Here is a 62993-nt window from a genome sequence, read left to right as displayed (position 1 = left end):
AAATACTCGAAGAAAAAAAGGTGCAAGAGACATAAGGATCCAGATTCCTGGTAAGTAATTCCACATGTATTCTTTAGAATATGTCACACTTTTATGTCTTCTTCAAAAGAGAATATGGTGAATTGTAGGAAAGTGATACATGCAAGCAGTGCATTTGTTCTTCTAACTCATTCTTCAGTAATGAGTCAAGGTGAAGCCACAATTTCTAAAATGTTTTGATGATATTGATTGGCCACACTTTAGTCCTACAAGGATACTATTTGTGGATGATAGCATAAAGAAGATGCAATGTAACCCACCTAACTCCTTTACATATACATTAACATTTCAAGAAATCCCATGGATACCATCCTCTTCAAATAGATGCTTCCCTATTTGGCTGAGGAAAATCCCTTGGGTACCATCCTCTTAAAATACATGCTTCCATGTTTGAGTGAGCTAGTAAGTTTTCACAGGGGAGTCTAGGAGTTTGTTAGAGAACACCCATTTCACCCTCCTACAATGGAGCTGGATTGATATTTAATGTCTGTAATAAATATGTTCATTTGCTTTGCATATAGTAGTGATGGGACCTAAAATGGGCCAGCACTGGCTATGGCACTAGCTGGACCTCATGCACACAACAGACAACCCCACTACACAGCCTCGCGGGCCAGGAGCGTCTAATACTCACTCTACACTAAATGCTAATGTCGATTCTGTGTTTGTATTAAATCATATTCCAACATTTACCTTCCCTTCTCCTCAGAGGGAGATCCCATAATATATAGGCATAGTGCCTCGTAGCATAAACATAGGGACCCATTTACATGGCAATGCATGTTTACCTCTAAACAAAGGAACTAACTCCCAAGTAGCATTTTTTTTTTCCAAAGAATTAATATTTGACTGCATAGCCTTCTTCCATTTATGACTGTCACCCTTAGTCATAGCATCTACATAACAAGGAGAACCACCACAATCTGAGGAGGATTCTTAGGAGCTTTTAACTCTCTCTTGATATCATGTCTTAGAGAAGCCAATGGATTCCATAAAAGAATATGATTTAGTGAAGGACCTAGATACATTCCATCCTAATTTGACATTCTGATAACTATTGATATTGTCCCCAGTTGTGATGCAAAAGATTTAAAAGCATTGTCACAAGAAGATATGGATTGAGGATTGCTAGCCTTGCGTTTATGTCAAAAGCCAATAAAGCTTCAAACCTTATGAAAGAAGTGGATGTGACCAATGCCTTCCTAGATCCTAGCACCCTAGAGACTAGCGTATGAATAGAGGATTACTTTATTACAAATGCATTAATGGAGGTTTCTCAATGAATATAATGACTGATGTAACAAGGAAAGACTTGGGACTGCAAGGCATGTAGCCTATTCAATGGCTCACAAGGTTAATGCATTAAAGTAGAATCAAACCTCCAGCCTTTCTTACCCTGGCCAGAAGAGATTACTAGTTGACTTATTTGGTGGTGAAGCCAAACTCTTATGGGACCTATTACCCCTTGATGTTGGGAAAACCATGATTATTTGAAGCACAAGTAAGAACACCCCAATCTAACTAACCAAGCATCCTCCTCTCCAACCCAAGAAAGTAAGAACATAAGACTAGCTTGAGTTGTAGTGAACTCACCTAACTTACCTTCTTATGTTTGATGACTCGAAGGCTCGAAGATGGTTCTATGACCACGATCAACACGATCCAACGCCATCATTTCTTTACATCTACTATCAAGCACACTAACGAGTCAAAGAGCTAGTAGAGAATATGAGAAAAGCAAGACAATGGCGAAGAGCTTCACCTTCCCTTAGTCCCTTGCTCAATACACCTCTCACTCTCTCCCTCTCAGTCACTCTCAACACAATGGAAGTAAGATGATAGACTAGAAATATTGAATAGAAAGCTTGAGTAGTCACACTGATAGAGCTTCCATAACATGGATGTGCCAAAAGGGTTTAATACAGTCGAGACCTCCCACCTTTATATAGACCAAGAATTTAGGTTAGGGTTTGCACCCCTTTTGCATTTAGGGTTTCCACAACTATGAATTAGGGTTTGCACCCTTTTTTGGGCATCATGCCCATTTAGTGGGCTCTAGGTTGGTCAATCATCATTGCATGCTTTAACCTTAGCCTAATTAGACCAAGCCTGAAATATTCCAATCACAAATACATGTGTGCAACACATGCAATACTTGCGGGTGTGACAAACACAACTGCAGGTGGTGAATACAATGTGCACGCTAGCTCTCACAAAATAATACATCCATGATAATGTGGTGATGTCCATACAGTACAAATATAATCCAAGTAGTCAAAAAACAAGGCACTATCACTCCACAAAAATAATATCCACCAAAAAATAGTAGCCAACACTTTCGCTTTTGCAGTCTTCTCAAAACATTGTTAACAACAAAGGAAGAATCTCTCCCATTAGAAGAGAACACTAATGATAATATAACCATAGGGACATGAGAGGTTGAGGTCCCTTGTTATTGGATAGAATGAGAATGGTCCTCTTCGAGCTAATTAACAGTCCACGAAGCATGTAGAAAATGTATCAAAGATGAATCATGCAAACAAATATTTCTTTCACTAGTGAAGCCAAGCTCATTATGCCTGATAGTGCCTCCTCTTTGGTTTGGGGCTGTAGCGCCATGCAAGTGTTGTTGTTCTCACTACTACCCTTGCCCCTTTCAGCTCTTTGTTCTGGGCGTATCAATCTTGCTACTCATGGCACATTGTCAATGTTATATATACAACCTCTTGCCATTCATTAAAAATTCCTCTATGAGTTTCATTGTGCTCCAACTAGCTGGCATTTAACATGGTGCTTTGTATATTGTTGTTGGGCCAATCTATCACTAGTGCGACCATGTTGATTAGTGAGTACTAGTAGAGCTATGGTTGGAACTAGCCTAATTACTTCTTACTAGTTACCCATCGAATGTCATTGATGCTATCTATTTAATTGTAGTGATAGTATATGAGAGATTTTAGAGAGTATATGTGTATGTGAAGTGGGAATACATGTGAATTTGTTAGTTTCTACTTTGAATAAGGAGCATTAGAGGAAAGGTACACAAAAATTACATGTACAGGTATATGTATGCGAAGAGGGAAGGCGAAATACATATGTGTTTAGATGTGTGGTTCTTTAATGTAAATAGGTGTGGTCCACAACTCTGTATCATGGTGGTACCAACACTATAGTGAATCTTATGCAATAGAAAATAAGTTTGGCAAGGTATGACTACTACCTCACATAATTGCTATATCTTATAAAATTGTACTCAAGATGAGTTATATCTTTGCATTACCCACGTGCACACACACACACACACACACACACACACACTCTCTCTCTCTCTCTCTCTCTCTCTCTCTCTCTCTCTCATGCACATGCATGCACAAAGAGCAATCTTCCCCTTCATTCCAACAAATAGATTTTACTTTAAGCACGCACTTGGCAAGAGTTGAATAAGCTTTCAAAGACTCATGGATAAAAATACTCTAAGAGCATATGTGTTCAAAGCACATAATAATAGGTTCACAATGATGCCAACCCCGTAAAATGTGATTGGCGAGCCTGGCCGCTAGCTAGTATAGGTAATAGATGGACATAGAGGTGAATTTTTTAACCCTTACCCAACATCATGAAAGTCTGGAAACCATATCCTGGATATAGGGACGTGTCTGCCGCAGTCGGGGACTTGGGGAATCTCAAGGAGACACGATATTCTCGGTCTTTTACTGCGTGTGGAACACGTTCTCATCATCATCGCCACCAATCAACCAACGATCAGGCAGAGCCGGGTGAGAAACCCTGCACCGATCCCGCGCCATCACCGAGGAGCAAGTGAGGAAAGGGAGAGGCAAAATGTCTACCACCGAGTTCAATGGAGACACCACCGCTCCTTTCTTCGGCTTCCTGGGAGCTGCATCGGCCCTCGTTTTCTCTTGTAAGTCCTGTCCTTGGATGCGTTTACATGCATCTTCTGTGTATCATAGCATCTATAGATCTGGGGTGTGCCATCTCTACCTGTTTTAGCAGCAGGCTTCGCCGCTGACTCGGCAGTTTTGAAGGTATCGGATCCTTGTTTCCATATATGCGATGCAGAGACATTGGTTGTTTACCCCGTGAGGATCAGGCTTACCGTGAACAAACTCTTAGGGAGGCATCTTGATGGCAGAGAGCTTTGCCTGATCTATTTATCAAGCAAGAGCTGTTGGCATGATCACCATGTTTGGATGGTATGTAGTGCTTTTGCATTCAAAGATTTGCAATCGACATGCCAAAAGTATAACATTCAAGATAACGCTTTCATGGCCAAGTCAACAGATCACTGCAAGCTCGGAATCATTTAGCTACTACTTGAGTCATTGAAGTGCTTTATATGCTGCTTCACACATGTAGGGAGACCCGATTCTACTAAATGCACAACACAAAGGCAGTACAAAGGAACGAACACTTACATCCATGAGACTTTCCCTCGATCATTATGCCCTATGTTTATGGGGCTATGGACTTGTAAGATTTTTTAGCTTTGCTAACAAGTTCATGGTGTTATCAACCAAGCATGAACAAGGGACCCTGCTTTACCTGATAATATTTTGAAGCAACTCTTATCATCCTGTTTTCCATGTTTGTGCTAGAATCTTTTGGATTTTCATCCTTAGTTTTCCAGAATTTTAGTCCAATAACTTTGACTTCAAGAAACTCCTCATTGATTATTTTTGTATTAGATAAGTTTACTATTGAAGAGATATATCGCCTTCCTGTTGTATCATGTAAGGCACCCCCTTTCTTGTGAAGGGGGAGAGAGAATCTCTGCTGCATTTTACTTCACCATCCATAAAGCTTGGCTCAAAGCATTTGCAGCTTGCTTCCCCTTATGGACTTATACATTGTATTTTGATGGAGCATCCAAGGGTCCCAATAAGAAAGGGAGAATTGAGGTAGTCATTAGAGATCCCTATTGTAGGGTCATGATGAAATTAGTTGCCTACTTTCATCAACTACTTACCTTGGGATAGGATTTACTAACAATATAGTCAAATGTAAAGCCCTATTAACAGGATTGAATGTTACTAAGAGAGGCAATATTTGCTAATTATTGGTAAAGGGAGATTTCCAATTGATATTGAATCAACTAAATGTGATATACATGATATGCAATCCCATCCTTCATATGTATAGTCAGGAATCATACCCTCCCACTTTCCTCGGTTGGGTATTTTTAGTTGTCTACTTACCTAATATATTTAAGTTATACACATAAAATCACTTTTCTTAATCATTCACGTAAGTGAAATCACAATACACAAACAATAAAAATAATCCTTTGGAAAGCAGCTTCTTTATTTAATAAAGATTCTTATACAAGTATTCACCTTTTATCCATAAGAAAGAATGGCACGAATACCTTGATTTTTCTTAGATTTTTACCTTTGACTTGTATTGGGACCCTCAAGAAGTCATTCTGGAATTACACAGGGATTTGGATGATTCCTAGGAGTCTAAGAGTTTATTGGCCAGCGCCTTCCTTGTACCCTCCATTTCTCTTGTCCCAAGGATTCCTCTATAGAGTGACCTCTCACCATCGAGGTCTGTCTGAAAAGGTTTTGGAGTGGAATGGTTACTTTTTAGTTGAAACTTTGTATTGAACAAAAAATTTTCCACTTGTCGAGTGCTTGTATGGTTGCCAAGAGTGATTGTTGATCATATGCTGACTACTTGTGCTATGTTGTTTTGCTTTTCTATTCTCTATTTTGGAGCTATGTGAAACTTTGACCTTGAAGGTTTTGCATAAACCACAAATTGGTTATTTTGGATTTGTGAGTCATAGTGCTAGATTTGAATTGTAGATTTATTGAGCAATGAAAAATTAGATCAAAGTAAATCTTCAATTCTTGGTGAATTATGTGTTTTCATATAGACTCCAAAGGTTAATTATCACAATGAGTTTTTTAAAAGGAAATTGGGTACAAGGTGGCCTCTTTCATTCCCATTTACCATGCATTTTTCTTTTTTCTCTTTTCTTCCTTTTTTTGTATTGGTATTCTTCAACGTTTGCTTGCTAATATAAGCCTATGTGACTTTCCATAGCTATCGAAACATCAAATCTCGTTGGTGCATTTGCCTTGCTGCCAAGAGTAGCTTGTGCTACCTTCCATGCGTAGTGAAACCAGCCTTCCTTTCGTGGACGGGTGGTAAATCCCTGATTACAACTTAATTACAATAGCAAACAATAAATGCAAATCTGAAAAATACAAATTTACCTATTGATCTTGGATAATGCACACCCGATTGACCCCAAAATTGGCGCCCCTTTCGTTATTTCTTTAGCTTTATTGAAGAAAAAATTGATTTACAATGGGATTCTCTCGATCCCCTTTGCAATCCAAACTTCCCTTGCTGTCCAAAGTGACCAGCAAGTCTTCAATCTGATTTGCCCCTTGATTCAAGCACTTAATTAACCTTCACCCTCTTCATAGACGAAGCCATATTTGTTGTTGCAGCTAGTCTCGTTTAAAGATAATCTGGACAAGGCAAGCCTAGACTCCTTCAAGTTCTAGTTTATGTCTAGACTCGACCATAGGAGGGTATGGATCCGATGCCATCACTTGAGGGAGAGGGCTTTAGACTGGGTCAAGGTAGGCCTGGAGCTAGTTCATACTGGCTAACTTTAGGATGTCAGAGGTGGGAGTGGAGGGGTCTTTAGAGAGTGGATCATCAGGATTGGATCACCGCCTCCTCAATCCTTGTCTGGATCATCAAGATTTGCGGATCCCTCCCCTTAATCTGAGTCTGATTTCTTCTTCTAGTTTCTTATTGATTCTTGTCTTGGGTAGGAGGTGAGTGCTATTGTGATGCTATGGAGCAGGGTGTGGGTCTGCTGAGTTCTAGCCCGGATACAAAATGACGGTATTCTTCATTCCTTGGGTTACTTTGACCCATTGTTCCTTTGGCATCTGTTGCCAAAGAAGGTCGAATTTTGCCTTCTAGTCTGGATTCAAGTCCTGCACCACCTGTTGAAGCACTTGGATCTGCTCCTCTACTTTAGCATTTCATTGCTCCAATGCTTGGTAGTGTTCCACCATGAGCTATGACTTTGGATCAATGAAACTGATGCTAACAAAAAAGTCAAAGAAGTCCAAAGCCAAGGATTGGGGTGATGCATCCTCGTCGCTCTGGGGTTTTTTGGACTCCTTCATGGCAACCTATTTGCCTTTGTCGGTGGGTAGGGAACACTTGGCTGTGTTTGGTTATTTTTCTGGGTAGTCGGTCTACAAGTATCCCCTTGAAAAATCCAAGTCTTGGAGCTTCCAATTTTTGGCACGCTTCTCGAGGTTGTTGCTAAATTCTAATTTCTATTGCAAATTAGGGCTACAGTAGAGAATTGTACAATTTCTCAGCCTCCAAGGGTCCAAATGTTGAGATTTTCAGAGCAAGGCTGTGAAATGGATGGGAGATGAGAGAGAAAGCTGTAGAGAGAAAATTCAGACTTTTGCTGCCTTGTCTCAACAGCCGGCTCTAATTGGAAAGCATCAAGGTAAAGCTGCAACAACTGAGGATGGCTGCCAAGTCATCCTCCTCCATCCATTTGGCATCCATTGGTGAAGAATTTTGAAACTTCAGCAAGTACCTTTTGGAAACCGTACCCTTGATCTTCCCTCTCTTTGTGTGCCAAAATCTGCTCTGGTACCAGTATTTCATCAAGCTCTTCAACCTCCGGCTGAATTTCAACAGAGACATCCTCTAGCACACTCCATTAAAAGGTCTAAGCAAGCTCACATGAAAGACATTGTCTATCCGCCAGTATGGAGGCAATTTCAGCCTATAGCATTTATCATTGATCCTCTCCAACACTTGAAATGGCCCATAGTATCTCATAGACAGCTTTGGATATAATCTCTCTTTGCCCTTCATCTTTTTCAACTGTGTCTTTTCAAATCATAGCAATACATAATTGCCCTCTACAAAGTGCAAAGCATGCCTATGACAATCAGCTGTTCTCTTTTGACATGTGACTTGGCATCATCATTGTGGAATCTTGCATCCTCTCCATGCAGCAATGTGTCGGCTGTAGTAGCAATTTCTATAAGCTGAGACATGTTGGAAACAGTGGACTTAATGCAAAAATCCTGAATACCCTTTGGCAAATCACAAATATACTTCTCCACTTGCTCATGGAGGGGTACTGTGCGATAAGAAGTAACTGGCAACAGTGCATCCCAAAACTTCTTATTATATTGATCCAAGTTCTTGCAGTCTTTGGAATTCAACTGATTCCAAGTTGTCATAATGTCTACTTCAAAGGTACTTGTCAACCAATTTGAAGTAAACATTTGCTTGAGCTGGACCCAAGTGGTAGGTGACTTCCCTTGAATAAGAAGTGTAGATCACCACTGCAATGTATTTCCCTTCAAAAATGTGGTTGCCTTGCGTATCTTAGATGCCTTTGTGAAGTTGCCTCTAGAATAGGTTGCATCAAAGTGCTGAATAAAAACAAGTGCTTTATGCCTATCTTGTGCACCACTGAAAGGCTTAAACTTCATGTTTTTGCCACATTCATCATAGTCCTTCAGCGGACCCATGGGAGTCAAGTTATCATAAATGGGCTACTGCAAAAAGGGTGCATTGGCTGTATTTGCATAAAAACCAGCACTATTTGAAGCACCTATATGACCAACATCAAATCCTTGTGCTTCAACAGTCCCTGGGGATGCCGATACATATCCATATGGCCCACTTTATGCCCCTAGCATCATGCCTATGCTGCCATACATGGGATTAGGCATTCTACTTGCATTACCTAGATACATTGGGTGTTGTGAGCCATGCATTGACTGTTGCATACCACAGGGATTTGTGCCATACATTTCCGTATGCGATGCCTATCCAACCATAGCATGAAAAATGGTACCACCACCAAAGTATCCTTGCTGTCACATGCTTGCATGTGCATAATTGCCTTGCTGCCCATGTTCCCATGGATTGGCACTACCAAGTTGGCCATGCATTTGCACTTGCTGCCCCATGGATACTAATTGTTTGTGCTCATTAGGCATTTTGGGCTCTTCTAAAGAAGGCTTAGGAGTGTTAATTTTTACATTAGTATTATCATTTAATTTAGTGCTAACATTATGTTTATTGTTGGATTAAATTTTACTAATCATGTTTCGAGAAGTCATGGAGAGAGAGAGAGAGAGAGAGAGAGAGAGAGAGAGAGAGAGAGAGATTGTGTTGAGATAGTTGTGGAGAGAAGTATTTAGACTTGTGAAAAAATGAGAGAGAGAGAGAGAGAGAGAGAGAGAGAGAGAGAGAGAGAGAGAGAGAGAGAAAGAGAGAGAGTCATCTCTGTATTGTATACTTGACTATTAGAAAGCGAGAGTATGAGGTAGTTAGAAAGAGAGAAGGGTTGCTCTACTGTGTACTCGATAGTGAGAAAGGGAGAGTACGAGGCATTCAGATAAGAGAGGGAGAATATGAAGCGATCGACAGCTTGGAGAGGTAGTTGGAAGCTAATGAATGGAGTGGCTATTCATAAAATTAACGGGCTGCTGTCCATTAGACTTCGTGAGCGGTCCCTAGGTTAGGTGGATTGCTGGCAGCTCTCAGGTTGCACTGTGTGGCAGTAGGAGGAGATGAGTTAGTTGATAGCGACCTTGAGATGGTTTGATGTGGTTGTCCGTGAGGTTCTCAATGTGGTTGGTGTGTCATTCTCGGGTATTGCATGTTGATCTTTTCTTTAATCTTTTTTAAAAAAAATTTGAGTACCGATTTCTTTAAAGTCAAATGACTCTAAGGTGTCTCCATTAAAATTGAAGCTACCTACTTAAGTTGCCTCCCAGTTTGCTTTTTAAAAAAAGTTATGCATTAAATGTAGAACTATTTATTCAGTTTTGTAGACTGTCTCTGTTAGAATTTGCTCTCCTCTCTCACACTCCTTGATCTCTAATTAATCATTTCTCTCTCTTTTCAAAACCTCTTCTCTTATCGATACTATGGCTTCTTACGAGGTGTCTCCTTTTGATTCGCCCCTTTCCATTGAACCTCAACACATGGAGGATGCTCCTTCGGTTTCTTCCAAATCCAAACATATGCATGAGCAGCATCCTAAAGTCTATTTTAAAAAAAAATCCAATGGAGATTTGTCCCTTGTAGCGAAGCCTAAGTCAAAGAAATGGAGCGGAAGTTGGCCAAGCTGTGTACTCTCCAATTTCCATTTGTGTTCGTAGCCATGATGCCATTGCCTCTTCAATTCACTTGATTTCTTTAAAGGGTAGAAGAACAAATGTGATGAGACAAAACATGGATTCATGGTTGGCCAGATGGATGGTGTGGCTTGATTTGTATGAGTTTAATGATACCCAATTCATCGATTATACAAAGCATGTTATGGGGGAAGTCGTATGCTTGGTAGGTGGACCTATGCCCTAAGCCGGTCACATGGGTTGATTACCAATCCATTTTTTGAAAATCGTTTTATTATTGATGATCGGATTGAAATTTTTTGAAAATTATTTGAGTTTGATATAGGAAAGAAAAGCTTGGATGTCTATTCACAAGAGTTCAAAGATTTGTTGCATAAAACAAAGGCCTTGGACGATTCTCAAGCGTTGCTCTACATGGGATATCTTTTTGGATTGCCACCTTACTACAATAATGAGGTCCTTGACAATCTGCTTCATTCACTCGAGGGTGTCTACAGGTATGCAAAGAATTTTGATAATACTTGGTTGCAAGTAGGGGTAGTCAATCGACGAGGGTTTTCTATGGAGCTGTCTTGGTCTTCAAGTTAAAGAAGTTAGCTACCCTAGTAGTAACTCATCAGTTGTGTTTGGAGTTGCATAAGAAGAATGATGGTAAATGCAAGGTCACTTGCAGTGAGGATAACTTGAAGGGCGGTTGTTTTACTTGCTATTAGCCATGTCAATTCGTGATGATTATGAGTGCCCGGAAATAAGAAAGTGAAGCCTACTTCTAAAACTTGGATAAATACTCTTGAAGCTCTAGGTATATCTGTCAAATTTTTACTCGAAGATTGTTTTGTTAATGCTAGCAATGGTAATAGTAGTTCTATTAATAAAATTGTTTTTGGTCCACATGACCTTTTAAAGATCAGCGAGCGTATAAATCGCCAAGACGTTACAATTTTATTCGATAGTAGTTCTATTTATAATTTTATTTCTTCTCGTTTGGTGTAGAGATTGGGGCTCCATACGGAACCCGTTGATTGAATTTATCGTATCCGATATACATAGGGTTTTATTGTGAATTGTTGAGATCAGGTGGTTTTGTATTTGGATCTTTTAATCAATAATATTATTAGAGTATGGATTTTTAACTTATGAGCCTTGGTCATGTTGGGGTCATTCTTGGCATGTAATGATTCTTTGATAAATATCCATTGTATATTGATTATAAAAATCATGCGCTTTCTTTTGAGCTTGATGGTTGTTTCCATGCGATTGAGTATTGTTTATCCTTGGGGATTACAAAAAACAATGTACTTATGGTTTCAACAAGGAGTTTACTCAATGTTTTACCAATCCAAGTGTTTTTACTTATATTTGTTTTTTTAAAAAAAGTTCAATTATCTGATTTTCAATGTAATTCATTTTTTTTCAATAATAATCTTAATATGAATTAAAATATAAGTGAGTATTTGGATTTGATATTATACGAGTATGTTGACGTCTTTCCATCCGAGCTACCTGAGAGACTTTGGTCGTCTTGCGAAGCCTTAGACTAGACCATAGGATTGAGAGGTTGTTCGATAGTCATTTCCTTTCTTAGTAACCTTATATGTCTAGCCCGAGAGAGGACGACAAGATAGCTAGGCAAAGTCAATGCTATTTATTTGAGGAATTTATTAAGCCAAGTGAGTCTCCATGGGGATACTTCTTCTTTTTGCTATAAAAGAGAATGACATGATGTGCTTTTGTGTTGATTACAAGGGTCCCAATAAGTGACCATCAAGAATAAATATCTATTGCTTAGGTTGAATGACCTCGTAAATCGGCTTTGTGATGCTCAATATTTCACCATAATCAATCTAAAGTTCGGCTACCATTAGATATGGATAGCATATGAGGATGTCTCGAAAATTGTGTTTTAAACGGGGTTTGGACATTATTAATTTTTGGTCTTACCTTTTGGATTGATTGATGTTGAACATTTATGAAACATTTGTGCATCGTTTCTCATCTCTTTAGATGAGAGCAATTGTTTGTCAAACTATCCAAGTGTGAACTTTTTCACATGAAGATGTTATGTCTTGGTTATATCATCTTGATTGATGGCATTTGGATTGATCCCGAAAAGATACACGTAGTGCTTGATTGGCTTATTTCGAGGACCGTTAGGCAAGTAAAATCTTTTTTAGGTTTTATTGGGTTTTTTCAAAAATTCATAAAGGATATTCTCATATTACTAAACCAGCTCGATCAATGCTTTCAAACATTGAAAGAACTTGTTACCATTGTATCGATGTTGCAGATTACAGATTCGAATAAACCTTTTAAGATTCATATGGATGCAAGTGACTATGCTTTAGGTACTGTTCTTTATGAGGATGGCCGACCTATTGTATTCAAGAGTTTTAAGCTCACTGACGCCCAAACATGTTATATCATCGAAGCGAAGGAATTATTGGTGGTCATTCGCCCGCTCAAAGTATGGGGTCATTATTTATACAGTGCGCGGTTTATTATTTGGATGAACCATCCTTCATTAAAATACCTTCGTGATCAGCCCGATCTTCATAGCTACAAGGTGAGATGGGTGGAGCTTATACAAGAGTTTGACTTCGAAATTTGTTGTAGGAAGTGCGCATTTGATATGGTTGTCAATGCTGTTAGTTGAATTTTTGAAGTCAATGCCTTATCCTTTGAAATTTCGACTGATTTCTATCTTTCTTTGAAAGGGCGTTGCCAAAATGATTTTCACTTTGGTAAGATCTAGCAATTAGTTCAAGAGGGACCTAGTAGCCTCGAAAGCTTTGCGGTTCGGATGGTCGAAAACTGGCTACTAAGAGAAAGATGGCGGAAAAGTATTCCATTCGTAGTGGATTACTTTTTAAACAAGGCAAAGTGTGTGCGCTTGATGATTAGGATATCTGTAGGAAAATTTTATATGAGACAAATTTCCTTCACTAGATGGCACATGCATCAAGTCTACATGAGAGAGAAGCAAGAGAAATGTCGAGTAATGGTTGGCATCAATTTCTCGCACGGGAGCACGCCAAAATCGGGTTTGTTACTACACCTCTCAAATGGTAACTATAATGGCGATTTTGATGGTGCCAACTTCTTTGAAAGGGGGGTTGAAACCCTAGTGGGGCTAGGCGCATTTGGTGAGTCATCCTATTTTGGCACCAGGGAGGATAAAGAAACCATTGCTCTTATTATATTGCGAAAGCGCGATTGCCAACTGATCTCATAGCTCCTGTCCTATTGCGAAAGCATTGCCAACTGATCTCATAGCTCCATAATCCTCTCCAAATCAGGTTGCCTTGTCGCCATGGTGCTATAGCAGCCCTCTATGTGCCCAAAATTGAGATCTTCCTCAAATCTGCCCCCAAACAGCTTTACACAGCCTTGCATGACACCCAAACTTAGCCAACTACCAAGTTTCAAATTTGCCCATGCAAACTCAGCCTCTAGACTCAATTTCCAGCCAAGAGTAATTAATTAAATCAGAAAAAAACATGTCCAAGCCCAAACTTTGGCCATGCCTACTCTCAATTTTAAATTCCTAAGCTCTGTAAACTTGAAAGTGTCCAAACTTTCCACGAATTTTAGTCTAGGACATTAAATTATTTAAATCCCTAACCCCTAGGACACCAAAGGTCATTTTCAAGGGTAAGTTCAATATCCCTAACCAAGGTCTGTTCTAGGTACCCCTCTAGCACATGTCCACAACATCTTTTGGCAATCTCCCCACTGCCACGGTGATGAACATTTAGCCTAACCTTAGATGTGCACCTCACGTGTGCACAACAAGTGTTCAAAGAGCATCAAGTTAATAATTCGTGTCCTTGTGGCAGCATACAATATTCAAGATGATGGGATGGGTCCCTACAAGAATCCCAACTAGAGGACCAATGAGTGAGGGAGAGAAAATCTAACTGATGTGCAGAGAGAAGATTTATTGTAACCTTTGCAATGTAAAGAGCATCTTGACTGAACCTGTTTTGACCATCATGAATCACTGGAATGTCACCTTTGTTGTAGATCAATGTGCTTTGCATCGTGGGAGGTCTTGTGCACATGACCGGTACTATCGGGCATTTTCAATAATTCTTAAAATGGATTGATGCTTCACAGCTCTGCTAGGACGGGCTGTCTCCATGTGTGGACATTGGAATCGTCTTTTAATTTGCAATGATGGTGAGGAAGGCACACTTTAGAGGTGTGCGGAACTTCTCCCTCTAGAAATGGTCTTGTCCATGACCTTGTCCCATTACGAGCTCTAGATCCATGGTAGGACCACCTTTGAGACCCAACAGCTTCATCATCCATATCTTGTGGAGGGTCCCCCCTTGGGTGTCGGTTGTTGCCATGTCTGCCTTTTTGCTGCTGCCCTTGACAGCATCACCGATCCCAGCTGCTCGATGGCTCAATGGGTTCCTTTAACTTTTTGAAGGGAGATTTTCCAATGATGTACGACTAGGAGAGGCTGGGAAATTTGTCTTGGACATTGATGATGGTCTTAAAGCATTGGTGGAATTCGGAAGCTTTAGCATAATGCAGATCACAAATATCATCTGCGAATGTCTTGCTGGCCCTCTTAAGCTGATCCAACAGATCAATAAGCTTCTATGCTTGCTCAAACAGGCTAGTCCTTTTGAATAAAAAATGAACAAGCTGCTCCTCTAACTGGTAACTGCAAAGATTATCCACATTTTGTGTTTTTGCCTGCTGAAGCAAATACCTTCTTCATAGTGAGGGAAATGAGGGTGCCCACTTGCATTGGCCTTTGTCATTGTGCTTCGGAATCAGGACACCACTTTTGATCACTTCCCGATGTTGGTGCATCTTCACAAGAGGTTTGATGGATCTCTTCCAAATCTCAAAGTTGTTATCACTGATCGGTTAGTTTAATGTTGGGGATCATGTCAGGATTACGGCCTTTTGCATGATTTTACTTCTTAAATGACAAGTTGTCAAAGAAATAGAAGAGGTCGGCAGATTTCTCCAAGTTTATTCTGTACGAAGAAGAGTGTTGTGGGTGATGCTTTATCTTGACAGTCAGAAGCAACTCTTAGTATTGGCTATCATGTAGTTTTATGGAGATAAAAAGGCTCCTTATGCCACAGAAAACTGCTTTTAGTAGTTTTGATAAAATCTACAACAGGTGGATCATGTACTCCATCAAAGGAAATAATAAATGACAAATGTTGAAATGAGGCTGTGTGTTACAAAGATTTCCAGAAGAAGGCTACAGAAGGATGACATGGAATTTCTAGTTTAGGCCATAGAGAGAATGCTTTTACACAGGTTCTAGAGAGACATTTCTTTGTGCATACAGATGGTGAAATTGGATAGATGATTTGCTTGTATATCCTTTGGTAAATCTTGAATTAGAACTTGAAAGTGAAAAATCCATTCATTGGATAGATTTTTAAGTAACATCGACTACTAGGGAGGGATAGAGGTTATGGTGAGCCCATGCTGCAGGCTAGAACATGATAGTACACACTTCCATCCCTATGATCTGAGGAATGCCACTCAAATTAGACCAGGGTCCTGCTTGCATAGAAAGGATCAATGCCTCTTGATGTTTGTTTTAAAACTGTTGATGGGGTCTAATTTTACTGGTCTGCACTACTGCCGCCAGTGATGTTATAGTTTTGTATGATTGGTGGGCAGGTTGAAGCATGTCTGTTAGGAGCTAGGTGTATCCTCAAGTACTCTCTTAAAATGATGGAAGTAGTACTTCTGTTTGTTAATTCGATTGTGAGTTTGTTGTGATCATGTCAGCATTTCTTGCTGCACACAGTTCCTCAGATCCTCGTGTTAAATTTATGTAGTTTACTGTAACTGTTCACTTGATGGTTCCTGTTATGCTTTCAAATTTGTTTGTCTGCTATAGGTATGGGTGCTGCATATGGAACCGCAAAAAGTGGTGTTGGTGTGGCATCCATGGGTGTCATGAGGCCTGAGTTGGTAATGAAGTCAATTGTGCCGGTTGTTATGGCTGGTGTTCTGGGGATTTATGGGTTGATTATCGCTGTTATTATTAGCACTGGGATCAATCCTACGAGCCAGGCTTACTATTTGTTTGATGGCTATGCACATCTATCATCTGGCCTAGCTTGTGGTTTAGCTGGTCTTTCAGCAGGAATGGCTATTGGTATTGTTGGAGATGCTGGTGTCAGGTATTTTTGTGTAGAAACTTATAATTTTGATCGTGTAAAAGAGTGTTTTGTGGTTTCCACGCTTTTCCTTGGATGTTTTTGCCATTAAAGTTTGTGGATTAGCATCCGTGTTCATTCTGACGTCTTGAGTTTCTTGCAGAGCAACCGCACAACAGCCCAAGCTCTTTGTGGGTATGATACTGATACTTATTTTTGCGGAGGCTCTTGCTTTGTACGGATTGATAGTGGGCATTATCCTTTCATCTCGTGCGGGCCAATCGAGAGAATAAGTGAACATCCATCTGTTTGTAGATGTATTCACAGGACTGGGTCGGCTAGTTCACATAGTTCCTTTTGTAATAACAGCGGCAAATTTTCATTTTGACGACTACAATTTCTCATTCTTATCTTCAGGAGGCTAATTAACAGAATCGTCTCGTTAGTTGCATGTTTTAAGCTTTAGTGCTGTGAAGCCAAAATGTAAAGCAGTGTATCATCTGAATGACAGATTATGGACATGGTTCTCATTCTAATGATGAATAGGTATCTTTACTTATCGAACATATTAGCTTAATACCTAGATTAGTACACTCTATACATTAAAGGAATAACGTCATCATCAACAGCCAAAACAGAGCTCCAAAATAAGCAGAACTCTTATGTGATTGTTCGCTTCCATGTTCTCAATCTATTTGCCTGCCTCATTGTTTAGGCCAGATCTTAGAAGACCTTAGAAGAAGTCATTTTAGTAATATGTAGGGTCTTTTGTCTATTTTGGATGTTTGCCAATTTTTGGAATCTTGAAAATGGAAGGTCGTAGCTTTTCATAGCACGCCTGGGATTTAGTTATGTTCGCTTGTATGTTCATGTGGATCATTATGTAACTATGGTGGATTTTTGGATGGGAGATGCAGATGCAGTTTGTCAACCCGTGTTGTCTTATTTTCTCTATTCTTATTCCTTGTGTAGTTTATATTTGAGTGTTGTGAGATAAGTAGCGATGTAGAAAGTGAAATGCTTGTGATGTGAAGATGAAAGTTTAGTGTGAATTCTGATTTTCTCAATTGTCAGATCGAATGTTAGTATGTCATTTGAAATATCAAATTTGTGTAACTGTTGCTTGGTTGTGCAACCATAATACATTGGCGATCACTGTGTTTATGAAGGGTGTTCATAGTCAAGTTTGCTCTCTTATGTGGGAGGGACGAGTGCCATGCTGAGCAGTGGTTTTGGGGGTAGTTACATCGACGGTTATGTTTTTGGAAGTCAGACGATAAATGATATTTCGTTCTGGAGAATTCACAGCAACATGTTTATCCGTACTTTACAAGGTGGGCAGCGCGACAAAACGGTGTGTAGCAGCGTGCAGAAGGACATGAAGGTGGTGAAGATAGTGGGATGCAAAGTGAAATTCGGAGGATGAGTTAGATCAGGGTGTAGAGGAATTGGAGGATATAGAGAATTATGGAGGACTTTTCAATGAACCTAGAGGAGTTGGGCAATTGGATCCGTTTTTCGTAGGAGTAGTTTTGCGGCAGACATTTGTGGTGAGAAGACAATCAAACTCCTTTGGGAATTCGAAGAGATGTACCAATACGTTGTCGTGTTGCTATGCGCACACTGTGTAAAAAAATTTAGAGAATGGCTTTTTTATTGATTTAGAGAGTCAATGCCATTTTAGACATTAGTGTTAGTGTCCATGGTTCAAAAATATTAGATTTTTGAACAAGTTTTAGTCAATTTTTGATATTTTAGATATTATGTATTGTAAAAATCTATAAAACTGTAGACAATTTCTAGATTATGATAACATGTAAAAGAAAGCATCTAGCTTTCAGCTAAATTGAGAGGATTTTATGTAAAAAGAGAGTGGTGAAGTCGCGCGACTGCGATTGCTATTTTTAGGCGGTGAACAATACTCCAAAGTGGGAGATGGAGTGATCTGGTTGAATTTTGGCCAGGTGTCTTGGTATTTTATCTCCCCTTTCGGAGCCAATGGAGGCATGAGATTGGCGATTTGAGTAGCATAGAGGAAGGTATTATTTTATGCATGTTTTTGTCTATTAGAGTTTTATCTTTTCATAATGCAGGAATAAATTGACAGGCTTTATCTCTGTTAGTATTCTTTTACATTTTTTAATTCTTTTTGGGAGTATTATTCTACGTCTTTTATTTCTTCAAATACCTTCTCTTTCGTTTACTCTTTTTGAATCTCCCTTCACCTTGCTATCTCTTACTTCCGTAGTGGACTTTCGACACCAAACGCTCCGACATCGTATTAGGGGAAGCTTATGTTATCATCAAAGGTGAATTCCGAAAGATATTTGGGCTGATTTGGGGTTGAAATCTTCAGCCATATTCAGAGAATTAGCTACAACACTGTTCTTTTAATTCATTTCTTACTCTACAGAAGACATCTTGTCAAAACATGCAAGTATTATGTGCCCCTATGCCAGGGCAATGTTTGTAGATCATTCATAGGTGCTTTGAGTTGAATTAACAAGAGTTTTTTCTCTTATTTTTTGGCTGTGGTAACTTATCTTTATCAAGAACTCAATTTGGAGCTCTCTTGAAGCAAGTCTCTTTGCTCTACAAGCCTTGTAATTGTCTCATAAGCTTTTGTCCCTAACAGTTTACATTGAATGTAATCATGCAAAGTTGATTCATGCTATGGTATCATGTATGAATGATGGGATGCAGAATTGTCTAGGATACATGACATCATATTGTACTTGATTTTATAATTTGTGATTACTCTTACAATCAAGAAAACAAGCTTGACTTAGTTAGAACTTATGAGATAATACTCTTGTTATATTTGCTAAGAACATGCAATTGGAAGCTCTATCAACATCTTCAAGAACTTGGCTTGAAACCTTTAACCCTTCTCTTATCTCTACCATCTTTGGAGTCTAAGCTCTTGAACCCCCATACATTCTTATCTCTCAAACCCCTGTGATTGATCGTGGAGTACCTCTTGAACCTTTAAACATTCACTGTAATCTACTTATCTCTTAAAGACACATCTCCATCTATCTTATCTAGTTTTCTTGCCAAACCCTTGTGGTGACCTTCAACCCTTTATGCCGCTACAACGTCCTTCAGTACATACAATATCAACATTAGCTTCAACAGGGCATTGGACCCCAAATATGCAAAGGAATATGGCAGCACCGGCCAGAGTGGATTTACACGTCAAGCTCGAGACCTTTTTTGGGAAGTCCAAACAAGACCTCGATTGCCACGTAGCTCAATTTGAGATAAGGTGGCAGACTAGAGGATTTGATGGAGCGTATGATGCGTAAGCCAAGATGCGACAATTCCAAGCGACACTTGAGGGAAGAGCCATGCAGTGGTTCAGCAATTTCAATATAGGGCATTTTGTTGATGATGTAGCATTAAGGGATGCATTTCTGAATAGATTTCGGAAGGAGAAAATGTTGAATGATGTGCTTATAAAAATCAAAGGGATTAAGTAGAGGAAAATGTTTGTGGAGGATTACACTCAGAAATTCAATCAGTATTTGAAGAGGCTTACAAATGCAGAAAGGCCTACAGATGAAATGTTGACTGACTATTATATGCATGGTCTGCGGAAAGAATTGCGGAATGCAGTAACAGGTGTAGATGTCAGAGCTGGTTTTAATGCCTTGGTGGACATTGCAATGAGAGTAATAAAGAGATTTGGAATTACAAATCCGAGTTCTTCAAGGAAGAGTTCTTGGGTGAAAAGAAAGCGAAAGGGGAGGAAGAATAAGAAATCTTTGGATGACAATAGTGACGATGATTCTGATACAGATATAGATTCAGATACATATTTGGATTCCGATTTAGAAGCAAGTAGTAGTTTAAATTTCGACTTCGATTTTGATTTAGATTCAGATTCAGATAAAGAAGATAAGAAGAGGAAGCATAAGAAGAAGGGTAAATAAAAGATCAAGGGGAGTTTAGTTCAAAAGATGGTGGAGAAGAAGTTGAAGGAAATGGATGTAAAGTAGGAGTTAGGTAGCAAGAAGGCTCATTGTGACATTTGTGAAAAGGATGGTTATTTGATAACTAATTGTTGGTATAACCCAAACTTTCGAGGACAAATTTCGGAGCGGGTTCAGCACAAGATTCAACAAAATTTGGCACAGGTAAGTGGAGTGTTTCATGATGCTGCAGGACAACAGAGGCCATTTAACAATTTGGGATGGCAAAGATAGCAACAACAGTTCTCTGGATGGAGACCACCTTTCAATCAAGATAGGCCATTAAGAGGGAATTACAATCAAGGGTTCTGACCAAGATTTGGTGGATTTCAGAATTCTAAACTATGGGGAGGAAATTGGAATCAACAGCAAGGATGGCAACAACCACCAAATTGGAATCAACAGAACTCGAATCAGCAAGGGTGGAATGTACAAGGCTGGAATCAGCAACCACGAAATGAGCGGTTACCACAGCTACTTGCCCCAACTATGCAACCGAGGGAAGCAAAGAAAGTACCTCAAAGCAATTTAATTGATGTGGAGATTTCTAAGGATCATGGGACAAATCGAGTGTTAGCAGATTGTTCTCTGGAATGTGATTGTTCGCAATGCAAGTTAGGTGAACCAGAAGTATTGGCGGTCACACGCTCTAAAGCAAAGCTAAAATCACCTTTGGATTGGGAGGAATAGAAAGAAGTCAGAGATGATGTGGTTGAAGAAGTGGAGAAGTCAGAGAGAGAAGAGATGATATCCAAGCGGAAGAAAAAGCAATTGAAGGAAGTGGAGAATTCTGAATTGACATCAGGAGCATTGTTTGAAGAATTGCTGAATACTCCTATGCATTTTACATTAGATCAGTTGCTCTCATTGGTTTCGATTTTCAGGGATAGGTTTTACTCAGTTACAAGGATGTCAACTGTTCCAAAGATTCAGAGTGCATTGAAGGAGAATGTTGGAAGCTATCAGATCAGTCCTGATGATGTTGATTTTACCATTCCAACTGTTAAGCTTGAGTTTGATGGTCACACATTTTTAGATGTTTTGTTAGATGGCGGATCCGGAGTAAATATTTTGGCAGAGGCTGAATTTTTCAGGATGACAAATGCGAAGCTTGAACCGGCACCATTTCAAGTAAGGATGACGGACTAGCGAAGAACGCAACCGATAGGGATGCTGAGAGGGCAAACCCTCAAAGTGCATGGGTTGTTATTTCAAGAAAATTTCGTTGTTTTGAAAATGCAAGATGCATGTAATGCTTATTCAATGCTATTGGGAAGACCCTGGTTCAAATCAACAAAGTTTAAGTAGGATTGGGAACGAAATGAAGTGGTTTTAAAGAAAGTAAAGAATTCAGTAAGGATTCCAATGACATCTATGAAGAGATTGCCAACATCAACAAAGCTAATGATGGCTCAAACTATTAATTTAGCTGAGGATGTTGCAAATGAGGAGGAAGCATGTTTTCTGGATGCCAATCCCAGTGTGGTACCAATGTTTGAAGTTGATGTGGATAGGATTGTGCAAAAATATATTTGTCAGGAGGAATCTGGAAAGCCAGTTAAGGAGTCATCTGGTAAATCAGAGGATGTGGATGCAGAGCAGAATCCGACTCAGGAGTCAATGGTTTCTCATCAGTTAAAGCTGAAGGAGGATTTGGAATGTGCAAAAGGGGAGGTTGCACCAAAGGAGGCAATAACTGGAGCTAAATTCTTGTATGACAAGCTAATGGAAAAGGTTTCACAGGTCAAAGAGGATGATTTGCAAGATTTGAATTTGGGATCTGAAGTTAGTTCAAAAGTTGTAAAAGTCGATGCTAATTTGGATGATGGATTTAAGGAGGATCTTAAGAAGTTGATGCATGAGTTCATGGATGTATTTGCTTGGGATTATTCTAACATGAAAGGCATGGATCCAGGAGTATATAAGCATAAGATCAATTTGAAGGAGGATGCAGTGCCGGTGATTCAGCAACATTATAGGATGAATCCGAATTATGCAAAGTAGGTGAAGGATGAGTTAGATAAGCTTTTGCAAGTGGGTTTCATTGTCCCAATAGATCAAGCAGAATGGCTGTCACCGATAGTGGTTGTTCCAAAGAAGTTAGGCGAAATTCGAGTGTGTGTGGATTATAGGAAGCTGAATGCAGTAACAATTGCAGATCCATTTCCATTTCCATTTGTGGATTCAATTCTGGATGATGTCATCGGGCATGAGATGTACAGCTTTCTTGATGGATTTTCAGGATACAATCAGATCCAGATGGAAGAAGAGGATGTCACCAAGACGGCATTCATAACTGAATGAAGAGCATTTGCATACACAATGATGAGCTTTGGATTGAAGAATGGACCACTATCATTTTCTAAAGCAGCTTTCAAAACTTTTGAGCCGTACTTGATGGAATTCATGCAGATTTTTATGGATGACTTTTTTGTGTTTGGAGCAAAGGCAAAGCATTTGGAGTATCTTAGGAAATGTTTGGAGAGATGCTGACTGTTTTGGATGTCTTTGAATCCTTACAAGTGTGCAATTGCAATGTAGAGAGGGAAATCGTTGGGTCATATCATCTCACAGGAAGGGATGTCAATTGACTCTGACAAGATAAGTGCAATCCAGAAGGTAGTAGCCCCTGACAACTTGAAGGCGGTGTCAAGATTCATGGGGCAAATAAAGTGGCATAACCGGTATTTGCGGTATTCGGCAGATGTCAGTTCACCTTTGACGCTTCTAACAAAGAAAGATGTTGAGTTTGTGTGGGGAGATGCTCAGGAGGAGGCATTTCAAATTATGAAAAAGATGCTTGTGATTTCCTTGTGCTTGACACTTGTGAAGAGCACTAGTAGTATCCCAACTCAACCACCACATTGGCAGCTACCATTTCATGTGTTTGTGGATGCCTTGGATATGGCGGTCGGAGTAGTTTTGATGCATGAAAAGATCCAAGGATGGTTCAGATTGGTGTATTATGCTAGTTGGATGCTGAAACCAGTTGAAAAGAATTATAGGATCACTGAGAGAGAAGCTTTAGGGATGATTTTTGCATTGGAAAAGTTTAGGCATTATTTGCTAGGGAATAAAGTGATATTTCATGTGGATCATCAAGTGCTTATTTTCTTGGTGAAGAAGCTAAAGCTGGAAGGTCGACTTGCCAGATGGATGCTTTTGTTACAAGAATTTGATTATACAGTGTTGCATACACCAGGCAACAAACATGTAGTGGCGGATTATCTTAGCAGATTGGAGCATGTGCAAGAGGCACCTGGAGTGTCAAATCAGCTTCTGGATGCGGAATTGTTTCAAATACAATGGCAAGCTTTTGACAATTGGTATGACCAAATGGTGCAGGTTTTGACAAATGGAGTGTTGCCTTCTGATATGTCAATAGACTAGAAGAAGAAGTTCGCCTTGTGGAGTAGGCCATTCTTAATAATTGCTAGAGCATTGTATATGAAAGGAGCGGATCAGATAATTAGAAGATGTGTTCCGAATGAGGAGCAAAAGGTGGTTTTGCAAGAAGCACATCATGGAACAGCTGGATGACATTTTTTAGGTGAAATTACAGGAAGAAAGATTATGCAAGCAGGTTTGTGGTGGCCATTGTTGCTTAAGGATGAATATCAGTTTGCTAGGGAATATTTGCAATGTTAGAAGATTGGGCAACCAACTTCAATGGATAGGATGCAAGATTATCTTGTGTTGCCACTTGAGCTATTCCAGAAGTGGGGATTAGACTTTGTAGGTCCCATAAAGCCAAAAGCTAGCAGGACAGGAGCAATATATATTCTAGTTGCAACGGACTACGCCACAAAGTGGATAGAAGCAATACCTTTGAGAGATAACAAAGCAACAAGTGTGGCTAGATTCTTGTACAAGCACATTATGACAAGATTTGGATGTCCAATTGGGCTGATGTCTGATCAGGGTGTGCATTTTCTGAATTTAGTTATTGAAGAGTTGACAAATAAGCATATAATCATGCATAAGAAGTCAACCCCATTTCATCCGCAAGCGAATGGGCAAGTAGAAAGTACCAATAAAGTACAGGTGAGGATTCTAAAAAAGATAGTGGCAGAGAGTAGATCTGATTGGGATGACAAGTTGGATTCAGTATTGTGGTCATGCTACACAGTATACAAAGTTGCAACAAGGATGAAACCTTTTAAGCTAGTTTATGGGATTGAAGCTATTGTTCCAAGGGAGTATGTAGTTCCCAGCTTGAGGCTAGTAGTACAGCATAGGATGAGCACAGAGAATTCAGTTTTGCATAGACAAAGGGAGTTGCTGAAGTTGGAGGAAGATCGGATTCAGAGTGCATATGCAGTGGAAATAAATAAGAATAGAAGGCAAGCATGGATTTTAGACAGGTGAAATTTAAGATATTTTAGAAAGGGGATTGGGTGATGCTCTATAATTCAAAGTTAGGACCACATCCTACTAAATTGAAGTTGAGGTATTTTGGGCCTTATCAGATTGTGGAAGAATTGGGGCAAGGCACTTTCAGGTTGCAAGATGTGTTTGAGACTCTGGTTTTGAAGCCGGTAAATGGATTCCGCTTGAAAAAGTTTTATGGGAAGGTGCCTGAAATTCCTCATTGGATGGTGAATAAAGCTGAAGGAATATCAATCAAATGGGTAGATGTTGTGCCAAAGGTCTTAGTAGACAATTTGTGGGATGTGAATGTTTGTCAAGACAAAAGTGATGGCACATGCTTGTGGAGTTGTTGTGGAATGCGGATCGGGTGTGGATTGCAGATTGTTGAAGAGTGCTATTGGTGTTCATATTGTGGAGTTTTGGAGCAATTTTTCAAAGGGGGGATGTCACCAAATTGGAGTGCGGAGTACAACTATAGAAAGTTTAAATATATGGGCCACAGGTGCGAAGGGACTTAAGTTCAGTATGCTTTTCGAGGCTCATCATCATTTGTGCAACCCACCTAAAGAGGTGATGTCTTATGCTAAATTTGCATGGAGGCATACGGTATCCTCTGTGCAGGCCATCAAATTAGTTGTGCGCGAACCTTCTAGCCTTCAAATCACCATGTTCTCGGGCAGCATGAAGCAAAAGCAGCACGCTAGTATGCAAGAGCTCACTAGTGAGTCTATGATGCACACAAGGTCCATGAAGATGACGATGGAGGAGCTCTTGTGCCCTAGGCGAGAGAGCATGCATAGTGTCAAAGAAAAGGAGGAAGAAAAATCTGGTGGCGATGATGTAGAAGAAATTGAGTTGAGATATTTGCAATCACACCTAATGTAGCAGGCAGTCTGGGCTTAGGACATGCAGGCTGCAGTAATCCCATATGAATAGAGAGGGAAGATTGCTACCCATCCAACAACTATAAAGCATTGTACTTGATTACCACTTTTCATATAGAATGAATACAATGTCATGATACTTTGTACTTTCAGTTAAGTGTCTTGTCATTGTCAGTCATACACAAGATTGTGTTTATGAGTCCAAGCTTCCATCTTGGAACCTAATTCACTTGTGTAACAAACAGTGTCTTTGTTTCTATCATCATGAGTTCACTCTATGCCTACAAGCCACCATAGCCATGCTCTAGATCCGCTCATCTCGACATGGTATCAGAGCCCAGTTGGGCATGGCATTGCTTCTCCAACCTCTCTTGATTCCTCTCAACCTCTATCCAGCTCACATCCAACTCAGTGTGAGTGTATGACTCCAATCTCTCACTTGAACCCCATAGCCACTGTTTGGCAGCCATAGCCAGACATGACATACAACACTTGGAGCTTCTATATCTTACTCTACAGGCCATCTCAGCCCACGATTCCTTCTGGAGAAACATTCCTCTGCTTGTGGCGAAGCTCCCTGGTACATCACAGTCCAAGATTACTCATCATTGAGCCCAACATTGTGTGAATTTGAGCTCACTGGAAATTCTGCGCCTGTATCAGTTCGTACTGCTGTCTCTGCGCGCACAGACCACGATCTTCTCTACGACCATAGGGCAATTCAAGGATGGCTCATAAGCTCTCTCCTCACTAAGTATTGGCTCGAATTGCTGCGCTGATTGTCTGCATGAGCTGGTTTAACAGTCATCTGTCAGAACCCTAAACAGGGACTCCATAGCCTTTGAGCTTCAAGCTCATAAACCACTTCTTTTTTTCACTCCTGCTACTTGGATCACCCTATTGACATCCAGATTCACTGATTTAGTCAGTGCGACACATCAAGGAGGGGAAGTTCTTGGAGATCTTTGGATATTTTGAAGATTGGAAGACCAAGCATTCAACATCAAGCTCAAGCTCCTCTTCCATCTCACTTCTCTCACTCCATTGAAATTTTGCCACTCTGATCTGAGCTCCAAAACTAAGTTTCAAGCAAAGATTCAAGTGTTTTACCCTCAAGATTTGTCCATCACACCAGCAAGGAGGGGACTCAAGCAACCGATTCATCAAGCAAAGCAACAACAAGCATCAAGAATCATCATCTTCAAACCATAGTATCTCTTGATACTAATTCAGTGCTTCTTGGCACTTTTGCTCTTTAACACATTCAATAATCAACTCACTACTTATTTATCTCTGATTTGAAGCGAATACTCAATGACAAAAATGAAGTTTTTCATATGGACACATGCTATCAAGGGTGACACAACTACTCTTATTACTCATTTGTACTATGTAGAAGATGTTACTCTACCTACAAGAAGACATGGAGCTACCTATATCCAAATGCCATCAGTGTATCCATCTGAAGACCTTGAAGATATGAAAGTACAAAAGGTTGAAGACATTTTCGCTACCTCAAAGATTGTACCTTTGCTTGAGGGGGACCATAAAGACAAGAACCAGATGACTAATGCAAGCAAAGTCCATGAAAATGATGACCATGAAGGAAAGATCAAAGAGAAAAAGAATAAGAAGAAGAAGCAGAAAAATCATGAAGACTCTGAAGCAGCAAGCAAAGTGAAGCAAGTACATGATCAAAAAGGGCAAGCTGGACTACTCCGACAAAAAGACCTACAATGAATTGAAGATCTATGTCAAGAGTAATGTTGAAAACTGCAAGGGCCTACCGGTCCTTGATCCAATTTTTTACTAACTTCTTTAGCCTTGTAATGTCTAGCCCAAATGTCTTTACCATAAGCTTTTAAACTCCTTATGTAGCCTTGTACTACAGCCTCTGTAAGGCCCCGTTACAGCCTCTAGAAAACCATCATGTTTGTGGTATCCACACTTAGCCTGTTTTGCGACAACCTTTGGTGTTCTGCCATGTTTATGGTGTGCCCACAGTTTGCAGGTGTTACTTTCACTAAAGCCTCTACACATTTTGTACTTTCTGCTTGTGATTGAGGAGGGGTGTTGGGATATTTGCAATCACACCTAATGTAGCCTCTTTGTATGAGGCAGTCTAGGCTTAGGACATGCAGGCCGCAGTAATCCCATATGCACAGAGAGGGAAGATTGCTACCCATCCAACAACTATAAAGCATTGTACTTGACTACCACTTTTCGTATAGAATGAATACAATGTCATGATGCTTTGTACTTTTATTTAAGTGTCTTGTCATTGTTAGTCATACACAAGATTGTGTTTATGAGTCCAAGCTTCCATCTTGGAACCTAATTCACTTGTGTAACAAATAGTGTCTTTGTTTCTATCATCATGAGTTCACTCTATGCCTACAAGCCGCCATAGTCATGCTCTAGATCCGCTCATCTCGACAATATTGTGGAGTTCTGGAGCAATTTTGTCAAAGGGGGGATGTCACCAAATTGGAGTGCAGAGTACAATTATAGAAAGTTTTAAATATGTGGGCCACAGGTGTGCGAAGGGACTTAAGTTCAGTATGCTTTTCGAGGCTCATCATCATTTGTGCAACCCAGCTAAAGAGGTGATGTATTATGCTAAATTTGCATGGAGGCATACGGTATCCTCTGTGCAAGCCATCAAATTAGTTGTGCGCGAGCCTTCTAGCCTTCAAATCACCATGTTCTCGGGCAGCATGAAGCAAAAGCAGCACGCTAGCATGTAAGAGCTCACTAGTGAGTCTATGATGCACACAAGGTCCATGAAGATGACGATGGAGGAGCTCTTGTGCCCTAGGCGAGAGAGCCTGCATAGTGTAGAAGAAAGGGAGGAAGCAGACTCTGGTGGCGATGATGTAGAAGAAATTGAAGTGGATGAAAAGTTCGATGTGGTGGAAAGAGAGATAGAGGTTTGGCTACAATGAATCGGGCTGTATGATTATGCATGTTTTCCATGGGAGCTCTAGGAGAAGAATGAGTATGCAGAGAAGCAGCTCAACTACCTTAGAAATAATGCAGGGTTCATCGTAGATGACAAGGAAGTAACACCGCAGTTGGTAGCAGAGGTGTTTAGAGTGCCTTATTGCCCAGGGCAGAAGGTGAGATATTGTCATGAAGGTGGAGTTTGGAGTGCCGGAAGGCACAAGGTCTTATTACATGGTGCGGAACTGTGACAAACCCCGAAGCGTTCACATGTTTTGGTATTTAGACAAAGTTTGTTTACTGGCAAAGACGGCCTACCTGTCCAAAGAGGCTTTTTTACCTGTGTATCATGCAGAGAGAGGGTTGAAGATAGATTGGGCGACCTTCGTTTTTGACAGGATGCAGTTGATAGAGTTGAAGGACAAGAGGAGATCCCCTTCCATTGCAAAGGTATCACCTTACTTGGTAGCCTTATTCTTTCATGTGCTGCAGGCCGCATTAGTACCATTGGTATCACTAGCTAGTATTGGGGGAAGATCTAGTCAGGGGAAAGCTAGTGAGTTCAAGAAGAGGAAGTTGATATTTGAGCCGATGTCCTTTGGGGGATGGCTTAAAGAATGAGGAGGGAATGCCTCTTAATCAGAAAGAAGCGGCAAAGATACCATTGTTTCCTCAACAGCCCGGTGGTGCCAAGATCAAAATCCTGGAACAAAATCATCACTTTGTTTTGGTGGAAGTTGGGAGAGAGCTCTAGGGAGCAAACTCCAATCACACAAGCAATTAAGAAAAATCCATTCTCACAGGAATCCAGTTTGAGGGCAGTTGGAATATTTTTTGTTCAAGATGCAGTTCAAAGTTTGTTAGATTTGAATCAGTTTATTTGCAATCAAGATGCTATGATTCTGAATTTGGAGAAAAAGAACAAAAAGTCGACATGATGGAAAGAGTGATTAAGAGGTTGCAGGATAAAGTGGAGGAGTTGATGGATGATGGAAAAGCTTTTTAGGAGGCCTTAGTTCATGCGAAAGCAGAGAGTCATAGTCGTTATGCGGAATTGCTTACAACAGCACATGATTTTCGAAGTTGGGCAGATGGTTTGAAGATGGCAACAGAGAAGCAGTTTCAGGAAGTGGAGGATAAGATTGTTAAACTCATTGCAGATAAACACTTCGTGATGAATCGGTTGGCGCCCTTGGTGGAGTTGGAGAAAGCTACCTTGAATGGGCAAGGAGTAACCGGGGTGTTGTTGGCTGACAAAGATGTCGATTCATTGAGGTTAGAGGTGTTTGAATACATGAAGGAGCTCTGGGACCAGGGAGCACAGCTGGATTGTTTCAAGAGCATATGGCAACACCTATTGACAAGTTCAAAGCCTGGTTTGAGACTGCATGAGAACATTCACTTCGAGCTCAGAATGTAGAGATGAAGGCAAAGATTGTAGACTTGGAAATGTAGCTAGACGTAGCAAGGCACGAAGCTAAGATGCAGATGTCTTTGGAGGCTTTTGATAAACAGATTGTGGATGATAAAGTGTAGGGCAAGGAGGGTGCTGAGAACCTGGTAGTGCAGATTGAAGAAAAGGAAGCAGAGGCAGATTTAATCGGATGTCAAGCAGTGGAAGGCGGAATTGAAGATGCTGTAAAGGAGTCATCGGAGGTTGTAGATAAAGAAAGGGGTGGCACAGATCAAGGGACTGTGGGTCCAAGGTCAGCTATTGGCTCAAGCCATCGAGCTGTGGCAGGTGTTTAGGCTAGACCTTAGAAGACCTTAGAGTTTGTTTGTTTATGGATTTCAAATATGGTCTTACTTGTACTGAATTGGTTCCTATCTTGTGCATTAAAATTGCATATTCGGAGGTAGGCTAGCTTTTGTAACGAGAAAGAAAATAATGTTCTATTCACGTCTCCCCAAGTCCATTAGAGAAAATAGCATAATCTAAGAGAAAACATTTAGCTAGGAAATGACAAATAATTTGAAGGTGTTGGAGGGTCAAGGCACTTATACCATCCACAATATCTCCCATGTGTGGGATGCTTTGCATCTCTTAGTGGCTTTGTCTAAGGTGACTCCATGTGGCAGAACTTGTTGAACTAGAGTGTGCTCCAAAGTGTTAGATGTAGTTGTAGCCATGAAAAGTGAGGAAAGATATCCTATCATGTGTTTCCAATGTGTCTCCTTTGGAGCTACACAAGGTGTCTATTTTGGCACAACTCCAAGAATAAGAGTCCAAGGTAGTGCTGACATTGACACTCCCATTTATTAGAAAACAGAGTTGCATCATTGGAATGTGTGCACAAGAGGGAGAAAGAGGCTCAAAGTACAAGAACAAATTCTTGTTTAATAAGTTGCTCAAGGTACAACTTGGGTACACTCTATCTCACACTTGATAGTGACCCATAGGCTATTTATATAGCCTCTGCCAAGCTAGGGTTAGGGTTTCCCCTGCCCCTAAGGCTATTCACACCCATCTGCCCTCATACTCCCTTGCTTATAGTGGGTTCCTATGCCTATCTTCTAACACCCCCCCTCAATGCCAGGGTGGCATTGGATTACAAGGCATGTAAGATGTCCCCCCCCCCTTCTTGGGATGCCTTTATAAAATAAGCTTACAAGAGTGTTTTGGGTAGATGATTTAAAGAGTCAAAACAGTCGATCTTGAGATGGATTGGAGGCATAGTTGGCCACCAATTCTTTGGGTACATCAGGAGTGTTGGGGCATTTACTAGTGATATGCCCTATCTTCTTGCATTTGTTACATTTCATTTTCTCGGGATAATTCTTCCAACAGTTGTTTACAAGATGTCATTTTTTCTTACAGAAGGAACATCTAGTGAGAGCTGTATGTACCAATACTTGATTACGGGAAGTTGAAGATGCCTGACTGTTGCTGCTTTCTTTGTGGTTCCTCTTTTCTTCATCCAAACAGGATTGAATGGTACTTGCTAATGTAGGATTTGGAATGTTGGTGAGAGTGGTTGCAAGAGTAGGAAACACCTGCTTTATAGCTTTTAGGAGAATAGCAATAGCATCTTCTTCATGTATTGGAGCTTGTACAGAGGCAAGCTGTGCCATAAGTCCATGTGAGAGATGAATTTTCCCAAATCTTCTCCTGATTTATATTCCAAGCTAAAGAATTCAATTTAAAGGAAGATTTTAGTATTTTTACCAGTGGCTCCATAGATCTATTCAAGCTTATCCCATTTTTCTTTAGTAGTGTTTAGTTGATCAACATGATGAATCAGGAACTCATCTAAGTGTAGCATTATGATTGCTTGGGCACGTTGCTCATCCTCTATATCAACCAGATTTGCAGAGTTTACAACTCTAGTTCCTTGAATGAGAGGCCAATACCTTCTCTCCATCATTTTGTACTTTATAAGTACCTGCCATGGGTGGAAATCTTTGCCATCAAACTTTTGAATTTGAGGATGGACATCAGCATATGTTGTGGTCATTGGGAAGGTCTTACCACTTGTTAAGACAAGGGCAGTGTCCAGTCCCTTACAAATTTTCCACTGAATGCGGAAGCAAATCAAACAATTGAAATCAAAGTTGCAATGAGGAGAAAGGTTGCAAATCATACAGATGTAATATTTCAAGGTATAACTGTGGTGGTCCTTTCTTATGTGCAATCTTCTTCCGAGGTTTAATAGTCTTTTTAGGTTTTAATGAAGTAAACCTAGACTAGACTTCAGGCTCCTCCTTGTGGTATGGCTTAGTGGATGAATCTTGTGTTGGACAAGGTTGGTCTATGATCTCAATGCTTGTTGCTGATGATTCCGAGGAGAGTACAATGGCACTCATCCTTTTGATTTCATTGACTAGTGTACTTGAAACAAAGTCACTCAAGATATGCAATACACTTCTAGTTTATGATGATCGATGTGTTTATAATTGTACACATATCCTTACAATAGCAGAGCACTTAGTTGTTTTCATTTCTTGATAAAAGCATTCAGATTGTGTAGGTATTAGCAGCAATGATGATTTAAACAAAGTGCCTTAGTGCTTACAAGCACTCATCTGTAGTTCATGTTGCTAGAGATGGTAAATGTCGGTCTTAATGAGCTTGATGTTGACTCTTTGAGTAAAGGAACTTCTGAAATGAGATTCCCAGATTAATAACACACTTTGTAAGAGTTGACTCAGTGATTAAAATCACTGTTGATGACCAAACATTGAAAAAAATTGAAAATGGATGAAGCTTGAAGCTCTTGGCTATGGCTGTGAGAGACCCATAGTTAGGGTTTTGATCATTACAGGCTGTAGGAGATGAATCAATACAAACCCTCTTAGGTGAGTATAGTTCTCTATAGGGGCTACAATAGCCTTAAGGTAGCTGGCATTATTACACCTTGTACTAGACGAACTTCAGCTCGAATCAGGTCGCTACGAAAACTGTGCCAGATCTGCGATTTTTGCAATGTCATCCACCACGTCGACTAATGTCTACCTTTGTTGTGCCAGGCTGAATCGCCCTGAGTTGTTGAAGAGTTCCTCAAAAGGAACCATGAGTTGATATGGCCTCCTTTGTCCTCCCCAAGTCCTCCATCAGAGGTGGGTCTAGTTTGGCTATGGAGGCAAGAGGTAAAAGATGAAGATGATGGACTATCTTATGCACTTAGTGAGACTGAGGGTATAGGAAGCTGAGGGGATGAGAGGAGGCTCTGATACCATGTTAGAAAGAGAGTTGTAGCATTGGAATGTGTGCACAAGAGGGAGAAAGAGGCTCAAAGTACAAGAACAAATTCTTGTTTAATAAGTTGCTCAAGGTACAACTTGGGTACACTCTATCTCACACTTGATAGTGACCCATAGGCTGTTTATATAGCCTCTGCCAAGCTAGGGTTAGGGTTTTTCCTACCCCTAAGGCTATTCACACCCATCTGCCCTCATACTCTCTTGCTTATAGTGGGTTCCTATGCCTATCTTCTAACACCATTACCTTACCAAATAGTGGTCCAAATCCCTCTAGTGTAGGTAGTCGAATTGCCCTATGAACTTGTAGTACACTAGATGCTTGCATCTGCAGTGCTTAGTGATCAATTGATGCTAGTAAAGTTAGTAGAGCTAGATCCAAGCAGGAAGGGAACTTGTTCCTAGTGAGTAGTCTCTATTTGTAATTGGTTTGATGATGTGCAGAAGTGACTAATAGCTTACCGTACTCCATTGGATAGGTGTGTATCCCTTTATCTTGGTTTAATCATAAAATTATTAGGGGACAATGTAGAAGATCCTTTGATAGAAAGCCACCATCATCCCTAGACCCTTGGAAGGTTGTTTGTAATTGAATAATGCTGATCTTGATCATCTTTCTAAGCTCCTATTTGTTGAGATTTAAGAAAGGATAGTCCAAGTTGTGATATAGAGGTAGAAGGTGATTCATATGTGGTGTTTATAGCCATGTGTTTGTTTGAACATACTAGCATTCAATGTTAGCTTGCATTGCTAGTTGTATAGATAAGTTTAGGGAAGAATCCACAAAGCAACAATAGATCTATCTTCCATGTATTATACATTCAATAATAGCTTTGAGTATGATGTGGTTGAGAGTATCCTTGCTTGAACCTCGACTATCCACATGCTTAATGTTGGTGCATCTTTGTCCATTGCTCAACTCATGCTCTAGTACAAATTTATAAAGCTTGGTTAGCACATAGCTGACCATGATGGTCCTATCATTAGGGGAAACATATGATTTCTAGTTGTGAGGAGACTAGTTGATAAACCTCATGCTCTAACTTGGCCAAGTTGGTCCATTCTTCCTTTGCACTTGGTTGTGAAACTTCACACATGCTTGTCCATGTATATAGTTCCCTCATGTTTGCTCTTACTAGAGGTAGGGATGAGTTTCTTGACATTCATGATCATACTAGCTATTTTGTGGGACATTCTTGCTCAGGGGGTGAGAGGTTGGGTGGGTGGAAAATCCATGGTGGCCAAGGTATGGATTGTAGAAGGAAGCTATGTGATGAACCCCAAGATTATGTATGGGTCCATGTCTTACAAGGTCCAAACTAGGTGTGTAGAGGGAGCTCACGCTCAACTGCTAAGACCCACGTACCGCTTATTGTTTCAAGTGAGCTCTAATGGCTATCTCTCACCTAGCCGATGAGCTTACCTTGATGCCGAAATGAGTTGCTTTCTCTCTCGCACACACCGGTAGTTCCACGATCCTAGATTCTAGCTCAAGCATCCTTAAGCCTCCTCTCCAAGCTCCATCCACCATAGCCGCACGCACGAGAAAAGAGAAGAGAAGAGAAGAGAAGAAGAGAAGAGGAGATGGTGAAGAGCTTCACCCTCTTGATCCCTCACTCCCACACACTCACTCCCTCACACTCTCACACTCCCTCTCTCAAGAGCATACACAAGCAAGGAGAAGAGAAGAAGAAGAGAACTCTTGTTAGCCACACACCAAAAGAATGAGCTTCCATTCACTTTTTGAACTTTATATACAAGCCCTAAAATCCCATGGGCACCCATCCCTTTTTTACATGACCGACCGTTATGGCAAGGTCCTTTCTCTATTTCCCTCTTCTAGCCTTATGCCTCTAGCCTACATTCGTGTAATATTTTACAATTGGCACAGGAGAGAGCCTGACACTCTTTTACAAGAGTTTTTAGAGCTTTTTGAGGCGCCTTTCATTTAAAATTGTGCTTTTGCCCTAGCTTAGCTTTAGAGGCCGCCTGCATGTCTTTGCTATTTTTCCATCTTTTTTTCACTTTTTCCTTCATTTCTTCGCCATCTTTCTCTGCCATCTCGACTTGGGGTTAACATTACCCCCCTCTGAGAGACGGGTGTCAGTCCCATGGCACTTCTGGCTGCTGTTGGGGAATGGTAGACAGTTGGTAAATTGTTCGGGTAAGGGAAGGGCCACATGTAGACTTGGGTGCTTGTAGAAGCTTGGCAATGATGTTTGTTGAAGAAGCCAATTGGATACCAAGTGGATGATGGGGGCCTCCGAAGTTGGTGGTTTGTCGCCTTTTGTAATGCCTGAAAGGAGAAGGTGCGGTGCGCTACTTAAGGGGAGTGTCTACCTTATTGTGTGGTGCATCGTGCTCGTACTAGTGGAATGGAGAGGTGGATCTAACCACAGGCAAGCCTGGGTGGCGTCCCACACTTGAGGACCCCATTCTGCAAAGGGAGGTGCGGTACAAGTAGCTTAGGGTAATATGTCTAACCATAGGCAAGTGTTACCTCCCTAGGTATGTCCTACCCTTGATGGGCCCTAAGCGTGAAGTGAGGGATCAAAAGGGCTAGGGGGCGGAGCCGGCCGACCGAAGCCACCCGACACGCCTAACTTGAGGACCCCTAGGTGCAGTGATAGTGCTTTATATGGTGCTAAGTGCTTCGTCAAGTGAGTCGTTTTTTCCATGTCCTTGTGGGATGTTCTTCTTACTTTTCCTTTCATGCTTTTCTTTTTTTTCTTTTGCATTTTCTTCTTAAAAAAATAAATAAAAAAAGTATTACACTAGTAGGATGATAGCCAGTGCCTAATTCTCATCATCTGAATTAGGTGAAGAAGAGGGTCGGATGGATTTGCTAAAAAATTGTCAGCTTTGCATGTATCCTTTAAGATTCATGCGAACGTGGAGTGAAGTGGTGGAGAGGAAGGGATGATTACATCTGGTGAATTAACTGTCATTCATGTCTTTCAGGAGAGCTAGGAAAAAAGAAGGGAGAAGGCTAGCCCTCATCATCAGGCGCGCCATGGCATAGTTGTCGATGGCGTTAGGATCAAAGAAGAGGGGAGGCAGGCCACATTCTGGCAGAGTCGGGTCCTGCTTAATTAATAATTTAAGAAGCCTAAGATAATTACATGTAGTTATGAAAGCTGGATCAGGGCAAGAGGAGAAGTTGGCGAGGAAGCGAGTCATGGAGTCATCCAAGCTTTTCGAGTTGAAGATGAGGGCGTGTTCAAAAGAGACAACATTAGAGTTGTAGATAATGGGAAAATCATATCACCCGTGGAGGGTGGCATCAAAATCCACTCCTACCCTATGAGGGTACACCATAAATGTGGGGTTGTTCCTCTCGTAGGATAGTGTGTTGCAAAAAGCCATCCAGGTGAGCATGCTGATGTCGCACACTTGCCTCCTCCATAGGGGCTGGCAGTTATAACCTTGCACGGAATGTGGCACTTCAAATTCTTTATTTTGCCAAAATTCGGCTTCTTCAATTTTCCAAAGAGTGGGGTTCTTCTCTCTTTCTTCCAGCCACTTCTGTCCTAGTCGACTATCAATCCCAATCACCTCCTCCATCACGAGTGGTAAGACCCTCGGTAGGTTGTTGGGCATGAGAAAGCTGAAAGTGAAAGGCTCTTTTTCTCTTTCCTGTCGCTTCCAAACTATCAGTTCTGTGTGGAATTCTGCGACAATGTCATCAGGGCGTGGTGGGAGGGGCGTGGACAGCTACACGACTGGCTTGGCCCTTAGCTACTTTCTGGATTCTTCTACTATTTTTATCCTTCTTTCCCTGAGCGCAGCTTGTCTTTCCATAGATGTGTCGATCGGTTGTTGCTCTTGGGAATGCGGCGAGGGGGGCTGTGAGATCACCTCTTCTCTAAATCTTCCCATATTGAATTGAAGTTCAGCTTCATCCCCCTGCCAATCTCCTTGTTGTATTCCCTCTTCAAACCCTATCGCATTAATTTCCTGGGGGGTTAGGCCGGCCAGTAACAGGTACTTTCGTTGATCATCCAGGCTCAGCTTAACCTCCGCAGGTTGGGGTGGCATCTGCAGCCCTGCGTGCAGAGCTCTGCGTGCGATACTGAGTTTCTTCTTAACCATCTCCAATGACTCTCCTTCTTCTGGGTGGGTGGTGTCCATCAGTGTATCTAGGAAGACCTTTTGCTAGGTATTAAAGGCTACCTGGGCGGCTTATGCTTTGCTCTCTGCAAGGATCTTCTCTTTCTCTACCAGAGCCAGATGCGATACTAGCGTCTTCACCCTTCTTTCATTTCGCCTTGCCCATTCCTCGGCTCTCTTCTTCATCTCTTCCATGCTCTCACCCTGCCTCTGGACTAGGGACACAAGTTTCTGCTCTTGGTCCTTTAGCTCTTTGCTCATGGTTTCCTGTTCTTTCTTTCATTGGTCCAGTTTGTCGGTCATGGTTTTGATCTCTTTCTGCTGTTGCTCTAACTCCTGCTTTCTTTTCTCGTCCTTGGCGGTAAACTTAGCCATAAGCTTCTCGATCTGATCGGTTTTTGTAGTCAACTCTTCATGTTGCACGATCAGGAGCTTGTATTCTCTTTGCATCTTCACGAGTTCCTATGTTTCATCCTCCAACTACTGCCTCCAGCCCTCTTCCCTGTCATCCTTAGCCTTCAGCTCTTGTTTGAGATCAGAGATATCCCTTTGCTACATGGCTATTACTCGAGTCTTTTCAAGCTAAAATGCAGCCATCAACTCTTTTTCTGTCGCCAACTCAGCCACAACTATCTTCCTTTCCTCCTTAGCCTTCTCCAATTAAGAGAGCAGCTCAACGACGTACTCATCGTAATTAGCTGGTGGCGTCATTGTTGTGTGGATGGGATTGGTCGAGGCCTCCACTTTCTGGCCCTTCGGATTCTGCCTTGACTCGACATTCGTGGCCGGCATTTTTTGCCTTGTGGCTATGGTCTCGGTGCTCTTCCCTTGGGCCGGTTCTTTGTTAATAAAGTACTGCATCCACGCCACGAAGTGTGAGACATCTGCACTGGTGGGGATGCTCAGGGTGAGGGTTGTTGCTTCGGTGGGAGGCACCAAGAGGGTCAGAATAGGGTGGATGGGAGCCTTGCCTTTGCCCTCAGGATGGCTGACGGTATGATTTCTGACACTTGCATGCTGGAACCGAGTCCCTCCTCTCTGGGCGGGCTCATAGCCCCTAGGTCATCTGCCCTGCTTTGCTATTCAATTGACCGGCGTGTAGCTTCGACCAAGTCTTCCTCCTCCTTTCTTCTTAGCTCCTCCTCTTCTTCAGCAGCTCTTCTCTCCCTCTTTCTCTGTTTTCCTAGACTCTTCTTCCAATCTATCTGCTTCCTGTTTTTTCTTCTTCTCCCTCTCTTCGGCCTCCTTGAGGGATTCCCTCTTTGCCCTCTCTAAATCCTCTTTCTCTTTTTTTCGGCCTTCGTCCTGCTTCTTCTTTTGTGTCATCTTTTTAACAGGTTTCTTTGCTATCTTCTTGCTCATCTGTTCCTTCTGTTCTTCCCCTTCTTCTTTACTCTCAGTTTTTTCACTGGATACCTCTTTATCCTGGTGAGGGGGCGATCTCTCGGGTGTTTCTCCTTCTCCTTCATCTACATCCTGAGCTTGTTTTATCGCCTCCTGAATGAGGGCAGCCAAAACTTTCGTAGCCAATGAATGAGGCTTTGGATGAGACCTTCTTTCTTTCTATGGTGTTGGACATCCATTATGTTTTAGTGAAACTCATACAAGTTCATGCACCACAACAATCCTTGAATAAAGCTTAAAGGGAGGGCAGAGGGTCCCCATATCCCAATGACAAGAGATCCAAGTACCAGGTTATTGACTATAAGTCATGAAAGTTGAGTTTGGATAGTAATCAATTACAGGGAGTGGTTGTTGTAGCACCATCCCATCAATGTGTTAACATGAAGATTTACATAGGAAAATGCATAACATATTAAATCCATAGCCTTGAACAATATTATTTTTTATGATTAATTAAACCTTTTCAAGGAAACCATTTTTTGCAATGAGGATCATAGTCATAACACTTGCCAAAGAAATGATGCCTCCATCTTTCCATAATTAAAGAAACATGGTAACATATATTACAACTAATATTTAATTACAAAGAGTAAGTTACATCAAGAATCACAACGCGGAATGCCACAATAGGAGTAGGAGGCAGATTTGTTACTACCTACATCCATACAACATTACCCAATTAGAACCAACCATAATGTTGCATTATGCATGTGTCTACAATCAACCTCGATTGTTGTCATGCAGATTCACTCATATTATTGATTGCCTTGCTGGAATCCATGGCCGAGTCACCTTTTTGAAGATTGACAGCCATAGCTCATTGTAGCAAATAGAAAGGCACTATCATGAGCTTTATTTGGCTAATAATACCCAATTGTTTTCAAAGCCCCATCCTCTATATCATGGCTTTGCAACTATCAATAGAGGGTAGGTGGCTCTCTATGCTTTATGGCAATCAGATTAGAGAAGGAAATTATCTTTTAAAGAATGGGAGAAGCCATTACTCGACCATGAAGGCCTTTAGAACACCTCCACACCATCACAGCTCTCAATTGCATCATTGGTATGCATGGATGAAAAAAGGGGGGGTTAGGGAGAAGAGGGTATTAATAGGCTTAAGCAAACATGGGAGAATCCAAGGCTAGGATTAGCAGAACTGGCATGAAGGAGACACAATCTTCCATGTCATCAATAGGCAACATATATTAAAGCCTAGTTTAGCTACCATAGGACATGTAGTGTATTAAGGTACAATACATCAATTAATAGGTAGAACATAATAAATTTCTATTCCTATATGAAAAAATAAATAATTAAGTTTTTTTCATCTAGGGCATATAGGATCACACATTTTCCACCATTCTAATTTGGTTCTAAGGGATAGTTCACGTCATATGATCTCAAATCTAACTCTTTGTATGATTATTTATTTTATACAAGTACATAGTTGGATGCATAAATGTTTACTATAATTTTGAGCAAATTTTAAATGGATGTGGGGTAATGTATTCTTTACCTATACATCAACTAGAATTAATTATATCTTCTTAGTGATTTTTAGGATCATACAACACCTGAAGTCATTTTACTTATTTTGTTCATTCATACTTTCTTCATGTAGCACTTAATTTTTAAGCTTTATTTTGCTAGATAATATGTGGAGCATAGGGTATATCAAACATTGGATGAGGCTTAATGGTATTAATCATGGTAACATTACAAGGCCTAGGTTAAAACAAGCTTTGAGATAAGTATAATATGTAAGAAGGGTTTGTAATAAGGAGCCAAGACATGATATGGTAGTTGGATAAGGAATAAATATGGTGCCAATCACTTATATTAGGAAGTACCATACATTCAATTGCCACTAACATTTTTGCAATCTCTTGAGAGGTCCTAAATTTTGTGGGTGGGTGGGTGTGCGTGCGTGCACATGTGTGTGCATGCATGCATGTGCAAATGCACCCCATGTCTGCATCTACATGCATGTTTTTAGAATGAGATTCAAATACAACAATACATAACATTCAAAGTAAGGAAATCAAGAGGAATAATATAGATGTTCACTTTTAATGAAAGTATAGTAATTTGAAATAGGTAAGTAGACTATTGTATTGAGATATTGGTACTATATTAAGGAGAACATATTTATAATCATCTTTAAATACATATCCAATCTAAAGTATTTTGAAAGTATGTCATACACATCCATAGAAACCATGAGGTTACCTAATTCATACAAGCCAGGTTAGAAAATTGCATGTGAGTGCGCATTATAGGTGCCAAATGTATGCCCACATGTTTGATGTTACAAACCAAACCAAGCATCCAAAATTCAAAATATGCAGACATTATATAGATATCAATGTTGGAATGTTAAACATTCAATAACATTTCTTCATAATCAGTGACACTAGCGTAACCAAGTATTACATGCATAGCATCCTTGTAGAGACTATGAAAATTTGAAGGAAATCCAAGCTAGGGCTAAGTTATTTAAGCATTATTAGTGTGGGAAAATATTTTAGATTTCCTTTTTATGTAGTGGAAGTGAGCTCAATACTCTAATAACATTGTGATTAATGATCCAACCAAAATACCTAAAGTTATAGCAATCCAAACTTAGGAAGGTAGTACTACACTTAGTGTTAAGTAGCATACAATAGAGTCACTAAACAACATGCTCTATCAATAAATCATGAATTGTTCTAGAATCTGAGTAATTTGTCACTTTAATGATATCTACTAAATTTTACCCCTACTATGAGGAATAATCCAAAAATAAAGAAAGATTTACTCTTCAATATGTACATATATCTAGGCATGTTAGATATAATAAGACGGTTCATAATAATGACTAGATATTAATAAGGGTTTGTGCTAACCAATCCAAGTGGTAAACCAAGTGACATCAAACTAGACATGATCATGCAACTTGAGAAATCCCATCCAAGGCTAGGTTAATTAACAATGGTAGTCAATATTGAAAACATGGTGAAACAAGCTTATGTAACCACAAAGGGATGCCTTAGAAAATGATTTTTAATAAATTAAATAACAAAAGTATTAAGGGAATAAGGAATTATTCCACAAAGAGAGAGAGGGAGGGAGGGAGGGATTTACGTGTACTTAAATGTTTAAATAATCATCGTGAGTCTTGACTAATGCCATCAATCATGTTTCAGGTTTTCTTCCCCCCTTTTTTTGCTTTTCATAAGGAACATAAAGATTAAAAACAAAGAAGCACAATGGACTACCTTTAAGCATCCCTACATATTTTACTTTACTTGGGCAAACATACCTTTCATTTCAAGCATATAGACCAAGAAGCCACTATTTATACTAGGCTATCATTTGCAATTTGAAAGTTGTCATCTTAGTAATTTTTGCCAATCACATTCTAAGTGTAAACCATTTAGACTATTAATTGATATCAATTATTTTTATATCCAATTCCATGGGTGGTGAGCCATGTTCATATCAAAATCCCACCATTTTACCTTAATCACTAAAGGAACATGTGGCCAAACCATATATACTACATTACAGCAAAGAGTTATACATTAGAGCAATCCAATAATTGCCATTATTCAAGCTATTATGTGAATACACTACAATTAGTATACACAACATGCTAGGCATATAAACATGTAGGTCCCAAACTTATTACCTTAGCATACTTGTTTTGCACTAAGGTTCATATCAAACAAGTTTAGAATATAGTCATGGTAGTTCTATGTTTCTTGGACTAAAATTTGACACCATCTAAATACCAAAGATCAATAGCCACATCAAACAATTTTAGAATATAGTCATGGCAGTTCTGTGTTTCTTGGACTAAAATTTGACACCACCTAAATACTAGAGATCAATAGCCACAAAAGTTCCTAAACGTAATCATAATGCAAAAAATAGTCCCAACTTATTAGGGATCTAAAATTACCTCTATAGTCATAGGACCAATTAAGGCTGCCATTTTATCTTTGTAGGTATCAATAATGCAATTGCCTTACGACACAAAAGACATGCGGATTCCACTTGTGCTAGTATTCAACTTTTAGTCAAAAGGTTTGCATATGATTGATTCATAACTTCTTGACTCTAGCCATTAGTTTTGGAAGCATTGGAAAAATAATATACATTGATCAGGCTCAATAAGCAAGAACTCATATCCATGCTTTGTTGATTGGAGTGCCTAGGACCATGCCACAGAATGTGGGTGGTCCCAAAGCCTCACTCCCTTGACAATGTCCCTATGCATGGGAATGTTCTATTCATAGTGAAAAGTCTACCATTTGTTGTGAATAAGTAACATCCAAATCTCATGACAAGGACAAAGACTTAGACATCTTGCAAGAGATGTCTAACCTCAAATGAGAGATAGTCAAGCTCCAAGAAACTTTGAAGAGGTCGACTAGAGCCAATGTTTAGTGTGTGTACTACAATAGTAAGTAACTAATTGCTGGTAAGTAGAATGCCTAGAATTTAGACCTAGGACATGTGCCAACTGTGGAAGGTATGGTCATGAGATCATCCACTACAAAATGCCTCAAAGGTTCCCTTATCAAGAGCCATACCAACAACAATGTTTAGTGAATTAATGATTTCTCTTTAGATGGGGAACTTCATTCGCTCTCCCACCTCCTAACGATCAAAGACCTGTTGCACTTAGGGCACAAATTAATCCAAGTATCATACCTAGACCCCCTACCGAAATGATAGCATTGGCCCAAAGTGATGCTCGTGTGCATTATATCAAGGAACTACTAGAGGAAGAGCCATATGTGAACCCTTATATCTCATACGATGTAGAGTAAAATCTATTTCTTATGCACTATAGACCAATTCCATTAATGACCTTGTGTATGAAAAGCGGACACAAATTAGGAGGAATGTAGTCACAGGAATTGGTGACTTGTTGGAATTGTGGCCATCCTCGACACATTTCTTGTCGATGTCCTAAACAGGAAGAAGCCAACAAAGACAAATCCGAGTTGAGATGCCTAGAGTGTGGGGTTACATATGTGTATGCACATTGTCCAAGGAGGAAACCATCATCTAGTAATGCAGGCATACCTTAAGTGCACCTAGGACTCTTTGGTGTTGAATCACTTGATGAGGAAGCCACACCCATTCCACTAAATGTGATGACTAGCCTAAGATTGGGTGTCAATACCTAGATCTAGTAATGTGGATGTTTCCTCTATTGGAAAGAAGAATAGAAACAAGAAGAAGAAGAAGCAGAGAGATGAACAATCAACCTGAAAAGTGATACTACCACTACAATGATGTTAGGGAGAAAAGCAATGGATGCCAAAACTTGAAACCTCAGCCCCAAAGACTAAGAAGAAGGGGAGTGCTAAGGTAGAAGAGTATTGTGACCCAAAGTGCCAATTGGAATCATAGAGAAAGTGAGAGGTTTTGTAGAGAAAGCCCAAGCACATATAGGAGAGCCAATAATAGACCGTGAGGACAAGGAAATATCCAGCATATAGCCTAGGGCAAGAACCTCACAACCAACTAGGTGAACCTATATTATCTCAATATTACTTGGAGATAGAAGCTCAACCACCAAGAAGGAACAAAGTCGATGAGATCAACATGGAACCACTAGCAGCCCTTATGTCCACTCAAGTGTCGTTACCCTTGGGACAACCAACAAGTTAAAACAAGGGCCTACGGAATACATTCAAGTCATGGGTTGAGGAACAAGGAAAATCAACATTAGCACGAGAGGGTGACAATGACACCCACATTCCAAGTGTGACACCTTGAGTAGTGCAAGGTTCATTACAGATTAATGCCTTCTAAGAAGAAATTGAGATGCATGCTCTCCTTCCAATTGTGGCATTAGGAGATGCAAATCAAAAAGGAATTGTGGATATAGGGGTAGGAGTGAGTGTCCTTAGCCACATAACGTTACAAAAATGGGGTAGTCCCCTTGTGGAAATAACTAGATTCAATGTGACACTAACGGCATGAAAGTTCATCCATTTGGAGTGCTGAAAGACTAGTCAATCAAGATAGCTAGAGACCATTTCTTGGTGAATTTCATTGCAATGAAGGGTGTGGACTGTGACATATTACTAGGAAGACCATGGATGAAAGGTGCTCAAGTGATAGAAGACTAGGGCAATAGGTTAATGTTCTTTAGGAATAGAATGGAAGTAGTCTGGACACCTCGAAGACCTCACCTATCAACATAGATGCCGTTTCTACCATGCTCAAGGGAGAATCACATAGCAAACCCAACTATGGCCCCTTTACCACATACATTCCCTATTCAAAGGATGAGCACAATTGGATGCATGTAGTGGCATCCATTGACTTGCCGTTGTTCAATGATGAGGATGATTACAAAAGGGTTGTTGAGAAAGCGAGCATGTTCAATGAAACTATGGAAGCATATATGCCTAAGGACAATGACCTACATGTAGTACCTCTTTGCATGATGGCAAGAAGCTCATGCAAAAAGACAATGCCTATGACAAACCATGCTCTAATGAGTAGATTAGAATTGCATAGGATCCTTGAATATTTGACTAAAAAACTAGTTGATGACCATGTAGCCAATTTGAAACCTCTTAGAGATCTCGTGGAGAACCCAAAATAGAAATGGACTAAAGTGCATGACCTAAATTTCTTGTACAATTGGGCTCTACTCAAGGACAACGAGGACCTAAAAGTTGATGAGCAAGTAGAGGACAAGCTCTTTAAATAAGAGAATTCTGATTACGAATATGTAGATTGCGACTTTGGGAGTGAAATGATTGATGAGGAAGGAGATACCATTGATTACAACATGGAGGGGAAGAAAATTTACTAGATTCTTATGGATTCTAAGCCCAGAGAGACTAATGTGTTCAAGATTAAAAAAGTAGTCATTAGAGTGGATTGTGATCGATCCTAGCTGGAACACTTGTAGGTAGTTGACTATAAATGAGCAGGATTGAGCTAGACTAAATCTACAACACTATATGTGTGGGAGCTTTCGCTCAACTGCCAAGACCCACCCACGGACCACTTATTGTTTCAAGCATTCCAAGCCGAGCTCTAATGGCTATCTCTCACCTAGCCGACGCGCCGTCGATCCTACGAGTGTAGTGAACTTACCTTGATGCCGAAATGAGTTGCCTCCTCTCTCGCACACGCCGGTAGCTCCATGATCTTAGATGCTAGCTCAAGCATCCTCAAGCCTCCTCTATGATCTTAGATGCTAGCTCCATCCACCATAGTCGTGCGCGCGAGAAAAGAGAAGAGAAGAAGAGAAGAGGAGATGGTGAAGAGCTTCATCCTCTTGATCCCTCACTCCCACACACTCACTCCCTCACACTCTCACACTCCCTCTCTCAAGAGCACACACAAGCAAGAAGAAGAGAAGAAGAGAAGAAAAGAAGAGAACTCTTGTTAGTCACACACCAAAGAATGAGCTCTCATTCACTTTTTGGATTTTATATACAAAACCCTAAATTCCCATGGACACCCATCCCTTTTTTTTTACATGAGCGGCCGTTGTGGCAAGGTCCTTTCTCTGTTTCCCTCTTCTAGCCTTATGCCTCTAGCCTACATCCGTCTAATATTTTATATTTGGCACAGGAGGGAGCTTGGCGCTCTTTTATAAGAGTTTTTAGAGCTTTTTGAGGCGCCTTTCATTTAAAATTGTATTTTTTGCCCTATCTTAGCTTTAGAGGCCGCCTACATGTCTTTGCTCTTTTTCCCTCTTTTATCCACTTTTTCCTTCCTTTTTCTGCCACCTTTCTCTACCATCTCGACTTGGAACCAAAATGTGGGAGCTTTCGCTCAACCGCCAAGACCCACGGACCGCTTATTGTTTCAAGCGTTCCAAACCGAGCTCTAATGGCTATCTCTCACCTAGCCGACGCGCCATCGATCCTACGAGTGTAGTAAGCTTACCTTGATGCCGAAATGATTTGCCTCCTCTCTTGCACACACCGATAGCTCCACGATCCTAGATGCTAGCTTAAGCATTATCAAGCCTCCTCCATCTTCAAGCTCCATCCACCATAGTTGCACGCACGAGAAAAGAGAAGAGAAGAGAAGAGAAGAGAAGAAGAGAAGAGGAGATGGTGAAGAGCTTCATCCTCTTGATCCCTCACTCCCACACACTCACTCCCTCACACTCTCGCACTTCCTCTCTCAAGAGCACACACAAGCAAGGAGAAGAGAAGAAGAGAAGAGAACTCTTGTTAGTCACACACCAAAGAATGAGCTCTCATTCACTTTTTGGATTTTATATACAAAACCCTAAATTCCCATGGACACCCATCCCTTTTTTTTACATGATCGGCCATTGTGGCAAGGTCATTTCTCTATTTCTCTCTTCTAGCCTTATGCCTCTAGCCTACATCCGTCTAATATTTTATATTTGGCACATGAGGAAGCCTGGCGCTCTTTTACAAGAGTTTTTAGAGCTTTTTGAGGTGCCTTTTGTTTAAAATTGTGATTTTTGCCCCAGCTTAGCTTTAGAGGCCGCCTGGATGTCTTTGCTATTTTTCCCTCTTTTATTCACTTTTTCCTTCCTTTTTCTGCCATCTCGACTTGGGTTAACATTACCCCCCTCCGAGACGGGTGCCAGTCCCATGGCGCTTTTAGCTGCTGTTGGGGAATGGTAGGCAATCGAAAAATTGTTTGGGTGAGGAAAGGGTTACATGTAGATGCAGGTGCTTGTGGAGGCTTGGTGATGATGTCCATCGGAGAGGCCAATTGGATGCCAAGTGGATGATGGAGGCCTCTGAAGTTGGTGGTTTGTCGCCTTTTGTAATGCCGAAAAGGAGAAGGTGCGGTGCACTACCTAAGGGGGGTGGCTACCTTATTGTGTGGTGCAGCGTGCTTGTGCTGGTGGAATGGGGAGGTGGATCTAACCATAGGAAAGCCTTGGTGGCATCCCACACTTGAGGACCCCATACGTGCAAAGGGAGGTGCAATGCAAGTAGCTTAGGGTGATAGGTCTAACCATAGGCAAATGTTACCTCCCTAGGTATGTCCTGCCCTTGATGGGCCCTAAGCGTGAAGTGGGGGAGAAAAAGGGCTAGGGGGTTAGGAGTGGACCCGGCCGACCGAAGCCATCGGGCACGCCTAACTTGAGGACCCCTAGGTGTAGTGAGTGTATTTTATGTGGTGCTAAGTGCTTCTTCAAGTGAGTTGTTTTTTCCATGTCCTTGAGTGATGTTCCTCTTGCTTTTCCTTTCATGCTACTCTTTTTCTTCTTTTGCTTCTTCTTCTTCTTACTTTAAAAAAAATAAAAATAAAAGTTATTACACTAGTAGGATGACAGCTAGTGCCTAATTCTCATCATCTGAATTAGATGGAGAAGAGGGTCGGATGGATTTGCTCAAAAATTGCCAGCTCTGCATGTAACCTTTAAGATTCATGCGAACGTGGAGTGAAGTGGTGGAGAGGAAGGATGATTACATCTGGTGAAGTGGCTGTTGTTCATGTCTTCCAGGAGAGCTAGGCAAAAAGAAGGGAGGAGGCTAGCGCTCATCATTAGGCGCACCATGGCATAGCTGTCGATGGCATTAGGATCAAAGAAGAGGGGAGACAGGCCACATTCTTGCGGAGTCGGGTCCTGCTTAAGTAATAATTTAAGAAGCCTAAGATAATTACATGTAGTTATGAAAGCTGGATCAGGGCAAGAGGAGAAGTCGGCGATGAAGTGAGTCATGGAGTCATCCAAGCTTTCCGAGTTGAAGATAAGGGCATGTTTAAATGAAACAACATTAGAGTTGTAGATAATAGGAAAATCATATCGCCCGTGGAGGGGGGTAGCAAAATCCACTCCTGCCCTACGAGGGTAGGCCATGAACATGGGGTTGTTTCTCTCATAGGGCAGGGTGTTGCAAAAAGCCATCCAGGAGAGCATGATGATGTCGCACACCCGCCTCCTCCATAGGGGCTGGCAATTATAACCTTGCACGGAATGCGACACTCTGAACACTTTATTTTGCCAGAACTCGACTTCTTCAGTTCCCCAAAGGGTGGGGGTTCTTCTCTCTTTCTTCCCATCACTTCTATCCTAGTTGGCTACCAATCCCAATCACCTCCTCCATCACCTTGAGTGGTAAGACCCTCCACAGGCTGTTGGGCATGAGGAAGCTGAAAGTGAATGGCTCTTTTTCTCTTTCTTGTTGCTCCCAAACTACCAAATCTGCGTGGAAGCCTGCGGGAATATCCTCAGGGCATGGTGGGAGGGGCGCGGATGGTTGCACGACTTGCTTGGCCATTAGCTGCTTTCTGGTTTCTTCTACTATTTTTTTCCTTCTTTCCCTGAGTGCGGCTTGTCTTTCCGCAGATGTGTCGACCAGTTGTTGCTCTTGGGAATGCGGCGAGGGGGGTTGTGAGATCACCTCTTCTCTAAACCTTCCCATATCAAATTGAAGTTCAGCTTCATCCCCTTGCCGGTCTCCTTGTTGTGTTCCCTCTTCAAACCCTATCGCATCAATTTCCTAGGGGGTTAGGCCGGCTAGTAATAGGTACTTTCGTTGATCATCAAGGCTCAACTTAACCTCCGCAGGTTGGGGTGGCATGTGCAGCCCTGCATGCAAAGCTCTGTATGCGATAATGAGTTTCTTCTTAACCACTGCCAATGACTCTCCTTTGTCAGGGCAGGTGGTGTCCATCAGTGTATCTAGGAAGGCCTTTTGCTGGGTATTAAAGGCTACATGGGCAGCTTCTGCTTTGCTCTCTGCAAGGATCTTCTCTTTCTCTACCAGAGCCAGGTGCCACACCAGTGTCTTCACCCTTCTTTCATTTTTCCCGGCCCATTCCTTGGCTCTCTTCTTCATCTCTTCCATGCTTTCACCCTACCTCTGCACCAGGGACACCAGTTTTTGCTCATGGTCCTTTAGCTCTTTGCTTATGGTTTCCTATTCTTTCTTTCCTTGGTCCAACTTGTCGGTCATAGTTTCGATCTCTTTCTGCTGCAGCTCTAATTCATGCTTTCTTTCCTCATCCCTGGTGGTAAACTCGGCCATAAGATTTTCAATCTGATCAATTTTTGCAGTCAACTCTTCAAGTTGCACGATCAAGAGCTTGTATTCTCTTTGCATCTTCACGAGTTCCTTTGTTTCATTCTCCAGTTGCTACCTCCAGCCCTCTTCCCTGTCATCCCTAGCCTTTAGCTCCTATTTGAGATCAGAGATCTCCCTTTGCTGCATGGCTATTGCTGGGGTCTTTTTGAGCTAAAATGCAGCCACCGACTCCTTTTCTGCCGCCCGCCAACTCAGCCACAGCTATCTTCCTCTCCTCCTTAGCCTTCTCCAATTATGAGAGCAGCTCAGCGACATACTCATCGTAATTAGCTGGTGGCGTCATTGTTGTGTGGATGGGAGTGATCGAGGCCTCCACTTTCTGGCACTTCGGATCTTGCCTTGACTCGGCATCTGTGACCGGCCTTTTCTGCCCTGTGGCTATGGTCTCGGTGCTCTTAGGATTGTTGCTTCGGTGGGAGGCACTAGCAGGGTCAAAATAGGGTGAATGGGAGCCTTGCCTTTGCCCTCAGTGACGACCGACGGTACAATTTCTAGCACCTGTGTGCTGGAATCCGGCCCCTTCTCTCTGGGCGGCTCATAGCCCCCAGGTCGTCTGCCCTGTTTTGTTGTTCGATTGACTAGCGTGTGGGTTCGGCCAAGTCTTCCTCCTCCTTCTGTCTTAGCTCCTCCTCTTCTTCAGTAGCTCTTCTCTCCCTTTCTTTTTCTATTTTCATAGACTCTTCTTCTAATCTATCTGCTTCCCGTTTTTTCTTCTTCTCCCTCTCTTCGGCCTCCTTGAGGGATTCCCTCTTTGCCCTCTCTAAATCCTCTTTCTCTTTTTCCCGGCCTTCATCTTGCTTCTTCTTTTGTGTCGTCCTTTTAACTCGTTTCTTTGCTGCCTTCTTGCTCCTCTGTTTCTTATGTTCTTCTCCTTCTTCTTCACTCTCGGTTCTGTCATTGGATAACTCTTTGTCCTGGTGAGGAGGCGATCTCTCGGGTGTTTCTCCTTCTCCTTCCTTTGCATCCTATGCCTGTTTTACCACCTTCTGAATGAGGGCAATCAAAATGCTTCTGTAGCCAATGACTGAGGCTTTGGATGAGGCCTTTTTTCTTTCTGTGATCTTGGACACTGGGGAATCCCCACCTGCTCGTTTACTGCCCAAAGCTAGCACTTTTGCCGCATGGTCAATGGTCTTACATACATAGCCATTCTAGTTGACTTCGTCCAAGGTGCGAGCTATCACATTCTCCAGCATAAGCACACTGATTCGATGCATCAAGGAGTTGTAGCGCTGGTTGGAGAAGAGCACGTGCACTAGTTTTGCTTGTAGACGGGCTTCCGCGTCAGGGATGTCCAGGATGTTGATGCCATCATTGGTCAGCACTTCTTCCTTCTTCATCTTAAGCATGGCATAAACATCTCTCTTGTGCTTTTTCTCTGCCTTTGACTCCAATCCCAACGCCTTCTCTACCAAGGCTTAGTTTAAGTGTACCTGCACCTGTTTGGCCTTGTCTCCCCTGCCCATCGTCATAGTGCCGCACTCCTGGTCTGGTTTGTACATCTTGAGGAACTCTACGCACTTCGTGTGGTCAGGCTCCTGTGCAAACTTCTCAAGGTACTTTGTGAGGTTGCACTGCTCAACAACTATCTTGGCTATTCCCTCCTGGGTCACCACACCCTCTATATTATGGATGGTTCAAAATTTGAGCTTATTGTAGGCGCGGTTTTCTAGGGTGATGCGATATCGCATCCTTTCCTCCTCCGTGAATGGGAGACAGTGGGCACGGTCTTGCTACGACATCTTTCGTTCCTGTCATGAACCCAAGTTTTCATTAGTGCTTTCAAAATAATAATTTGTTGGTAAGGAAAGACTCTGAGTGTTCATTGAAGGAAGGCATTAAAATCCAATATACTTATATATATATATATATATATATATATATATATATATATATATATATATATATATATAATTTAAGTTCTCGTGCTATTTTTTGTACCTCACACATCTTTTACATGTTTATACGTTTGCTTGATTTTCCTTGGTTTTGGTTTGATTCACCTTATCCCTCTTCCCTTCCAGCTTGAGAAGGATCCTTCCTAGGATTGACAGTTAGGAGGTCAAGGGCATCCTTCCTAGGATTTACCTGCGTAGGAGCCAAGTATAGAAATTGGGATTGTACTCTAACTACGCTTCACAGTCTAGAGGCTTTTGCAAATGTAAATTCAAACATTTCCCAAGAACAAGGCATGGTTCGAACTTCATTTGCAAAGGGTTCTTGCAGTAGGCCTAAATCCAAGCGATCATAGCTTAGAGATAACGACATGAAAGTGGCATTGAGTTGTCTAATGCAATCAACCACATCCTCCTTTGTGTCCTCAGCCAGATCGGCGGCCAGTGTTAAGAATGATTTCCGCTCATAAGGGGGTCGAAGGCCTGTGGGCGGTTGGGGTTTGATAGAACTCGAGACTTTGCCAACAAATAGTTGCGGTTGCGGGTGTTCTTGAGATGGCAGTTGGATCTCTTGAATTAGGGCTAGGGTAATAGTAGTGATGTCTAACAGACTGCTACCATCGGTATGAATCAGGGAGGTGTGAACGGCTCTCTCGGGTGTTGTCATGTGATAATGTTTGTCGTTTGGGCCGATAGGCTTATTCGACTTTCTTGGGTGTATGTGCGGATGAGCTTGATGGATATGGGTGTCTTGAAAGCACTGCAACTTGTGGCTTTGAGGTTTTATGAGGCTTGGAGTGATTAACCTTGAGGGCGGTGTGTGATTGGTGCCTTCGGTCGTGCGGGCCTTAGGGATCCATATCAAGGCATTGCCCTCATAGTAGCCTTGTGCATGCAAGAGGGCTTTAGGGACCCATCTTGGCTTGATCATGTGTCGATTTCTGTAACTGGGCCTTGGCCTCCTAGGTTCAGAGTTTCTAGTATTATGAGGATGTGAGTGTCGACTCCTAGGCAGCGGTTGCAGTTGTTTGGGCCTCCATTGAAGCCTAGGTTGTTAGACCTTAGCCGTTGCTGCTGTGAGTGGCGATTCTAGAGATTTGGTGGGTGGTGGCCGAGCACTATCCCCCTCCTTAGGCTTGGCTACTAACATCTCTACCTATGGTCTGGCAGACTCTGATAAGTTCACGCAGCCCTTGCTGAAGGCTGTAACAATGCGAACGTTGCTTATGGCAAGGTGGATACGCTGCGATTCATAATCGACATTGCAGTGAGTTTGCTTCTTGAAGGTTCGCCCTAGCAGCGATTCCGTGCCCGCGTCTTCAGTGTTCGGCAACATGTAGAAGATCATTGGTATAGTCTCAGACTCGATAGAAATGGTGGCCTTGCACTTGCCGAGAAGTGCATATGAGCGGCCCCCATATGGGCTTAATTTGGCATTGGTGGGCTGTAGTGGTGGTTCGCCCAGTTGGGTCCAATGATCGTTGGTTAAGATATTGAAGTCTGCTCCCTCATCGATCAAGGCATTGAAAGCGCATGTTTGCTTGGCAGTGACCATGATGTGTAGGTATGCAGGTTCTACGGCTTCCTCATCCTCATGATTCATCTCAGTGATCACGGGTACTCGTACTTTGACAGGGGGTTCTAACATTGGTGGCTCATGCGGAGGATGTATGGGAGGGTAGTACTTCTTGACACGACTACCATTGAAGAAGCCTATGCCCTCGCCGTCTAGAGTCTCAAGCTCAACATTGCCAGTTCGGCTGATTGCACGAACTCTGAAAGATCCAAGACCTCTAAACTTCATTTTCTGCTTATGCCCTTTAACTGAGTACAGGAGTACTAAGTCTCCTTGTTCAAAATCACGCTACTTGACATGCTTGTCAAACCAGCTCTTGCGTCGTGCCTTCTCGTATATGAGTGCGTGAGTGGCTAGGAGACGAGTTTGCGAGAGGCGTTCGAGCTCAACTAGGCATTGCGTCCATGCCTCCTTTCCTTCCCATCGTTCTTGGAGTTTGTTCTCAGGCTAGGAACGAAGAACTCTACAGGGAGAATTGCTTCAGTGCCATAGGTCAACCTAAAGGGAGTGTGGCCAACAACCGTTTTATAAGTTGTACGGTAAGCCCACAAGGCTGCCATCAGCTTGTTGTCCCAGTCGCTACGCGAAGCAGAGACTACTTTGGTCAGGATGTTTACAAGAATCTTATTCGTGGATTCTGCCTGGCATTTGCTTGAGGGTAGTACGGAGAGGATTTTTGATGGATAATTAGAAAGGTGGATAGAAGATGCGCTATCACTTCATTGATGAAGTGTGTACCCTGGTCACTGACTAGTTCGATGGGGCAGCCGAATCGTGAAATCACCTGCTTCCACAAGAACTTGGCAGTCGTTCTAGCATCGTTCTTTTGTGTCGCTCTTGCTTCTGCCCATTTCGTTATGTAGTCTATGGCTACAATGATGTATTTGGCTTGTGAATACTGTGCAGCTGGGCTAATGGGTTCTATGAAGTCAATTCCCTGTTTTTCAAAGGGTTGTCGTGCAATGATTGGGGTCAATTCCATTTGATCCTTGCGAATCGGGACCTTCGTCCATTGACACTCATCACAATGCTTAACAAATCGTTCTACATCATGAAATAGCATTGGCCACCATAGTTGAGACTGCAGCACCTTGCAGGCTGTTGTGTCTCCATGAAAGTGCCCAGAACGATTCCACTGTGCACTTTTGAAAGCACATCGTGCATCTCATGCTCACACACACATCTACGTAGTAGTCCATCTTGCCCTAGTTGATATAGTTGGCCTGCTATCAACTAGTAGGGTTGGATCTTGAGGATGAGTCGCCTAAGTCTTGCCTTGTCTATCAGTCGCTCAGGCAGTCCGTGCTCAAGCACTTGGACTATGTCATCTGCCCAATATGGCATTAGATCTGCCTTAAACAAATCTCTCTCCCTGGAAAGGTCAAAGAGATGGGTGTCAGGCAATTCATTGGCAATGCCTTCTCCAGCGGCCTCTCCCGCGGGGATGCGTGACATATGGTCAGCCATGTAGTGCTGTTTTCATTTCTATACAACCATGGAGAAGTCGAACTCCAAAAGCAAAAGGAGCCACCAAGCTATGCGTCATGTAGTGCAAGGTTTATTCACTAGATATAGCAAGGCTTGATGGTCCACAAAGAAGGTAAAGGGTGTAGCCAAAAGAAGTGCCGAAATTTCTTCACAACAAACACCATGGCCAAACCCTCTCTCTCTGTTGTCGAGTAATTCATTTCCGTTTCAGTGAGTTGTCTACTAGCAAAGCTCACTGGGTAGTCCAGGTTGTGTTCGCCAGGTTGGCACAACACTGCCCCCATAGCAATTTTCGAGGCATCAATGTGCACGTGGAAGGGAATGGTCCAATATGGGGCTCATAGAATCGATGATGTGGTTAGAGCCTTCTTCAACTCTTCATATGCTCATTGGCATGCTTCAGTCCATTCAAAGACAATTAGCAGCTTGTATAAAGGTCTGGCAATCAACGCATAACTCAACACAAACCACCGATAGTATCCCATGTGGCCTAAGAAGCATTGAACTCCCTTATAGTTGATTGGGGGTGGAAGATCAACAATAACCCGGACCTTCGAGAAGTTAGTGGCAATGCCATTCTTTGACACCACGTGCCCTAGGATGCATCCATGCTTCACCCAAAACACTGGCACTTTAAGGGATTCAGGGAGAGACTAGGCCTCTGCCTCGTCCTCTTCCTAATGCCATCATCGGTACTAGTCGATAGTCCATAAGGACTGCGTTGCCTTCGTCGTCGTGCGCGATGTAAGGGTATACATAAGTCTCTTCCTCAGTCGGCTCTTCCACGTAGTGGATTGGAGCGTCACTTGGTGGATGGGTTACGTAGGGGCCAGGCGGTCTAGGTATGCCTGTAGGGTTTATGTCCACCCTAGGAACAGCCGGCTTAATGTCGTTAGGCGCAGGAAGGGCCAACGGGGCTCCCCTTCCGAAGAATGGTTGTGGCCTATTTGCTAGGTAGGTTGGTCGTATGGTTGCGAGTATGGAAGTCTTCTTGGTAATCTACAATGCACGACTTCCGCCACAGTACACGCATTGGACATGGGAGTGTTGGTTGTCTCAACATGTCTTGCAGTTTGGCTATCTCCATCTTTACATCAACCAAGTCCTGTTTTGTCTCGGTGGCTTTCCCCTTATCTTGGGTGGTTGGGCCTGATCGTTCGCTAGAGGTTGAAGCTCTCTCTAAGCTCCGTGAGTTGGTTTCCTTTGAGTTTAAGCTCTTGGAGCTTCTCTCTTTCAGCTGGTTGTCAACTCTGATGGCTTCCTCAAAAACCCTAGCTAGTGCATCTCGCTGCAAGCTTGAGTTGCCTACCAAAGCCTTATACAGTTCCTCATTTTGAATTTCACTGATGAACACAGTTGACACTGCTCTTTTGGTTGGTCATTCGCCTGTAGGGATTCTCTTGAAGAGACTCCTCACGTGGGTCACATAATCGCGAGTGTCCTCCTCCTTCTTCTACTTGACATTCATCAGTCGCACTAGCAGATTTTCAAAGTATCCAGACTTGGAAAATCTCTTGATGAAGAGATTCTTGAGGCCGTTGAAGTTGGCTCGCTCTGCGGCATCTAAACTCGTATACCAAGTCCTACCCTTGTCACCTAAGCAAAGCCTGAATGCTTGGGAGTGCTGAGTGAGGTCGGTGAGGTCGTTGGCTTCGCAAACTTGTTCGAATTGCTCCACGAAATTGTATGGATCGTCATGGGGCTGGTACTTGTCGAGCTGCTTAGCAATGATTGGGATTTTGGACTGGCTCTTGGAGCCTTGGTTTGCTCCTAGTGATGTTGCTAGTGCTGTGGCACCTTGCTTTGCTGCTGTGTTGTCTAGCAGTCGCTTCATAAGAAGCTCGCTCAACATGGTCTGCTTCTAGGGCTCTTTCATGATCAGTTCGATTTCTACCAGCTAGGTTCAGCACCTGCTGTATCTCACACAATTCTGTGCTTTGGCTTTGGCTCCTAGCCTGCTCGTCTTTGTTGTACTCTACTATGCTTTGCAATGCCTTGTGGGCTAGCTTCCTCTCCTCTTCTAAGTCTGCAATGATGGCATCTGCTCTCCTACCGCGGTGCTTTTACCGGGCGTGCGCATCGTAGCTACTCACCAGTTGTTTGCTGAATCGCCTCTGGAAAGACTTCTAAGTCGAGTTCCTCGTTCGGCCTGCGGTCTGGGTTTTCTTCTGCCATCGTCGTATTCTTGTGCTCCACCAAGCTATCGATCAAGTTGAGTAAGTTTGTCAAATCCACCTCCTTGGCACCGCTTGCTTGGTCCTACTCCGTATGTTGATAGTTTGTCTATGTCCTTGGGGCCTTCTCCTATTGGTGGATTCCTTGAGTTGTTTATCTGAGTGAGTTCCTTGACTTATTAAATACAATCCTCAATTTATCTCCTCTCAGTGTGTGTGTTCCTTCCCGTGCACTTGTGCTTAATCAGGCTTTCAGTTTTCCTTAAGTGTACTTCAAGTGTGGAAATTCAAGGTGAGTGCGACGAACAATATCTAAGCGTCTCACACACTCTCGCTTCGTTTTGGGCCCGATTGGGTTGTCGATCAATTCTCTAGCCGTCTTGATAGGGTTTCGGGTTTTTCTGCCAGGTTGCCTCACTCATTCTTGGTCTGGTCAGGTTTTATGGCTTAGAAGGTGGTCTCTAGGACTTTAGGTCTCACGACACCCTATGCAAGCTGCTAAGCAGCTGCGCCTTACGATTTTTCCTATTCCTTGTGCTAGAATTGAGTTTTGAGCATCAGGAGGACTCGTGACAAGAGGTGTGATTGAGCTCCAGCTAGGTTTGGTCAAATTTTTGGAAAATTTGGCAAGGTCCATATTCGGCCTGACTTGTCCGAATTTCAAGGGCCGAATGCCCAATTCGGCCCATCCGAGGGCCGAATAGAAAGGGCCGAATGTAACTTGTCCGAATGTCAAATTTGGCCATTCCGAGTGTGGTTGTCTGAGGGTCGAGTGGCCGAGGCCCGAGTCAGGTGGGCCAAGAGTCGAGTGGTGAGTTCGCGCAGGTTGAATGTCAACTTGTCCAAGCGGGGTCAGGCTGAGTTGACAGGGCCGAGGGCCGAATTTCAAAGTTGGTCCGAATGGTTGATTCAGACGGCTGAGCGGTGGGTGTCCGGGTTGAGTGGGCCGAGTCAGGTGGTCTGAGCGGTAGTGGACCGAGGGCCGATTCAGGTGGGCTGAGTAGGGTTTTGGGGTCGGGTCGACTGAAAGACAAAAGGCCAAGGGCCGATTCTGGGACTCGGCCCAGAAACCACCAACCGCTCGGATGGGCCGAGTTGCGCACGTTGCGACAGTGCCAAGGCGATTTTAATCAACACTGATGATTCAGCTAATCATTTCGTGCACAACCTTCCAGATCACAACTAGGGTGCAAGGGGAAGTGATTGATATACTTGAAGCGATCGGTAGGCTCTCCAGCGATAAGATTGAATCAATTCTCCGTGGGCTCTCTCTCTCTTTCCCTCTCACTTACTCACTGCAAGGGTTGCAAATGAGCTCTCCCTTGGCCTCTTGGCTCTTAAACCCCTTTCTGGGTAAGGTTTGGACGCTCTCAATCACTCATTTGCCGACATTATGCATCCCAAGCAATCTTTTTGCCATTTTTTGCATGACTTGCGCCCTGTTTTGCCCTATTTTGCAATGGTAAACCCTACCCTTTTCTGATTCGATTTCCTAGTCCTAATCTATGCTAAATGCAACAAGAATCCAAAGCAAGAAACTGAATTGATTTCTCCATGTTTTCCAATCATCAAACAAACAAAATAACTCAAAATACTTACTTGCTTCGAAGATCAAAAAACCCAACTTCCTACCTATCTCAAGCTCCGATTCGGGGATGAATCCCTTACTTTGATGCTCGATATGAGGCTCGCAAGTGCTCAAGCTTGAATCCGTGGTCCCGGCAATGGAACCAAAACGTGGGAGCTTTCGCTCAACCGCCAAGACCCATGGACTGCTTATTGTTTCAAGCGTTCCAAGCCGAGCTCTAATGGCTATCTCTCACCTAGCCGATGCGTCGTCGATCCTACGAGTGTAGCTTACCTTGATGCCAAAATGAGTTCCTCCTCTCTCGCACATGCCGGTAGCTCCACGATCCTAGATGCTAGCTCAAGCATTCTCAAGCCTCCTCCATCTCCAAGCTCCATCCACCATAGCCGCGCGCACGAGAAAAGAGAAGAGAAGAGAAGAGAAGAAGAGAAGAGGAGATGGTGAAGAGCTTCACCCTCTTGATCCCTCACTCCACACACTCACTCCCTCACACTCTCACACTCCCTCTCTCAAGAGCACACACAAGCAAGGAGAAGAGAAGAAGAGAAGAAAAGAAGAAAAGAAGAGAACTCTTGTTAGTCACACACCAAAGAATGAGCTCTCATTCACTTTTTGGATTTTATATACAAAACCCTAAATTCCCATCGGCACCCATCCCTTTTTTTTACATGACCGGCCATTGTGGCAAGGTCCTTTCTCTATTTCCCTCTTCTAGCATTATGCCTCTAATATTTTATATTTGGCACAAGAGGGAGCCTAGCACTCTTTTACAAGAGTTTTTAGAGCTTTTTGAGGCACCTTTCGTTTAAAATTGCGCTTTTTGCCCCAGCTTAGCTTTAGAGGCTACCTGGATGTCTTTGCTCTTTTTCCCTCTTTTATCCACTTTTTCCTTCCTTTTCTCGCTATCTTTCTCTGCCATCTCGACTTGGGTTAACAATATGAAATAGGATCTTCATTAGAGCTTCGATCACTTGGTGAAACTTTCTCACCCAACAAAGGATGTGAGTTTAACTCTAAATCTGAGTTTAGCTCTGATAATGATCCTTTGTTACCACAATTCTCTAAGAAATTGATGCACTAAAAGAGATCTTCCAATCCACTTCAGTGTAGAAGCATAAAGGAGGAGAAAAAGAAATATCCCAAGGAGTCAAAAGTAGAACCCATTCTCCTTGAACCAAGTGCGGCATGGGTCTGCTTCAGATTGGGTATCTCTATCTCTACGTAAAGTAGAAAGTCCAGAATCTGACGCTAGAATACTACCAGGAGACCTTGATCCCTAGGAGCCCAGATTTCAAATGATCCTAGTGGGTTCGGATGCGGACATTCTATTGAGGTGGCAGACTCGGGAAACCCTAGGTGACACACCCCGAAACATTTCATGGGAGTGTCAGGTTGGTGACACTTAGATTTGTTTCTCGATAGACCACTGAAACGTGCTTGGATAGCCGATATGTGGGTGCATTATAGTTGGTATTAGAGCGAAACTGTGTGATGATACATGATTGATTAATGTATGATTTGTAGGCATATCCTAAACAAAAAAGCCTAAGTGGTATGGCTTGATTTCGAGGCACCTTTTACACCCAAGAATGTTGACATACAAGAGAAGAGATTCCTTCTCAAGCAGATTAAGCCATTCGAGCTTGATGGAGAAGGGATAGACATCATAGTAGAAGGAGAGATATGGATTGAGTCGATGGATGATTATTTCTCTACCTCAGGAACCGCTTTCTCCAATCAAGCAATGATAGGCAAACTCAAGTTAGTTGGCTAGGCTCGATTATGGTGGAAGCAATGGTGCAAAGATCAAGGTATTTCTGAAGCCGCTGTCATATGGGCTCAGCTGAAAGATGCTGTTCGCGGATGATACCTTCCGCCAACCTACCGAACTTTGAAGATGAATGAATTCTTCAAGCTCAAGCAGTTGGAATTAACCTTGAAAGCTCACTACTCAATGTTTGTAACCCTACTAAAATATTCATTGCTTATGGATATTGTGTAGCAATTATTCAAGTTTTGCCATGGCCTGCACACTCCTCTAAAGCATCGTCTTGAAGTAATGTGTCCAACAGACTTGCAAGATGCATTACTTCGAGCAAGCCCAATCGTCTAAGAACTTAATTCGAGCAATTGTGACAAAGATGATCCCCGAGCGTAGGGCAAGAGATGCCACATTTGCAGAGAAATAGGGCATGTGTGTAGGAGATATCCCTACTATCAATGCTTCCATTGCAATGAGCTAGGACACATCCAAGTTGATTTTCCTGACTTGACTTCGCTGACTTAAGTTCGAAAAAAATTGAGCCTCTAAGGAAACGAAGCTACACGAGTGCAATCTTCGGATATATAGAGGAATCAGATGAAGACAAATACTTAGAACCAACTACACCTCTTCAAGATGATTAAAAATCCTAGAAATTTTATCAACATGTAATACAACTTGTATTGGAATAAAATTTACTCTTGTGACTACAGTTAACCTACGTAATATGAGTTGCATTACTTAAGTCATTAAGAGTCACACAACGGATGCATGATGGGTCCTAACCCACAGGCCTTAAGCCCCATTAATACTTGTCTTCCTCCCCAGTTCTTTCGAGATGAGGACATCTCGAGTTCTCTAAGGGGGAGAGGATGTAATGTCATGCCTGCATAAGAATGACCTTCCCCTCCCCCCCTTAGTAACTAACCTTAGTTCAAAATTTTTTTCTTCCCCCTTTCGTTGGATGACAGGTGGCGAGGGGGGAAAGAAAGTTAAAGGAACAAATGTGAAGGGGGAAGAAAGTCATCAACGCGGAGCAGGCGACGCTGACAGAAAAGATGAGGAAGAAGGTGAAGTCAAAGTCAATTAGTATTTTTCATGACAAAAAATGAAATTTTAATGAATTAAGTAGGAGTTAAAAAAACTTTGTTTTGACGTGATAGGATTGTTGCGCACGTGCTTCTGCACATTTTTACTTCTTCTTGCACTTCGTTCTGATGCACGGATCTTCCGATATTAATTTTCGTTTGTATTTTCGGGGCCGTTTTTTGCATTTTTTGCATGTGAATGCCCTGTCTTTCCCCCGGAACCCCCGTTACACATTTCCTTTGTCTTCCCCCTGCCGTCCTGCACAATTTTTATTTTTACGACATTTCTTTTCGATGCCCGGATTGTGAGATATTAATTTTTCCTTGTTTGTACATGTTTCGCGCGACTCGTTCCGCGCGTGAACGTGCCTGTTTTCGATTTTACGCGTCTCAACACGCCACAGTCGCATCCGCGTGCCCCGTACTGACATCCCGGTGCCATTCCGATCTCATCACGGCAAATTTTCTTACCCCGTCCCGCGCACGCCTTTCTTTTATTTAATCTATTTCTTATTTTACCAAACAACACAATTTTTATTTCTTATTTAAAAAAAAACTATTTCTTATCTCCCTCCCCCCACGGGCACCCTCCCCTATCCCCCCCACCCCCCTTTTCTCTCTCCCCGACACCCTCCCCCCCAACCACCTTCCCCCCCCATCCCCACTTGCGTCTCCCCTCCATTCCCCCTCCTCCTCCTCATCTCCTCCCTCCTCCTCCTCTTCCCCTCCCTCCCCTCAGCGGCCCTCATCTTCACGTCGCCCCTCTCCCCGCTCGGCCTCTCCGTTTGCTCCCGCGCCTTCGCCCTGCACGCCGCCAGTGCTCCTGTGGTGCCGCCCCGCCCCGCCTGGCGTCGCCTGGACCCCGCCACCTTGCTACGCCGCTGCGCCTGGCGCTCCTGTGCCGCCACCTTGCCACACTGCCCGCGCTCCTGGGCCCCTGCCTGGCGCTCCTGGGCCGCCCCCATTCTACACCACCTACCCCACCCTTCACCCCCCTCCAAGCCCCCAATCCCACCCACCCCACACCCCCCCATAAGCCCCCCTTCACACCCCAATACCCACCCACCCCACACCCCCCCATAAGCCCCCCTTCACACCCCAATACCCACCCACCCCACACCCCCCCATAAGCCCCCCTTCACACCCTCTTTTCCCTACCCCCCACAGAAGACCTCCAAACCACACAAAGACGACACCCGCAGAAACCCTTCTCAGTCCCCTATCACACACACAGTGTGTGCATCCGCGGAGTTGCATGCGCGGAGTCGTATGTGCGGGTTCGTGCGTGCTTAGCGGCCATTTACGCATGAGGACGCGCGTTCGCTTGTCCGTGCGGCGGTGTGCACCAGCCAGCTGTTCACACGCAGCTGACACGCAGTCCATTCCCGGGTATATATTCTCGAATTTTTAATTTCCAAACCCGAAAAACCTTAAAAATACATTTAAAAATTCAAAACTTCATTAAAAAACAATTAAAATTCAAAAAAATACAGAAAATTCCTTTAAAAATTCCCAATATTTCTGCAGTCAATTGAAATATTTTTCCAAACTGAAAATCTCAGAAAAAAATTTCAGAAAATTTTAAAAGTAAAAATTCTTTTAAAAATACATACAAAATGAG

General features: G+C 42.2%; 1 protein-coding gene across 1 annotated transcript; it reads left to right on the top strand.

Moving 5' to 3' along the window:
* Positions 1–3673: 3673 nt before the first annotated feature.
* Positions 3674–16930, top strand: LOC148020148 (V-type proton ATPase 16 kDa proteolipid subunit-like). Its single transcript, XM_087700434.1, has 3 exons — positions 3674–3961; positions 16105–16390; positions 16530–16930. Exons 1-3 carry the CDS (start codon positions 3880–3882, stop codon positions 16657–16659), a joined length of 498 nt encoding a protein of 165 aa, XP_087556560.1. The 5' UTR covers positions 3674–3879; the 3' UTR covers positions 16660–16930.
* The last annotated feature ends 46063 nt before the right edge of the window (positions 16931–62993 follow it).

The sequence above is a fragment of the Lygodium microphyllum genome, chromosome 19 (assembly GCF_053477565.2).
Source record: "Lygodium microphyllum isolate KBCC chromosome 19, Lygodium_microphyllum_v1.1.10, whole genome shotgun sequence".
Lineage (NCBI taxonomy): Eukaryota > Viridiplantae > Streptophyta > Polypodiopsida > Schizaeales > Lygodiaceae > Lygodium > Lygodium microphyllum.
Note: the sequence above shows the minus strand (reverse complement) of the source record. Positions and strands in the feature narration are given on the sequence as shown.

What these genes read in the sequence shown, in the direction of transcription:
- LOC148020148 (XM_087700434.1), top strand. Translation starts at nt 3,880, where the DNA reads ATGTCTACCACCGAGTTCAATGGAGACACCACCGCTCCTTTCTTCGGC. An exon ending in ATCGGCCCTCGTTTTCTCTT is followed by an intron (nt 3,962 to 16,104) that starts GTAAGTCCTGTC and finishes TGTCTGCTATAG; the next exon opens with GTATGGGTGCTGCATATGGA. An exon ending in GTTGGAGATGCTGGTGTCAG is followed by an intron (nt 16,391 to 16,529) that starts GTATTTTTGTGT and finishes AGTTTCTTGCAG; the next exon opens with AGCAACCGCACAACAGCCCA.